General features: G+C 47.2%; 1 long non-coding RNA gene across 1 annotated transcript; it reads left to right on the plus strand.

Annotated features, from left to right (window-relative positions):
• Positions 1 to 26,746: 26,746 nt before the first annotated feature.
• On the plus strand, positions 26,747 to 60,732 carry LOC116862640. The gene is made up of 3 exons (XR_004381669.1): positions 26,747 to 26,832; positions 33,810 to 33,885; positions 60,683 to 60,732. It is a non-coding gene; the product is annotated as an uncharacterized LOC116862640 (long non-coding RNA).
• Positions 60,733 to 69,034: the final 8,302 nt, after the last annotated feature.

Raw genomic sequence — 69,034 nt, forward strand, 5'->3', positions numbered from 1 at the left:
TTCTGCTTCTAAAACATCATCATATATTTTTTCCTTGGCGTGTCAGGTCCTTCCTTGATTCAGAGAATTTTGTGGAGCATCTTCTGTACCATGTGCTGATGTAAAAAAGAATCCTTTAAATATCACTTCTTGAATGCTTGGTTCATTTGAGGCATCATCCATTGGTCAGTATCTATAAAGCATTAATCAGTAATCGGTTGCATGCATTATTTCATTTAGTGCTTGTCCCAACTATGTTAGGGAGGATTCATTCTCTCCATTTTACAGAAGAGAAAATGGAGACTCAGTTAACTGAAGGAGGAATGGACCAGGGTCTGCTCAGACACCAGAGGAGGGCAAGAAATCCAGCAGCCTGTCCTGGCCACGAGGTATGTCAGCAGAGGAAGGAAGAGGGCCATCCCTGTGGTTGCCAGAGGCTAGTGCTTTCTTTACACTATTTTAGCCGTTTAAGGAAAAGAACAAGATACTTTTCCAAGCTGACTCTCCAGGGAAGCGGGCCTTTTTTGACGGTCAGTAGACGACGGTCAAGAAGCCTCAAGAGCTGGTCTGCAGAGTGTGATGCGGCTCCTGACCACCAATTCCCTTCTGGGCAGGGGGAGGGCAATTCTGAGGAACAAAGAGGTTCAGAAGCCAGGAGCAGGAACAGAATCCTGTTCTGCCTCCTGAACCAACCAGAGAAGCAGATTGGTAATTAACAAAGCCCAGAGCCAGACTGACTGTCTCAGCTGCCAGAGGGTGAGCAGGAAGGGAAAACCTCCCTCAGTCGTCTACAATGGGACCCGCCAATACATAAGTCAAGCAAAGACCCATTTTGAGGGTCTACTATGTGCCTTGCATCTTCCTGGCCCCATTTCATGAATTCTCTCAGTGACCCTGGAAAGGCGGGAACTAGGAGGGTCCCCACCACACAGCTTGGATGGTATTTTCATTCATGCATCAAACATCCTTTCAGTGAGTCTAGGTTTTAAACATGTGCTGAGGGCTGGGGGTGCAACGGTGAGCAAGACCACTGGGATCTTGGGGCTCAGAGAGGTGGGGTCACTAGCTGGGGTCACGCAGCTGCTTAAGCAGTGGAACTGGGATGTGTCCCTCCAGGATGTGAGCTTCTCACATACCATACGACAGAAGTGCTCTCCCAGGGCTCCCGTCCTTTCTCCACTCTGGTTTCTACATGTGGACACCAGCTGTCTTTGGAGGTCAAGGGACAAGTCGGAGCCTGCAGAGTGGGTAGGGCAGGCTGATCCTTAGCTCAGCTCTCCTGGTGCTGGTGGAGGTTCTTCTGGCTTCTAGCTTTGCAAATGTAAAAAAAAGACCCCTGGGTTTCCATCTTTTCAACTTGTTTCAAGAGTCATCACTGCATATCTGATTTTAAAAATGCCCGCTGAGTGTTTGCCACTTTGAGGACAGCTTAGCTGACTACCAGACCCGATGTCAGATGAGGCCAGACAGTCAGTCCCTGAGCCCCCCAGTGCAGGCTGTGGGCGGGGTGACGGCAGAAGCCAGCCCTGCATTCTCTGGGCCTGTCTCAGCTTGTGCTACATGGTCTTCTTTCTCTGGTGAACCACTTAAACCAGGCATTTCCATACTTGACTCTGCGTGAATCCCCCAGATCCTGTTACATGCCGATTCGGATTCAGCTGATGTGGGACGGGGCCTCTCACCAGCGCTCTGCTGATACCGGTGCTGTTCTGGTTTCCACGGAACCCTAGCGCTCAGCAAGACGCTGGGCTTACCAAATCAGGGAAGTCTGGGAAATGCTAGCTTCCACAGAATCAACCGGAGCTTCTTTACTGCAGGATTTCTCAGAACCTGTAATATGTTAATGCGATATGTCTCTCCAAGATGTGGATTTACACATGCAAATCCTTCTTTTAGGAGAAAACCCTCATCTTCAGCCAACCTCTCCCAGGGCTGCCTATTCATTAGCGTTCTCTGTGGTGCCCTTTAGACAGGACAGCTCTGGGCTTCCTCCTCCTGGAAGCTCTTTTGCTCTCCAAGCCGATGTACTTTCTTCCGTGCTCGCTCTTCCTCTGGCCTCTGCAGATGTCCCCCTTCCGAGCCTGGAGATAATTCATTAAAGCAACTCTCCCACTCCCTGCCTCCCTCTTCTGATACACCTTTCCACCTCCTAACACCCTGACTAAAAAACACCATCAATATTTCATAAACTCACAGTGACAAATTTATTTTAATGTGGTCCACCGAGAGCCAGAGATTGATTGGTCCCTCAGAAGCGTGACACGTTTCAAAGCAGGATATTCATGGCGTGTTTTAGTGCCTACATTAGTCAGAGAGGAGCGGATCCTGGATTTATCATCGTTATGACTTTCTCAGTATCTATTCTCTTCTAGCCACTGACAGCAACTCTCTGAAAGCTCCCTATTGATTGGTTTTGTGTCTTTAAAATGTGCTGGCTGGGGAGGCGGAGGTGGGGAGGGGGCGTGGGGGCTTGGTTTCCACCACCCTGGAGCCTGGCTTGCTGGGGTTCCTGCGTATTGTCAGCTGGTGGGGAATGTTTAGGTGTTCACCTCTGAGGACCACTGTGGGGAGGGAGGCGGCCGATCTCCTGGAATCCTGAAGGATATGAGTGGTTGGAAAGTGGGGCCAGTGAGGCTCGGGTGCTATTCCGCCTGCTTCCCGGGCTGGGGAGCTCATCAGAAGGCAGCTGACTTGAGACCTCCATCTCAGGGGTCCCTGATGCCTAAGGACCTCATGTTTTTCCCTCTAACATTCAGGACCTGCCCAGCGCAATGCCAAAACTGTCTTCCGATAGAAGAAACCCCTTTCTCCACAGATTAAAGAATAATTATTAAATTGACAGGTGACATTTATTGAGCACTACAGTGTGCCAAGGACATGACAGACACGGTCTCTTCTCACTGCAGACCCAGGAGGAAGGTGTTCAATTATTCCCATTTAACAGACAGGCAAACTGAGGCAGCTTAGCGAGTTTAAGTAAGCTGGCAGGTTAGTGGTGCCGTAAAAATAAAGCCCAGGATCACCTGACTGTAGACCCTGGCTCTTTGCCTCTCAAGTTGACTGCTTTTCTAGATGCAGCAGCCTAGGGAAGGTACTGTTACGGAGGTATATTCAAAACGTTCTTACTTATTCATTAATGCAGAAGGCAAGGCCTCTCTTCAACAATTCTCTTGGGCTAATTTGATTTTCTGCATGATATTCGGAGTAAATAAGCTATTGTTTTTTCAAATTACCCCCATTTCTCATTAATTCAACTCTTCCCGAATTCATATGAATTAATAAGATCCTATCGCATTGCCACATCACTAAAAAGTTGTGTTAAATCACACGTGGCATGCTTGCCTTCAACGCACATTTCCTGGGCTCCCACCCAGGCATGGCCTCTACCTGGAAGGAGCTTGCGTTCTGGCAAAAGAGACAGGTGGGAAACCAGCCGGCCACCCACAAAGGCAGACTGGGGGTAAGACCGAGGGCCGTCATGTTGTTGGAGAACTGAGGCTAGGTCAGTTTCATCCCCGGGAACTCTGTCCTGGGCCTGGAGACGTGAAAAAGATTTCCAGAAGTGGAGATGGGTCTGGGGACACTCCCATCCAGGGGACTATTGGAGACAGACATGGTAGTATGGAGGCATATCATGTATGTCAGGGACGCAGAACTAGAATGACTGGAAAATTAGAGAGAATCCCCTGGAGTTCAGTTCGTCCCCTCCTTCCTGTAGGGATAAACGGACTAAGGCACTTTCTCCCCCTGTGTGGATAAGGATGCATTAAGCAAAATGACCGCAGAAAAGAGATCCTTAGTTCCACTTGGCTTCCATTAGAAAGTCAAGGATATATATCTGTGGGAAGGAGAAAAAAAATCCTGCAGCAGATTGAATGGAAGCATATTTATGAGAGAGGAGAGGAGGCAGAGGGCAGTTAATCGTGGTGATTGTAGACAGAAGTCATTTCTGCTCAGGGGCGCTGTGGGGAGTGGTCCCTACCTAATGGTCCCCCTCCCTGCCAAAGGGATCACTTCATAGGGATTGTGCCAAAGCCAGGGTTTCTCCAGAAGTGAAGGCCATCACTCCCTGCCTCAGACAACAGTTCCTTTCATACTCGAGAAACTTTTGATTTCCTATTTGCAGGGCCCCAAATTTAGCTTCACCCTCTGCCAGGCTGTAATAAAAGTACATTGCTCTGGAAGCTAGCTCGTTAGGACTCTACATTCCTGAGAATGTTTTCATTCTTTCTTTTTTTTGGAGAAAGAAGTGGCCAGGGATACCAGCTTCCTGTTTGGAATTTACTATATAAGCCAAAAAATCATGGCCATTTTTCAGTGGAGGGTTTCTCGGTGGGTGGTCTATAGATGACCTCTACCATAATCACCTGGGGTATTTATAGAATAGATTCCCAGGCCCCACCTAAGAACAATGGAAACCCAATATCCAGGAGTGAGACCCAGAAATCTGGATTAACACACACACACACACACACACACACACACACACAGCAAAACAACTCAGAGATTCTACTACACGGGAATGCCATGTATGGTCCAGCAGGTTTACCCTGTATAGCACTGGGGGTGCCATTCACATCAGGTTGATGACTCTGGTACTGCCTGGACTTGTGCAGTGTGAAACCTACACAACAGTTCATGGCAGCTTTGCATTGTGGAATCAGTGGTGGGGACTGGCACCTGTCAAGTCCAGACTAACTTGTTCTGCTTCTCCATCTTCAGGGCAGGTCAGAGATCGCTGAGGCCCAGAGTAGAGCTGTCAGAGAGGCCTTGCTCCAGCCTCATTTTCTAAAGGAAGGCCTGATCAGGGTCTTCATGAACAGCAGGTGGTCAAGTAGATTTAGGCATTTTTGAAAGTCTCTTGGTCACTACCTGTTCCCTTGACATATTGCTGCATAAATTAAATGTGCTAATGCTTATCAAATGCTATTGCCTAGAGCTTAGCACATATTCGATACTTAATAAATGTTGTTTCCATCCTCTTTTCCTTTTGCCCAGCATTTGTTTATTTGATTTTATTGTCTACACCCTGCCTTACTGATTGGCCTCCAATATCACACACCATAGTCACAGCTGACTTTGAGCCATAATGTCCCAAGAGTTCAGTTTCTAGAAAATGACTGATTTTACATTTTGATTGTGCAAAATTTTGAATCTTATTTTAACATAGCATTAGACACACATGGAGCAAAGGGAACAAAATTCCAGATTATTCTGGAGGTTGGAATTCTCCCGTGGTGAGGCTGGCCTCTGGGTCATGTGGAGCTTTTGGGGGGTTGGGTTAGCTCCAGGTGCTGTGGATTTCCTTTACGGGACCCCTCTGGCATCCTGGCCCCGAGTCGCTGCTGGATAAGTGCTGAACTGAGCGGCTTATGCAAGATTTGTATCTTACTACCTGTCAATGAAATTGCTAATAAACCAAGATTCCTCGATGTCAAGTTTGGAAGTGTCACCCAATATCTTAGGAAAAAATTGATGAAACTCAGCCGGATAAATGCAATGGGGAGGCAAGTCTGTAGGGCCAGGAGACTTGTGTTTGAACCATGGCCCGTCCCTCACTGGCTGCAAAAGCTTGAATAAATTTCATAAACTCTGTGAGCCAGCCTCGGTCTTGTCCTCTGTGAAACAGGAAGAAACATTCTCACTTCAGGTACCAATGGATGGAATGCCATGTGCTCACATGTGGAGGGACTAGCACAGTGACCAGAATGTCCATTCATTGATTTAAAAATGCGAGGAGCTGCGGCAAGTCAGGTCTGTGTTAAACATAGGGAATATGATAGTGAACAATGCCCCCAGGGCTGCTGTCATTGTAGAACTTAGACTTCCCTGGGGGAGAGTGGAAATAAGAAGTCAACAAATGTAGTCTTGGAGGGTAACCTGCCAGAGGGAAGTTGGGACTACTACAGATTAGATTATCAGAAAAGCTTCTGGAAGGGAGTATCGATTAGATACCCAAATGATGAGAAGACGCAGAGAAGACAGACACAAAACAGACGAGTATTTCAAAGGTTGAGCAGAATAGCATGAGCAAAGGTCCTAAGGCAAGAACAAGGATGCTCTCTGTATTGGAGGAAATGAAAGGATGCTGGTATGGCTGGAATCCAAAAAGGGAGCGTGACATGAAATGAAGCAAGCATATCAGGACGGGGGTTTGTATTCTATTAGTGCAAACTGAAAGCAGGCATGAAGTTAATGCTACTTTTCTATGTAAACTTAGCTGCTCGATTCATACCTTGTATCAATTAAGAATGTTTCAGAGGCAGGTAACAGGAAATATAACTAAGCAAGGATAGAATTTTCTCACATGGTATGTTTAGAGGTATGAAGATGCAGGTACTGGTTCAGCAACTCAACAATGTCATGTCTCCTGCCTCGCCTCCCTAGGATTCTCTTGACTTTTCCCTCACAGTCACAAAACAGCTGCCACAGCTCCAATCATTACATCCTTACACCATGCTTGCAGGGAGAAGGCAGGGATCAGTAGGGAAGCAGACAATTTGTCTTTAAGTGCCTGTTTTTCATAAGAACAGAGAAAACTTTCCCCAGCAGATCCCTCTGTGTCATATTGGTTAGCATGGAGTGATACCCTGGAGTCAAAGAATTTTCACTTGATACTGGAACAAAGTTGGGGTTTTGTTGGCAGGAAAGAAGTATAGGATAGATAGGTAACCATAATGATTGCTACGCTCCTCCTATTCCTACCTGCCTTCCTGAGTGAAGACCGCAGAATTTTAAAATTTGACTCCAGCTAGGGTCAGCAGCTCTCACAGGGGTTTTGCTTGTCTTGGAAGCTTCTGGATTTTTTTCATTTTCCTCTGGCACCATCACAGGCCACACTTTGCTGCTCTTTAGTGAGTCAAAGGCACAAGATTTAATTAAAAGCAAACTTGACATAAGTGTTTTTAATTGTAATAGAAAAATGCTGCCTGTTTTATAAAGGTGACAGTTTGCAAACACGGGTGTGAATGTCTTCCTCCCTCACTTGTCGGCGGCCCCATCCCAGAGTGGCAGGGTGGTGCAAGGATGGAGCTGGTGTGAATGGGAGGGACGCACCCTGGATTTCTCCCGAGGAGTGCCAGCTGTCACCTATCATCAGGTACACTTAGCTAATGAGATCCAAGGGGCAGCCTCTGGTACCATCACTCCACCCAGCCTTCAGGCTTGCCTGGGAGAGAGAGGTGTTTCCCTCTCGTCCCGGAGAACTGGGGCACTTGCGACACACTGAGGAAGCCAGACTGTCTTTCATTCACACCTCTGTCTGGTTGCAAAGCAAACTGTCTGCTCAGTCCTCAGGAAGTTTGACATCGGTGGATTTAAAGGCCAGTCAATGGGTTGGGGGCTGTATTTCCATTTTTTTCTTGGATGTTGGGGCATTGTAGTTTCAGCCTCGGTGTACTCACTGGGGTCCACTGGGTCTTCCAGAGGGAAGGTTGTCTCCATCTTGCTTTGCAGAGAGATGTCTACCCTGCAGAAATTTAGGAGATGGCCAGCTGCAGGGAACAGAAATCAACTCAAACCAGCCCAGACGGAGGGTTTTCTGGAGGCATCCAAGAACTCTAGCAGAGCCCACCTGCAGGAACCACAGATGGATATCTTGTCCATCTGCTCCATTCCCCCCTCTAGAGATCAGCTTCCTTTGCAAAGCTTCCAATCTCTGCTGCCCCAAGGATTCTTTCTCCATTTTCAGGGCTGATGCTAGCCTCAACTCTTACCTGACCTTGCAGTTTAATCATTCATTCATTTATGAATTCAGTGATTCACTCATTTATCAAATAATCATAGAAGCATGTGTATCATGGCAAATGGAGATAATGCCTATGAAGGAAAGGATTACAGTGTTTTGCAGCCGATGGCCTCTGTCTCCAGGGTGAGGTCCCCATGACCCTGAGGGGCAATGGCGATTGGTCTAGCCTGGAACACCTGGTCCAATCATCGATGCCAGGCCTGGGCAAGGAGTCCGTTTTCCAAGTGTGGGGAATAGGCAAGGAGGACATTTGACATCTCTCCTTGGAGAAGGACTTCCAGATGAGACAGCCACAATATTATCTTGGACCGAATCTCACCCACATCAGGCTTGATTCTCAGAAAAGCCTCACTGGGATTATAGAGCTGAGTAGGCTAAGAGGTCTGCATCCTGGTTGCTGAGGTGGATTCTGCTGTGCTATGTGCATACCCATGACCCACTTGCCTGTGACTCACCTGGGCAGAGAATTCTGGGTCCCAAGTGTGGAGTGCCCACAGGTGTCTGGCTGCCGATGGGCCTCTGCTGATGGGCAGCTGTGCTGACAGATTTTCCAAGGTCTTTTTTCTACTGAACTGAGATGAGTGCCCCAGTTACCCCAGGACAAAGGATGGTCACAGGCACCTCATTCAGCAGTGGCTGTCCAAACTTGCCAATGTCTGAGGCCAGAGTTCTGAGAATAAACTTAGCGGCATGAAAAGAGCAGGTGACTGTGTCTTGCATCTGCTAATCTCCCCAGCGGTGATGGAGCGTGGAGCAGGCCTGACCCAGTGCAGGCACGGAGACTCCTAGAGAAGGAGCTCCTGATGTTGGCCTGGCTCCTGGATTTAATAGGCCGGGTAGCCAACAGTCTATGGCCACAGAGTGGGAGACAAGTTGCCCTGTCCACTCAGGGTTGGATGGCTCAAGCCAGGTCTTGCAAGTAAGGCTAGAGAGAGGGGGTGTGGAGCAGACATTCAGGGTTCTGAGGGCCTGGCTGAGGTCTTCATCTCAAGCCACCTGGGCTTGACTCCTCCCTTTACCCCACCTAACGCTGTTCCCCGTAGCTGGAAAAGGACGGTTTTCCTGGTTTGGGTAGCACTGTGGATGTGTTCTGGGCTCTAGGCTGGGCTGTATTTCAGAAGAGTTGCTGCAAGGGAAACTTAGCCTGTAAGTCAAGCACTTTAGCTCTCCAGGCGTGAAAAACAACACTCTTTATCTCTGGCCATGCCTGGCTTTGTGAGCTGTGTCTAACGGCCATGGGGGAAATATACCACAACACTGGCAGCCTGGTCCCCAGACTCCTGTTAGCAGGAGGCCCCCTGTCCCAAGGTGCAAAAAATGCTGGAGTCAGACCTGACCTGAAATATATTTGTCTTGAAACAAATGTCTTTTTTTAAAATAATATATATTTTTAAAGATTTTATGTATTTATTTGACAGAGATCACAAGTAGGCAGAGAGTCAGACAGAGAGAGAAGGAGGCAGACTCCCTGCTGAGCAGAGAGCCCGATGTGGGGCTCGATCCCAGGACTCCGAGATCATGACCTGAGCCGAAGGCAGTGGCTTTAACCCACTGAGCCACCCAGGCGCCCCTTGAAACAAATGTCTTAAAAAAAATGTCATCCAATATTAAATAAAGCAGGAAGCAAACAAACAAACAAGCAACAACAACAAAAGGAAAAAAAACAAAACAAATCACTACTGGATTTGGGGGCAGGATTAAATCATAGACTTAGAACAGTGCTCACTCCATGCTAAGGGTTCAACAGATATTAGTTGCTGTTCTTATTATAATGATAATGATTTTGCCATATATGTATTTCAGCTCTGTGCTTCCCAGCCCGTGCCAGTCCAAGTCCATAGACCTGGATCTGCCCCGGTCCATTTTTCTTTGCTGCTTAGAACTGGAACTCCCCCCCATGCCCTCTCCTCCGCCCGTGTTTGGGCCATGCTACCAAAAGCAGATAACCCAGACCTGTGCCGCTACAGAGAAGGTTTGAATATCACCAAAGGAAAAGTGTCGCCCAGCTGATGCTTATCTGTGCTCTCAGCCTGAGCTTAAGCTTCACTTCCTCCAAGAAGCCTTCCTGAGAAGCATCCTCCTTTCTGCTCCAAGCCGTTTTTTTTTTTTTTTTAAGCCCCAGCGTATAGGACATCATATTTTCGAAAGAGGGCGGCAACAATATTTTCCATCTCGTATGCTCCTTTACAATGTGACTTTGTCCCTCTCCCCAGAGAGTGGTGGGGGCTCTGTCCACTCTTCTTGAACCTGGGTGGGCTTTCGTGATGGTCTTGGCCGATAGGAGACTGTGGAAATGATATTGCCTGCTTGCTGAGGCTGGGTCATAAAAAGGCCAGGCAGCACCCGCCTTGGCGTCTTGGGACGCAGCCACCTTGCTGAGAGGGAACCTGGATCAGCTCCAGCTGAGAGGCCACATGGAGAAGTCCCCTTTCTGTTCCAGCTGACAGCCCAGCAAGTGTCCAAAAGGACAGTCAGTATCAATTGCCTGTCATGAGGAGGATGTGCCTGCAAACGAGGGGGTTGGCAAAGGATTTCTGTGAAAGGCCAGAGTGTAAGTGATTTTGGTTTGTCAGGCCACGCAGTTTCTGCTGTGGCTACTCGAGTGTGCCATTGTTGTTCAGAAACAGCGTGGCCAGACTTGGCTCTCGGACTGTTGTTTACCAGTCCATGCCCTAGGTGATTCCTACCCTGGCCACGGAGTCACTCTCATCCTTCCGTCATCCCAGTTGAGCTCCTGTCTGAATTCCTGACCCACAGAAGCCATGAGCATCATAGTTCGTACATAGCAATAGTACTGGATCAGTGCCTGTCTGTAGTGCTTTATGATTACCTGTCAGTGGGCTCGTGTCTCTTTTTAGTTTGCAAGCCCTACAGGGATGGGCACTGGATCTTTGTCCTCTTCCTTCTCTTTAGCAGATCTGGTTCTGAGTGCCAGGTGTTGTGTGAAATGCTTCACGCGAGTTGTTGTCTTCCGTCTTCCCTACCTTTCCTGTATCTCGATTGTACAGATAAACAGAAGACGTCTCCATGGGGTTAGTGAATTACACAAGGTCACTCAGAACTGTGATCTCCTTGATTCCAGGGCCCAGGATCTTAACCATAACGCCATCTGGTCTCAGGGCTCATTGTATGAAGTCGAGGTGAGGGAGTTTGAGGAACATCAGTTAGATTATAAGGAACTTGGTCCAAATGCCATGCTTGTCTAGGCTCTATTCTCCACATCCAGTGCCTCGCAGAGTTCCTGGGGTCTCGTGATTACACGGTCATTTCTGGTTGGACAGGGAAATGAATGAATGGGTGACTTGCACACGTTAGGTTTTCCTGCTGGCTGATATCTTACCCAGCTGGGCTAATAGTGGTAGACCATTTACTCTAGTGAATGAGTTTTGTGTAGATATGATTGGTTCCCTGTCTGTACGTCCTTGATCTTCTCCAGCTTCCTGTTTCTGCTGGAGGGGTTTCCTGCCTGAGGGCATGGCTTAGCCTGCAAATGAGACTGAAGTATGGGGGAATTAATGTCCTCAACCAATGGAGAGTGGGTGGGAGTTGGTGGAGAATAACCCAGCTCTGAGCTGTGCTCCCAACAGCATCTCTAAGGAGCCCCAGCGGGACTGAGCCCCATTTCTGTTGCTCATTAACATTCCCTTCTTCTGCTTTTCTCCCTCTCTGTCTCTTGCTCAACCCTCAGTATTTTTGGAAATCACCTCTCAAATAAATAACTTGTACCCAAGACCATTCTAGTCTTAAGCTTTGCTTAAAAGCAATCCTAAGGGATTTTCCTAAAGGGAGAGTGAAACAAGGAAAAGTGTGTGCTGGGAACTGTGTAAACAGGGGTCTGCCTTCTAGGAGACACGTGCATGGGACAGATCTGCATCAAAAAGTCTGACTGAGTGAAGAAACATCATTATTGATGATATTTTCGTGGCTGTAGTTTCCTTAACTTTGAGTATATATAGTAACTGGAATCAGGCCAACCAAGATTTGCTTATTATTTTAATCAATAAATAGGAATGATTTGTAATCAGCATATCAATTGCATTTAAGTAATTGGTGCCTTCTGAAATACTTGAGGGAGATTCAGAATGGTGCTATCTTGGGTGGTTTTAATCATCTTTCCCCAGTCTTGCTGGCTCTTTAAATTTCTATCAAACTTCTTCTGCATGGATCCAACAAGACGCACTGCCATCTAGGCCTGACCTGGCTCTGTCAATTCTGTGTGGGCTGGGGGGAAGGAGGGACACATCCTGGGTGAGTTGGTGTTAGTTGGAGCTTCTGGCCTCACATGTGGGGAGTCCAAGTGTTGTCCTAGGGATCCCGTTGGGAAATTATTTTGGGAGAATATTTGTGGCCTGGACTGTAGGCACATCACTCCAGAGAATATCTGTGTATGATTTGGGCTCATCTCAAGGGACTATGTGGGGTCACCATGCACTAAATTTATGGCTTATGGTTTCTTTTGGGACCACTGGGAGCTTTACTTCGAGCTGCATTGTCACTGGGGGTCTGGCTTGTGGTAGCACTGTTTTAGGACTCTAACCAGTCTTGCTCTGCTCAGTGTTGAGTGACTTTTCATTCAGATCTTCTGGGGGATGTGGGGGGTTGGTATTTGCCTTTTTTAATTTTTATTTATTTTTATTTTTATTTTTTTAAAGATTTTATTTATTTATTTGATAGAGAGATCACAATCAGGCAGAGAGGCAGGCAGAGAGAGAGGAGGAAGCAGGCTCCCTGCTGAGCAGAGAGCCCGATGTGGGGCTCGATCCCAGGACTCCGAGATCATGACCTGAGCCGAAGGCAGCGGCTTAACCCACTGAGCCACCCAGGTGCCCTGGTATTTGCCTTTTCATGGACAGTCTTGTCCTTTGAGGCTTCACTGTGATGAAGGAGGGTCTCCTTGTAGACTCACAACGTTGAGTGAGCTCGGGCTTTGTCTTTTGTCCCCTACATTCCATGAGGCTGTGAAAATGGAAATTTAAATGGTCCAGGTTTGGCAAATACCCTCAGGGTAAAAGCTTCTTCTGCATTCCACACACCTCTCAGGGTCCAACCTTCCCTTACATTTTGGTCTGATAATTCTCATCATGGTTTTAGGAAGATTTACAAAATACATTTGACTCAGTATTTTTAGTAGTTAGCAAGGAGCCTCACTCTAATACTTATTCTGCCTTATTATAGGAGCTGGGTTTTTGCCCCAGGGATCTTCCATAGAAGCCCTCATGGCTGAGCTTTGGGCAGAAACCACTATTTGGGGATGAATCTTGAATTTAAGTGTTGGGAGGTCTCTAAAACATACCTCACCAGTCACAGCTTTAGACGTTAGTCTGAGGATGACCCTGTTTACATGCAACCAGGAAAAGACCAATCAGTTGGGGAATCATATACCATTGTCTTGGGGACCAACAGGGGTTGGAACAAGTTTGATCTGTCTCATAACAGAGGGCTGAAGTCCTGATTCAATGCAAATATTCTGCTCCGGCACCCTGAACATTGCTACTGGTTAGCCTTGACTTCCTTACTCTGGAAACAAAAGAGTTTCTAATTCTTTCTTGAACTTTAGATAGGTCTGGTATGGAAAATTCTACCTTGTCTCCCAAGGGTTGACTGGAACCTTTTCTAGTCTACTTGTCTTTAAGAAGATTCCCATAGACAACCTAGCCACACCCAGTGCATTCATGCAGCCATTCATTCACCCATTATCTGGCAAACGGGCATAGTGGAAGCCTGCTCTGAGACACGCTCACAGAGGAGAGTGGAAGGGGGCAGTTCACAGGCATTAACAAGACTCCCCTGAAGGATTCGAGGTAGCAGGATGCCCCCCTCACCAACTTCTCCCTAGGCAAAGTGTCGGACCCAACATCTTGTCATTATCACAAACAAACTGTTGCTAAATTTTGTATAAAAACAAGGGTGAGAGACAAGATCATGTGACAAGAAGAGAAGGATATTTAAATAGGTAATTCTGGCCACAGCTAATTTTGTAGTATTCTAATGGGAAAAGACACCTTTCCCCCCTCTCATATTTCTTTGTGTTCTCCACTGGAGCAAGAGGTGTGAGAATAATGTCCTTCAGGAGAGAAAGCCTGCTCGAGGAGGCTGTGTAGCTGTGACAAGTAAAATCCCGATCTCAGGGGTGCACTGGACTACAAGTTTATTTCTCATTTATACAAAGTCCAGCGATGGAGTTCCTGGTATTTGTCTTTGACTCTGGGACTCAGGATCCTCCTATTCTGGGATGCTACCATTCTTAACACTATCAACCATTTTGAACCCATCAACCTTTATTTGTAGAATACTCCCTCCAGCAATAGCAGAAATCCCATTCTTTTCAAGTGCACCTAGAACATTTACCAAGATAGACTATATTTTGGGCCATCAAATGGATATAAAATCTTGATAAATTTAAAAGGATTTGAGTCATACATACTATCTTTTCTGACTACAGTGGAATTAAATTAGAAACCTGTAACAGAAAGATCTCTGGAAAATGCCCAAATATTTGGAAACTAAATAACCACACTTCTAAATAAACCATAGGCCAAAGAAGGAAGTAAGAAAGTATTTTTAACAAAGTGAAAATTGAAACAATGTACATAAATTGTAAGATGAGGCTAAAGCAGTACTTAGGGGGATACTTAAAGTACAAAGTGTCTATATTTGAAAAGAAGAAATGTCTAAAGGGGCACCTGAGTGGCTCAGTGGGTTAAAGCCTCTGCCTTTGGCTTAGGTCATGGTGTCATGGTGCTGGGATAGAGCCCCGCATCACGCTCTCTGCTCAGCGGGGAGCCTGCTTCCCCCTCTCTCTCTGCCTGCCTCTCTGCCTACTTGTGATCTCTGTCAACTAAGTAAATAAAATCTTAAAAAAAGAAAAGGAAGAAACATCTCAAATTAGAGACCTCAGTTTCCACCTGAAGAAACTAGGGGGAAAAAGGGCAAATTTAACCCAAAATAATCAGATGAAAGGAAATAATGAAGTTCAGAGTGGAAATCAATGAAATTAAAAGTAGAAAAACAATAGAGAAAAATCAATGAAATTTGAATAGCCCATATCTATTCAAGAAGACATTGCATTTGTAGTTAAAAATTTCCACAAAGACTCCAGGCCCAGATGGCTTCACTGGTGAATTTAATCAAGCATTTAAGGAGGAAGTAATACCAGTTCCACATAAACTCTTCCAGAAAAGTTAGGAAGATTCCCAGGTACAACTTTGCCACACTGAGCTCATTCACTCATCTATCACCTAACAAATGGCCCATAGTAGAAGCACAAGAGAGTCAGATGTTTCCCCTGAGATGTCAAACCACTCATTAAAGTCTACTCCACATTGTGCTGTGGGTTCTTGACAGTGCAGTGTGGCAAGAAAGAATCAAAGGAATCTGATTGGAAAAGAGGGAGTAAAACTATCTTTATTCACAAATGACATGTTGTTTATATAGAAAACCCCATGGAATCTATAAAAAAAACTATGAGAGTTAACAAATAAGTTTAGTAAGTTTGGGATACAAACTATGAAACACTGGGGCCATGTAATAATGGTTTATATATTGATATAAAAATCAATATATAAAATCAGCTGCTTATATACTAACAACTGAATAAGTATAAATTGAAATTAACAAGGCAATAGCATCTACAACAGAATAAAAACTATGAAATACTTGTGGATACATATAAATGGTGTGAAAGATCTATACACTGAACTACAAAATATTGCTAAGAGAAATAAAACAAAATCTAAATGAAGTGATAGACCTTGTTCATGGGTCAGAGGTCTCAATATTGCTAAGAAGTTAGTTTTTACCCATGTGGTCTATAGATTTAACAGAATTCTGATCAAAATGGACACACTGATTCTAAAATTCATATGGAAATGCAAAGGATCTAGTGTAGCCAAAGTAACCTTGAAAGGAAGAACAATATTTGAAGGTTTCTACTACCTGATTTTAAGATGCATTATAAAGCTACAGTAATTAAGCTGGTAAGTGTTGGCATCAAGATAGATAAATAGATAACGGTAACAGGACTGAAGAGTCCTGGTGTGGATTCATGCATATATGGACAACTGATTTTTGACAAAAGTGTAGGTAATTTAATGGAGAAAGGATAGTTTTTCTAATAAATGGTGTTAGAGCATTTGGATATCCATATACAAAAAAATATTGATTCATAACTTCTATCACATAGAAAATTTTTATTTTTTTATATATTTTATTTATTTATTTATTTGAGAGAGAGAGCATGAGAGCTGAGAAGGTCAGAGGGAGAAACGGACTCCCCATAGAGCTGGGAGCCTGATGCGGGACTCAATCCTGGGACTCCGAGATCATGACCTGAGCCAATGGCAGTCACTTAACCAACTGAGCCACCCAGGTGCCCTAGAACATTTTTATTAAAGTGGATCATGGATCTAAATTTAAAACATGAAACTATAAAACTTCTAGAAGGAAACAGGAGAAGATATTTTTGACCTTGGATTGGGTGTTTCTTAGATGAGACACCAAAAGCATGATCCATAAAAGAACAAACAAATAAATTAACTTCAAAATTTAAAATATTTCATCTTCAAAAGACACTGTCAAGAGAATGAAAAGACAAGCTTCAAATGAAGAGGAAAGCTTGCAAATAATGTATCTGCTAAAGGACTAGTATCCAGAATATAGAAGGAACTCTCAAACCTCTACACAAAGGAAACAAACACCCAGCAGAAAATTAGCAAAAGATTTGAACAGATACTCTACCAAGAAAGATCAATGGATTGCAAGTAACTACATGTATACACTCATGTGTCAAAACTTAACAAATTGTACACTTTAAATACGGATATGTGGGGTTTATCGTATGTTAGTTATCCCTCAATAAAGCCAGCAAATACAGGCTCTTTGGCTGTGTGGTTGAGAAGAAACTGTGTGGGAGCCTATTTGGAGGCCAGGAGTGCAGTAGTCCAGGTGACAGATGATGGTGGTGCAGCCAAGGTTGATAGGAGGCAACAGGATCCCAGATACACTGGATAGGGGCTGCCCGAGTCAAAGGCCTCAAGGCTTGGGCTGCTGCTGAAGACGGCTTTGGAGTCATCTTTCCCCAGTCCTGCTGTCAACCAGGGGCTGGGCCAGGAGTGAAGCTGGGATCAGCCAGGGTCCATGGAGGTCCTGGAGAGTGAGGGTTCCACCCATTTTCTCTGTGTGGTTCCTTTGGCAAGGGGGGATAGCGAGTGGGTTCCAGACCCTGCCTAAGGGGTGGAGGCATGTGCATGGGCTGCTTGGGTGCTGGTGACGGTGTGACGGGCAGAGGCCAGCTTTCCAGGAGTAGGTAGGGATCTGGGAGATTCATCCTGTCTTTTGAGCTCAAAGATGGGTGAATCTGGGGATCGAGGTTCCTGCCTCCTTAAAGTGCGTGGGCCCTGTGGCCCCATTTCATGCCAAGCTTCCTTGAATCCTGGGGGGAGGGAAGATGAGCCAGGGCAGGTCAGGAGGAGGGCAGAGCAGATGAACCAGTAAGGTGGACTCAGGACAGCCCTGACACATTGAAGGTGGAGGATGAAGGCCCCACTTCTCCCTGTCTCCAACCTCAAACCCTGCTACACCCAGTGCACCCGAGCTTTGTGAGCCGCCAAGCACCTGTGGGTATGGGCGCGGTACCCCAGAGTGTCTGGGTGTGTGCCTATGTGTAGACTGACCAACTCAGGCTGGTTTTCCTGAGTTGGTCTCAGTTGGTCTCAGGTCTTAACCCTGAAAGTCTATATCCCATGAAACCTCTCAGTCCTGGAAAATGGGGGTGGGGTGGTTGGTCACCCTTCCTGTATGTGCGTGTGTGTGATGAGCATGCACACGTGTGTGTGTGTGTGTGTGTGTGTGTAGTGTGTGGGTTCTTGGGTCTGTACAAGTGGGTAGATCTAATTGCATGATACATAGTTACATGAAAAAGGACGGTCAGGGAGTGTGTGCCCATGCAAGGGTGTCACTGGGACTTTGTGGATATCTAAATGCAGGTTTCTTTATCTCTTCCCTTATCCCCTCCTGCCTTTCCAGAAAGGATCTGAGGTGGTTCTCTGTGATGGTTTGTCTGTAAGGAGGTCTTGCTTTCAGGGGTCAAGAGGCTGAATTTAGAGTTGGCTGGATCTGGGGCCAAATGCTGCCTCAGCTGCAGTTGGCTGTGTGACCTTGGGCAGATGAATTTGCCAAGGTTTTGTGGAGCGTTTTTGTTGGTGTGAAATGGATATAGGAACCCTTTATCAGGAACATAAAGGAGCCAGGGCTTCTGGAGGGCCTGCCACTGGTAGTTGTTACTGTTATTTTCCTTGTAAGTCTGGTGAGTGTGGCTAAAGGCACTCTTACGGTGTGCATATGTGTGTGAATGTGCATGTGTATTACTGTGTGAGTGGGAGTGTATGTATAAGTGTGCATGTATGTGACTGTGCATGTGCATGTATATTACTGTGTGGCAGGTAGTGTGTGTATAAGTGTGCACGTGTTTGACCGCATGTGTGTGCATTACTGTGTGTGTGGGAGTGTGTGTATAAGTGTGCAGGTGCATGGTTGTGCATGTGCGTGTGTATTACTGTGTGCCTGTGAGTGTGTGTATGAGTGCATGCGTGTGACCTTGCATATGTGTGCATTACTGTGTGCGTGGGAGTGTGTGTAAGTGTGCACGTGTGTGACTGTGCGTGTGTGTGTGCACAAATGCATGAAGTTCTACATGTATGCATATGAGTGTGTCAGTATGCAGGCACATGCATGTGGGTGTGAGTGCACACACGTGTGTGAGGCTCCTCAGCTGTGGGTGGGTGGGTGAGGGAGTCCAGGGTGTGGGGAGAAGAGGTTCCCAAACCATCACGTTCCTCTGCCCCCAGCCGTGGTGACTGCAGATCCCTCAAGCGCTTTGCCTCAGTTCTCAGCCATGTGCTTTGTGTAGAGTTGAGTTCTGTATTGTACAACCTGCCTTATTAAAATATATATTGTGCTTCTATGAATCTTTAATGTGAAGCACTCAGTGAGGAGTCCATAATCCCTTCAATTGAGCTATTTAAAGGAGGCCATTGGGGAGATGAACACTTTCCACAGAGGCTGCAGTGAGGAGGGGCTGCTGGGGGTGGGGATGGAAGGTTCCCACAGATGAGGGAGGAAGTTCCCACAGATAGGGGGAGGAGGCTCCCACAGACAGACAGCAGGTTTCCACAGACTGGGAGGAAGCTTCCATTGACAGAAGGAGGAGGTTCCCACAGCTGGAAGAAGGTTCCTGCAGTTAGGGAGGAGACTTTCACAGACAGAGGGAGGAGGTTCCCTCAAAGAGGAGGAGGCTCCCACAGACAGGGAGAAGTTTCTTACAGACAGAGAGGAGGCTCCCACCAACAGGGAGGAAGTTTCCATAGACAGAGGGAGGAAGTTTCCATAGACAGAGGGAGGAGGTTCCCATAGACAGAGGGAGGAGGTTCCCATAGACAGGGAGAAGATTCTTAAAGACAGAGAGGAGGCTTCCACAGGGAGGAAGCTTTCATAGACAGAGGGAGGAGGTTCCCACAGATAGGCAGGAAGCTTCCATAGACAGGAGGTTCCTGTAGCCAGAGAGCTGTGGTTACCACAGGACCATAGAGAGTACATGGTTAAGAGCCGTCAAGAGTCTGATTCCAGTTTAGCTCTTGGAGGGAGGTTGACTCTAAAAAGGGAGAGGATCCTTGTATTTTACTGGCATCTGGTCAAGCTGGCAGGAGGATGAGGATGGCCTGGTAGGTGTGATGCACTAGGACTAGAGGGTCTCTTCTTGGAGCCAAAGGCCAATGTCTTTTCTGACTCAAGCTATAGATGGCTGCAAGCCCTGCCAGAAGGCTCTCCCCCATTGGCTGCCCATGGTGCGCACAGCTCCATTCTTCTCTCAGGTCATAATGCCTGGACTGAGCGGCATGTGCTAAAACCTGTTTGTCAGTTGTCATCTGAGAAGACACTTGGATCCCCTCTCAAGAATTCAACTTGGAGATGTAGAGACAGGAGTTGGTGGTGCCAGGAATTCGGGCTGAGAGTTCCTGTCCAGTTGGGGCTGAGTTGGTGTCTTGACAATTTAATTTATTTGAATTATTGCATGGCAGGTGGGAGGTTGGTGGACAGACACATACAGTGGAGGAAGCCAGTCTGAAGGAGGAGGATAAAGCAGATTGCAAAGAAAAGTGGAAGTCAAGGAACAGAGACAGAGAAAGAGCAGGATAAAGATTTCCTTCTTCTCTTACCTGGAGTGGGTTTGAATGATTTCAAGGCCCTCCCAGTGCTGAGCCCCTGGGTCTTGTGTGCCGAGTCCTTGCTTAGGCAGGCATGGGATGGACATCCTCCTACTGGATCCTCCCCAAGGCCCTGTGCTGTGGTTCCAATTACAATTGAGGAGACAGAGGCTCTGATTGATGACCAGTACCTGGGGGTTCACACTGGAAGAACACAGAGGCAAGATGGAAACTGCTCTCCCAGAGACCCCCCTTTGTAGTCACACTGGTTAGTGACACCCTATCCCACCTTGGAATCCTAGGACTTGCTGTCCCTTTGCTGTGACTCTTTTTCCTGACATCCATGTGGCTGGTTGTTTCTGAACCTTCAGCCCTCAGCTTAGTGTCACCTTGAGGAACTCTCCTGGTCACACTGCCTGCAGGACCTCCCCCCCATTATCTCCTAGTGGAGCCCTCAGTGGTGCTGTCACCATTATTTACGCATGGATTAGTTTTTGTCCTCATTGCATTTATCACAATTTGTCACTTTCTTATTTGTGCAATGGTTTGATAATTTGTGCCTTTCTTCTCATATCTACTGTAAGCTCTGTGAAGACAGGAAATGGCCTGTATTTTCCCCGTGAAATGTCCATGCCTTGCTTGGCACTTGGCATATAGATGGTGTTCAGTAAATGCTTGTTGAAGGCTTGGTGGCCTCCCTATTTAACTATAAAGAAAGGGAAGCATGGAAAGAGTAAGAAATTGCCCAGGTCTCTGCAAAGACAAGTAGCCATGGCTGGGGTTGAACCAGTCAGATCCAACTCAAGTCTATACTCTTCCTTAACTCTCATGCTGGGAAATTCTCCATGTTCGATTACTCCTTTGTGAAACGTGCCTTTCCACTGGGCTGGAAGCTGTGGCAGAAAAGGCTGCTTCCTGCCAACCTGAGCAGTGGGCTTGTGCCTGCCATTCTTTCATTCTCTGACATGAGCCACTGTACACGGAACCAATGGGGTCAGGACAACTGGCTTTAAGACCCAGTGCTGCCCTAATTTGCCCTGGGAACTTAGGTAGATCAGTTTCCTATGTGGGTCTTACCTCCCTGTGTGATGGTTAATTTTATGTGTCAACTTGGAAGGGGTTTTTGGATGAGATAAACATTTGATTGACTGATTGATTGATTGGGGTTGGGATAAACATTTATATAGGTGAACTTTCAGTAAACCAGATAGCTCTCCATAATGTGGGTGGGTCTCGCCCCATCAGTCAAAGGCCTGACTAGTACAAAACGACTGGCCTCTGTGATCAAGGGGGAATTCCCCAGCGGACAGCCTTTGACTTCATCTACACCGTTGGCTCCTGGGTCTTGCTGGCTCACACTGCAGATCTGGACTTGTGATCCTCCTTAATTGTGTAAGGCAATTCCTTTGTCTGTCTGTCTATCTATCTATCTATCTATCTATCTATTTTTCTTTCTATCATCTATCTATCTATCTATTTATCATCTATTATCTATATCCTATCAGCTGAGTTTCTCTGGAGAACACTGCCAGCCACGGGATTGAGGTTCCAGGATATCCTGTGCTGACTTCAGATAGAGATACTGTGTAGGGGGAATTGAGGAGCTTGGTGTGTGTCAGTCTCCTAATGCCCTACCCCTTCCCATGCCAGATTTCACTGTCATAGCTATCAAGCTTCCTTGTTGCCTCCAAACAGGCAGGTTGGAGTTCCTGGGGGGTAATGGGAGGGAGGGATATCAAGGTTTGAAAGGCTTTGCCTTTCAATGAGGACACTGCTAGCCATATGCACTCTGAGAGGGGGTTGGGGGTTGCTTATACTCTCGGAGGCAAGAGGCCAGGCACTGGTGTGGGGAGTGAGGGGTGGGAAGGGTTGCGGCGGTGGAAGGAGAGAGCTCTCAGTGTCTGGACATGGATGGGGGATCCGACCTCCCTGTTGCTGCCGCCCAAAGCCAGAGGGGCGCAGTGTGGCCACTCCCGGGCTCTGACTCCCTGAACATCGGCTCAGCCATGGTGCAGGAGGCCCCTGAGAGGGGGCTGGAAGGCTGTCCTGCTGTGTGTGCCTCCCCCGAAGCTGCTCTAGCACACGCAATTATAAGACAGTGGGCAGATGACAGAGTTAGTTAATGTAACAAGCCCTTTAAGCATTTAGCCACATTCGAGTGTTTAATCAGCTGTGTAAAGTGCAATATCTATCTTTCAATTTTATGCCATTAGGGGAGACAAGATTTTGATTAGGTACTTAATCTGTGCACGGAAAAAACAGGCCCACAGCAAGCCCGTGATGGGGAGGGAAGGGGACATTGGGCGCGGGATTCGATAAAGGGGAAAGACAGAAATTTAACATAAAAGAGAATTAGTGCGGCTCCTTTCAATTTAGTGCCCAGGCTTTATGGCCTAATCAATTAGAGGCCTGGCCAGGGCTGCTGGGAAGCCGCTCGGCTGGGCTGGAGGCTTGGCCATATTAATTCCCTTCATTATGTGGGGGTCAGGCGGAGGGCTTTGCGGGGGCCCTGCAAGGAATGGGTCACTTCTCGGGCATCAGTTCAGGAAGCAGGGAAAAGATAGAAGGGTGCCAGTCTAGATAGGAGTGGTTCTGGGGGCCATGGGGAGGCTGGGCTACCACAGGGGTGGGTCTAGGTGGCCCCTTGGAGGGTGTCAGTCCACAGAGCAGTGGAGAGCAGTGGCTTAGCCCTCCGGGTCTAGAGTAAGAGAGGCCTAGGTTTGCACGCTGGCTTTGACCTACTGGCTGTGTGATCTTGGCACATTGAAATTTCCTATAGAACTGCAGCTAAAGCTACCCCAAAATGTGGCCACCAAGAGAAAAAGAAAAAGTGGTCTGCAAAGAACTTGGCATAGTGTGTGGCATTGAGTGGAGGTACAATAGCTGTTGTTATCACAATTATTATCTTTATTTCTGATCTTCTATGTGTTGCTGAAGGTCAATTATAATAGAGGCACCCACTTTAACCGTCTCCCTACATTTACTCAGTGCTTACTCTGGGCACCGGGCATCGAGCTAGGTGCTGTCTCTGCTATGATCAGTCATTTCTTTAGGCTGGTGCTGTTACCTGCAGAAGGGGGAAACTGAGGCACAGTGAGATTAAACAGTTTGCCCAATGTCACACAGTATTGGAGGCTCCAGAATCAGCTCTTAGGCCTTCCCTGGCAGGGGGGGAAGGGGGTCATCCCCTGCCCCATGGCAGAGTGATGTGGTGCTGAAGTCCATGGAGGCGGAGGTCACTGGGAGAAAGCTGGCATCTTTAGACGTCCTCAGAGGACTCTGGATCTCAATAAATCACATTCACACACAAATAAATCACAATAGAGTTCCTGAGGAAACTCTAGAAATGTACCCAAGGCTGGGCCAGTGGTCTTCCCAGAAGACTCAGGAAAGGAGTTGCTATGATATAGGTTTTCTGAGAGGTGAAGAGATGCGGGGAAAAGACGGAAATGAGCACTTGGCTTCTCCTTTTTGTCCCACTGCATCCCCAGATGTCTGAGCAGGACCCGAGGGCCTGGAGAACCCAGCTTGAAACTGCCGGTGCTGGCAGGGAGCTACCTATGTGGTCTGGTGAGGTTCTCTAGTGGGTTATGGAAGGAAGGCTCTTGGAGAAGCAGGGACCATTGGGACCAACAGGTGTGTTCACTGAAGGGAGTGTTCTTCTTCAACAGATACGGGGGGAGGGGAGGGAGCAAGCCAAGACTTATTGGACCCTTGGTGGCTGACTTCTTGCTTCACAGCTATGAGACTTTGGGTATGTTAGTCAATCTTTCTCTGCTAGTTTTCTCAGCTGTACGCCAGGGGTGATCACAGTTCCGGCCTCACAGGTTGGCTGTGAGCATTGGGAGGCACCGAGAACTTTACAGAACTATATGACCAGGTATTTGATAAATATTAGCCATTATTGCCTCTGGCTGTTCTCTTGGCACTTTCTACGTGCCAGGCCCAGTCCTGGGGACTCTCTGAGCTCAGTCTCATGGAATCCCTATGTCTTTGGTGTGGATTGCTGGTACAGCACACAGGCAAGAAGTTTAAATTCAGTGAGATTAAGTGACTTGTCTGAGGTCATAGAGCTGTTAGACAATAGGGATGAAACCACATTTTTGACTTCCCGTGGCTTCTAAAGGCCCTTCTGGAACACAGTGCTGCGTTGACAGGCAAACGGCATGGCCAAGTGAATCTAAATTCCAGCAGGATGTTAGGGAAGTAAGTTCACTCAATATATATTTGTTGAGAACCTATTATGTGCCATGCACAACAAGCCCCGTGAAGTCAGGAATTGCATCTGTGGTGAGCACTCCTATTGTGTAATCCCATAACATATGTTTAACATACATTTATGTACCAAAGGAACGAGTGAACAAATGAATGTTCCTAAGCCAGATCCTTAGTATCCTTGAGGGGAAAGTGGAGAAATGTGAGGGATATGATCCTCCTGTTAGATGAAGTCATCATCATCTGAGTGGGAAGCAACGTAATAGAGGGGAAAGAAAGGACAAACTCCGGGTTGGAACTTTCATTCTGAGTTGCTTTCATTTACCATAGTACACTAGGTGATCAGCAAATGTAGGTCAAATGACTAAATAAGTGCCAGATGAGTGACAGAGATGACCTTGCTGTCCTGTGATGGATGGACACAGATGGACAGGACAGGGTCTACTGTGTGACAATGACAGGCCTTCCAAAGCTCTCATCAAGGGGTAGTGACAGCTTGAGTCTTCCAGAATAAAATTTTGGGTAAAATTTTATTTTGGTAACTGTCCTGAGAGCCAGTTACCAAACACAAGGCTGATAGAGAAAGACAATATGCCTTGGTCTCTTTTAATGTTATTGTCATTTGGAACACAGGTCAGCACCATTTTTTTGTAAAATGCCACATTTGTAAAATGTGACAAACATTAGTTTTGGAGGACCCCACAGTTTTTGTTGCAACTACTCGACGGCATCACTATAAAGTAAAAGTAGTTGTAGACACCATGTAAGCAAATGAGCGTGGCCGTGTTTCAATAAAACTTTATTTATAAAAAGCATCAGCCCATGGATGTGGTCAGTTTCTATTTCAGAAGGCATATCCCTGGGAAGTAATCTTCCTATGTGCAGGTTCATGTTCATTTTATGAATGTCGATTCTCAGGAACTGTTGTCCCTAATTTATAGAGGAGAAGCCTGAGTTGTAGGCAGGCAGAGAGTCTGCGATAGAGCTGGTCTAGGCAGGCAGTTGTTCCAGACATGGCAAAAAATATCGGCTACTGCTTATGGAACCCTTCTTAGATGTTGCACACTTACTATGCATCATTCCGTGAAGCATTCTCAGCAACCCGGGGACGTAGCGCCTATGATGTTTTGCCCAAAGGACTACTTGAATAAACTGAGGCTCAAGGAGGTTAAGTGACTCGCTTATGGTCACCTGCCTAATGACTTAACACTTATTTATTTAAGAAGACTTACTGAGCATCTACTCTCTCCTAGACACTTTCATGCGGCTGGGGATACAGTGGACCCCTGTGCATCCTGTGCTTATGTTGTATTTGGGGAAGGTAGATGATAAACGTGCTCAGGGAATAAACAATATAGGATGCCAGAAGGGGATAAGGGCCTGTCAGTCAGGACAGGTTCAAAGCAACAAACCTTCATGACTTAAAACAAGGTTCAGCAAACCATGGTCCATGGTCCAAATCCGGCCCGTCTCGGGTTCACTCAGGCCCCCCTGTCCCTGCCTACTTTTCTGTTCCACTCGCAGGGCCAAGCAGTGGCAACAGAAACCATCTGGCTCTTAAAGCCCCAAAAGCTATGTGACTCTTTTCTGAAACCAACCAAGGTTTGTCGCTAGCTCGGGCTTTGTGTCCTTGCGGGTTGCCCCTGAAGAAGCTGCTCATCCGTCATTCCAGGACCCAGGTCTGTGGGCTGCCCACCATCTTGACTGTTTGTAAGGAAGAGAAGAATTCTGAAGAGTATCCTGTGGATGGTGACAGGCCTGACCCAGAAGTGACATGTGTCATATCTGCTCAGAATTTATCAGCCCCGCCCAGTGGAAGGGCCCCAGCTTGGCTGCAGGCTGGGGTGATGGAGAGGGCCAAAGCCACTCGGTGAGCTGCTGTGATGACCCCAAGCACTCTGGGAAATGAGCAGTCGGGGTAAGTTGCTGGGGATGCCAGGGCCTTTGTACTTTGTACCTAATGCAGCCAGGGAGGGCATGGAGGAGAGCTCAGCTGGGGTTCGAGCTCTGTTCACCTTGAAAGAATGCCCTTTCAACCTCTCTGCTATGCTCCTGCACTCGTAGAAATTAGGTGCTGGGAAGGACACTGCATGGTCAAATAAGGGGAGATTCTCCCCTGTGAACTCCTGCAGGGGTCCCACCAGCTCTGTCCCCAATGCCCTTACTGCAGCCTGGCATTTGTGCCTCTCCCAGGTCACACTCCACAGCGGTACAGCCAGACAGACTTGCTGGCCAGCCCTGGAAGAGATGGGCCAGGGAGGAGGGCGCAAGGCCTATTCTGTGAGGCTGTGACTTCACGAGGCACTACATTAACGTTATTAATAACCCTCTCAGCCTTTATTGAAAAGATGCTCTCTGCGTCTGAATTTGCCACTATGGCAACCCATTTATTAAGGCTGTAAGAGCTGGAGTTGCTTCAGACCATATTTATTGCCATGATTTGCTGAGGGAAGGCTTTGGTCCCAGGGCTGGGGCAACTGGAGGAGAGTTTGTGTTGTTGCTTGCAGGGAAGGCCTGGGCTCACCTCGCCAGGTCAGTGAGAGATGTACTTTCTGTCTCTTCCACTTAGGTTATGATTCAAATTGCATGTGCGGAGTTTGGGGCTGACTGTAGTGATGACCACTTCCCTGTGTGTGCGGGATGCTAACCAGTGCACCTGATGTCCTCCCCAGGAGGATCCCAGTGGGGCAGGTGAGGCATGCATCCTTGGCCTTAATGCGTACGTGAAGACAGTAAGTAGGACTCAGAGTAGCCATCAGAGTCACCAGGGTCACAGAGCTAGTGGCCAAGTGGGCCATCGTGGTGGCCCCAGGGGCCCTGGGCTTGTTTTTCTATAAAAATCTGAACGAGTGCTCTTGGCTCTGTCTTTCTCTCTTGAGCATCAGAAAACAAAACATCATGCGGTGATAGCACCACCGCCACCACCCCCTAACTCACTAAGCATGGAGCTAAGAGATTGATTCAAAGAGTCATTAAGCTCTTTGAATCCTCACCACTTTCCCGTGTTGGTATTAGTACTGCCTTCATGTTGTAGGTGCACTGAGGTGACTTGTCTGAAGTCACACAGCAGGTCAGTGGCAGAGCTGGGACTCACGGCCACTCTGTCTGATTGCAGAGTGCGTGTTCCTGTCCCTGATGCCACACCACCTCCTTTCTTCCCTTTGCCCCATTTTCAGGGGCCAGAGGAGTGGCAAGCCCATGCACATGGATCTCTTCTTCTCCAGTAACTGTTCTTTGGGCCCAGGCTTTGCGTGTCTCCAACCCCTTCCTCTGGGATCTTCTCAACAGTACACTTGGCCAACTGGCTGGGATTTGGATCGTCTGCTAGGGCTGCAGAACCAAGTACCACAGAACGGGGAGCTTCAAAGACAGAAACTCTTTTTTATCACAGCTCTGGAGGCTGGAAGTCACAGATCAAGGTGTTGGCAGGGTTGGTTTCTTCTGGGGTCTCTCTCCTTGGGTGCAGGTAACCACCTTCTCTTCATATCTTCACGTGCTCCTCCCTTTGCGTGTATCTCTCCTAACTTCCCCTTCTTATGAGGATGCTGTTGTATGGGATTAGGACTAATGATGTCATTTATCCTTAATCAAGTCTTTAAAGACCCTCTCAACAGAGACGGTCACGCTCTGAGGAACTGGGGATGAGGATTTCAACATAGGAATTTTGAGCAAACACAATTCGGCCCCTACCAGGATTTAAGCAAGGTCAATTTCCTGGTTCCTGAAGTTCTCTGGGGTCAGCCTAGGTCACTGGAGTGGCTCTGTAATGGAGGTATCACTAGGAATGGGCTTCTGTTGTCACTGAGGGTGACCTATTGCCAAGACTCCCCTGCTGGAGTGCACTTTGGGACCACCCTTTCAGGCATGCTCCGGTGGCCCAGATCCCCAAGGCCTGGAGCTTTTGCTACCATGGTGGCTGCTTCCTTCACAGCCGTCCTGCTGTTGTCCATTTCAGATGAGCTAGAATCTTCCAGCCTTAGAAGCCTGCTCGTCCCACAGCAACATGGTTTTGCTTTTCATCTCCTTCAGCCCTTCCCACGACTAACTATATCCTTCCTTCTGTCCATCTGTATTTTTTTTCCTTCCGATTTCCTTCTCTCTTTCTCTCCCTTCTTCTCTTTTCCTTGCTCCTCCTTGTCTGTACACCTGCTCCATGCTGGACACAGCGGGGCTGCTGGGAAGACACCAAACATCTGTGGCAAGCGTCAATGCCAAGTGGGCACCTCTTTGAGGTAGACCCTGTCCTCATGCATATTTCCCAGTGACAGTGTCTCACAGAGCTATAGTATAGCGATCCATTGAAACCAGGAAACTGACATTGGTATGTTCCTATCAGCTACACTACAGACCTTATTTGCATTCCACCAACTGACATACCCGTGTCTGTATGTTGTGTGTAGTTCCAAATTAATGACTTTAAGTTTTGGAAGGTGTAAGACAGAAGAGTTTAGGAAACACTGTTGCCAAACTAGCCTCCTCCATCCAAGTACATAAGAGCTTCTGGGATGGAGGGAAAATTAGGGAGAAATCCTCAGATTTAGAGGTGAACGCTTTGCTCCAAAGAGGACAGCATAAAGCACATGGAAAGCTGTCACGGGGAATATGAACAGACGTTCGAATGAACGAGAAAGAGCTGCTAGCATTGCTTCGATTTTGCAATCAAGCTAACAGGACAGTTCAGTGCCCTGATGCATGCCAGCAGCAAGCAGGCTGAGGGAGCCAGGCGTCCTTCCCACCTTCTCCCCCCCGACTCTGCCTGCTGCTCTTGGCCTCTCTGTCTCCTACTCCTGGGGCTCTTAGGACAATAAGTACAAACCCATAAAGCTCCCTTCAGTGCATCTTGCTTACCCGCTCTTATCAGAACAGAGGAGAACTGAAAGGGCTTTCAAAAGAGCCATCTGTTAGTTTTCATAAAGACATTATCTGCTTCCCATCACAGGGCTTTTGCTGTCTCTGACATGTGTCTGCCCTCCCTCCGCTGTCTGCGAGAGCAGGAGCGCACTCTCCACTCCGTCTGCGCCTGGCTGCTGGAGGTAGGTTGCAGACAGAGTATTTATCTAAAAGTGAAGAGATCTGACTTATAAGCAAGCCCGATATTAAATGTATAAATAATGCATCCTGTGGCATTATTTATAATGCAATAACATCCCTATAATGTAATAAAAGTATGCAGGTTCCCAGCACTTTTCTTAACCCCTTCGTGTCTTGGAGGATGCCGCAGGTTGATTAGCCCCTGAGTCCTCCAGGACTTTGGAATGGGGTGCTATCTAGCAAGCCCTGTCTGCCACCCAGCTTCTGCCCAGCTGAGTCTTGGGACAACCCCCAGCAGGAGAAGCTTGGCCCCGTGGAGTAGTGATTTTCAAACTTTGCTGTGAGTCTGAGTGCAGGTTTCCCATCTTTAATCTACTGATCTGGAATCTTTAAGCACCGGGAGGGGGAATTTGTATGTTTAACCAGCTCTCTGGTAGATTCTAAGACAGGTAAATGAGCGCTTTTGGGTTAGCCCTGACTTGGAGCAGGATAGACCATTAAGCTTCCCAGCTCATCGCTCTGGGACTCAGAGTCATGTCAGCCTTTGAGGACTGTGGCGCTGGCCTTGTGCCTTGGTTCCAGGTCTTGTTTACCTGTCCAGCAGCCATGTCCTTCCTTCCACTGGCTGCCAGCTGTATGTCTGGGCCCATATGACCTCCTTGGTACCATCTGGCACCTACCTGATCATCTGAGTCTAACTGGTTCCTGTATCTCCTCGTTTATCCAATGGCAGAAAATTCTGGTAGACCACCAGAGACCAGTGATTGCTTGGTTGCTCGGGCTGGGTGCTTTGCAAATTCCTGGTCTCCAGCCTGTCCTGGGCTCTCCATGCTGCCCAGAAACCTGCCTCTCTGTCTCTCTCCTTTTCTCCCAAGTGTCCATGTCCTTGGTATCTGATGTCTTTCAGATGTCCAATCTCTTCTTTTTTTTTTTTTTAAGATTTTTATTTATTTATTTGACAGACAGATCACAAGTAGGCAGAGAGGCAGGCAGAGAGAGAGAGGATGAAGCAGGCTCCCCACTGAGCAGAGAGCCCAACGCGGGGCTCGATCCCAGGCCCCTGGGATCATGACCTGAGCCGAAGGCAGAGGCTTTAACCCACTGAGCCACCCAGGTGCCCCTGTCTAATCTCTTCTTCACCATGAACAGGCAACCTCATATACTGGGTCACTGAAAGACCAATTGCAATCGAGTCAGAGGAAGGATGTGCTGTGAACTTCCTGCCTGCCCACCTGTGAGCGTAGCTCTGCCTGCAGCCATGTGTCTTCCTGCCCTAGTAGAAGAGGTTGACTGCTTCCAACATGAGACTGATCCTCCCATTTAAGCTCTGGGAAACCCCAGGTTTCCCAGGTAACCCTCTCCATCAACTTGTCTCTGAATCTCCAAACGTTTTTCCTACTGATTTTCCAGCAGCTCCTAAACATGTTCAGCATCTTTCGGCCATCCACCCTCACTTTGTCCAGTGCTGCTTCTAGCTCCTACCCTGTCTCCTTCCCCATGTCAACCATATTTCCTAATAATTGTGCTGTGCCTACAGGGACTCTTGTCAGAAGAGTGACAATACATAGTGAATGTGCTAACTCGCTTAGTACTGGTAATCCTTGCAATAACCCGGGGATACATTAATACTGGGTGAGTCGACAGCTAATTAAAGCAGAGGGAAATTGGGTAATGTGTCCAGAGGCATGCGGTAATGTGGGATCTGGTCTCAGGCTTACTTCGGAGCATCTACCCTTGCTGACACTGTTCCTGCCCCCGCAGTGACTCCTCCACAATTTGGTCCCTTCTCCCAGGTCAGCTTGACCTCTGCTTTGTTACATCCAGTGGAAATTTTGGGACTTGATTTCACCTGGCAGAGTGCCAGATGGCATTGACCTCTGTGTGCAGTTTTGGAAATTCCCATTTTTCTTGATTCTTAGGGCCCCGCACTCTGTTCTCCTTTTACCTTTCGGGTCTCTTTTCAGTCACATTTTTAGGCTTCTTCTCTCTGGGCCCAAGACCTTCTATTTTGGGGAATGCCCCAAAGGTATATCCACCCTATGCATTGTCCCTGCTAGATCCCGAGAACCACCAAGTCTTGGTTCTGATCACTAGATAAGGTCTAGTCTATTGGCCTAATTCCTGAAACAGACATATTTCTCACTTAAGTGATTATTTGCCCAAGTCTGTCCCTCCCTTCCTCCTTCCCCACTTAGTCAATGGCTACCACCCAGTGGTTCATCCAGTTCCCTAGCTGAAACTCACATGGCATTTTGGTCTTTCTTTCTCTTTCCTGCATTATCTAACCAGTCTCTGGTCTCTCTCAATCTTACCTGCTAAATTGCCCCACTACCTCCTCAACTCTGTCCACTTCACACACAGCTCCTGAGACCATCTCAGTCTGTGTGCTCCTGTCACCTCCTCCCCATGTCCCTACAACTGATTCCTAATTGGCCTCCTGACTTGAATCTTGTGGCCTCTGATACATCTTTTCATTTTAAAAAATTATGAACTATTGGGGCACCTGGGTGGCTCAGTGGATTAAAGCCTCTGCCTTCGGCTCAGGTCATGATCCCAGGGTCCTGGGATCGAGCCCCACATCGGGCTCTCTGCTCGGCAGGAAGCCTGCTTCCTCCTCTCTCTCTGCCTGCCTCTCTGCCTACTTGTGATCTCTCTCTGTCAAATAAATAAATAAAATCTTTAAAAAAATTATGAACTATTTAATATAGAAAATGACAGACAATGACAGAACACACATCCATTTATCTACCACTGAGATTTAACAAACGTTAGTATTTTGCCATATTTGGATGAATTCGATGGAAGATAAGATGTTACAATACAGTTAAAGAAGTGGACACCCCGTTCTTTTCTCCTCCACCTTCTAACCCAGAGTTAATCATCCAACTGAAGTTGGTGTAGATTCTTTTCATGTTTTAAAAATTGACTTGTATAATCTGTATCTACCAGTGGCATAGTGTTTTGAATATTTAAAATTTATATAAATCATATCATATAATGTTGAAAAGTTTTAATGAATGTCATATCTTTGAGATGTATCAATGTTGATACACAGAGGTCTAAGTCCTCTGTTTGCTCTTCTTTTTTTACTTTTTAATTTTTTTATTACATTATGTTAGTCACCATACAGTGCATCATTCGTTTTTGATGTAGTGTTCCGTGATCCATTGTTTGCGTATAACACCCAGTGCTCCACGCAATTTGTGTCCTCCTTAATACCCATCACTGGGCTGACCCATCCCCCCCAACCCCTTCCTCTCTAAAACCCTCAGTTTGATTCCCAGAGTCCATAGTCTCTCAATGTTCATCTCCCCCTCTGATTTCCCCCCCTTCATTTTTCCCTTCCTTCTCCTAATGTCCTCCAGGCCATTCCTTATGTCCCACAAATAAGTGAAACCTTCTACACGGAACTATAGCTATATTCTGTCCTTTCCTTGTTCATTTCTCTGAACTTGGTTGTGTCCAGGGTTTCACTATTATAAAAAGTGCTGCAGGGGTGCCTGGGTGGCTCAGTGGGTTAAGCCTCTGCCTTCGGCTTGGGTCATGATCTCAGGGTCCTCAGCGGGGAGCCTGCTTCCCCCTCTCTCTCTGCTTGCCTCTCTGCCTACTTGTGATCTCTCTCTGTCAAATAAATAAATAAAATCTTTAAAAAAAAAAGTGCTGTAAAGAGTATCTATATTCACGGGTCCCTGCATGTTGTGTTTTTTTTCTCCTCTGCAAGGTGCAGATCTACAATGGGAATAACTGAGCCTTCTGGGGTAAGCATCTTTACCAGATACTGGCAGATTTTTTTCACAATGGTTATATCAACTTATACTTCCTCCAAGAGTTTATCAGAATTTTCATTTCCTCACATCCTTGCTGCAAACTCATAAATACTTAAAATACGAAGAGTGAGAAGTTGGTGCCTCATTGTTTTAATTTGTATTTCCCTGATTGCTAGCGATTTTGAGAATTTTTCACATTTGTCATTGGTGTTTTCTGTAAATTGCTGGTTCCTATCCTCACACATTTTTACATTGTTTGTATTGTTTGAATGACTTTTAAAATTAATTTTAGGAGTTCTTAAACATTCCATAAACCAATCCGTTGTTGGCTATGTGCTTCCCTTTTACTTTGTTTATGGTATCGTATGTTCTTCCAACGATTTACATTTTAAAATAGAACACTCTCCATCTTTCTTATTTTGGTTTGCGCTTTTTCATCTTGTTTGAAAAATCTCACTCTCAGGATGTTATAAAGGTATTTTTGCTATATTTTCTTCTGAAAGTTTGAGTTTTTATTTTTTTTACACTTAAGTTCTTCAATTTATTTGAAATTCATTTGTGTAAGTGGTATGCTGTGCGATTAAATTTTATTTTCCTTTTCATATAGAGAGCCAGTTGTACAGAGCCACGTTATAGGTTAGAGCACTTCTCCACTGATTTGTGATGTCAGTGCAGTCCTATACCCCCTTCCTTTATGTGGGGGTAAGCTTCAGGACTTTATCTTTGATGTGTTCATCCCTCCACCAGCACTGCATTTTTTAGTTGCTACGGCTCTGTAATTACTGTTTTTAAAAATTGAGATTATAATGAACACACCATAAAGTTCATCTTTTCAAAGTGTACTATTTGGTATCTTTTGTATATTCACAGATTTGTGCATCCATCAACAATCAATTTTAAGGAATTTTTTTTTTTTTAATCACCCTGGAAAAAACCCTTCTACTCTGTAAGTTATCACCTCCACATTCCACATCCCATCCAGCTCCCTTCCCACCCAGCCCTCGGCCAACACTAATCTACTTTCTGTTTATAGATTTACCTATTCTAGATATTTCATACATACGATGTAATGTTTTCAAGATTCATCCACTGCTTTTTGTGAGTAACATTCTATGGTATGGATATACCACAATTTATTTATCCATTTATTAGTCGATGGGCATTTGGGTTTTTTCACTTTTTGGCTATTACAGATAATGATATTACAAATGTTTGTGTACTATTTACATTTTTGAATGAATGCATGTTTTAAATACTCTTGACTGTATACCTAAGAGTGGAATTGCTGGGTCATATGGTATTCTATGTTTAACTTTTTGAGGAACAACAACATTATTTTTTAAATTGCTTGTACCATTTTACATTCCCTCCAGTAACATATGAGGATTTCAACTTTTCCACATCCTTATCAGTGTCCATGAATTTTCCTTTTCTTGATTATAGCCACCCTAGCAGATGAGAAGTGATCGCTCACTATGGTTTGGATTTGCATTTCTATGATGACTAATGAGGTTGAGTATTTTTTCACAGGCTTATTGGCTATTGTGTTTCTTCAGAGAAACCTGACTTCAAATGCTTTACTCATTTAAAAGCTGAGTCTTTTTATTATTGAGTTGTAAGAATAATTGCTATCTATATCTAGTAGGAGAAATTATTCCTTCTACCCTCATTCTCTTCCTTCTTTTCTTCCTTGTTCTTCAAAATTATTATGGCTATTCTTTGCTCTTTACTCATCTTTATGAATTTGGGATCAACTCATTGTATGTCACTATTCATGTTGGCAGATTTTTCACTGAATTTAGAGATTGATTGCTTCTGGAGAGAATTGCCAACAGGTTATTGTCTTCCCATCTATGAACATGGTATATCTCTCCGTTTGTTCAGATCTCCTTTTTGTCATTTTTGGACAGGTTTCAGCTGCAGTCCCTTATGGAGAAAGTCCCTGCTGTTCACTTATGCACATGACCTTGCAAAACCCTCAGTGTTGGGTCCATTTAGCAACACTTCCATTTTCCTTACACTATTTTCACAACTACTTTTCCTTCTCATGTGTTCTTTGATAGCTTCCTGTCCAGATTTTAGATCTTTAGGAAACTCCAAGAACTCTTAGACTCCTGAGCTGGGGAGAAGTGGAAAGGCAGTATCATCTTCTCTCTAGATGTTCCAGATTTTCAGGAAAAAGCCTGGATTGGAGCTTAGGATAGAGAAATTGATGGGTTAAAACTTGCCTTCAAAATGTCTTGGCATGCCTTGAAGGAGGCTAACCTATAAACAAATAATTATATCATTTTCAGATAAGTAACCATTTGGGTGTTGGTGAGAGACATTGCCTTCTGAAAGTTGAACACTGCTTCTGAGTTATAGGGAGGGATATAAAGTTATTGTGAAGAAAATCTCTGGGAAGAGGGATAAGAGTGTACCATTTTGTTAGGAAGATCTCAAGTGAAGGGATAACCAATGGCTTTGGAAAATGTTGCAAGCAGAAATTTGTGGTTTCACTAAGTCCATACTTCCGAGTATCTGAAATTAGAAAGCTATGAGGTAGGGGATGGACAAATATTCTCATAGGGCTGTGGAGCATCAGAAGGAGCAGAGTGGTTTGATTTTCCAGGTCCCACATGAGAACTGTGGTTGAATAAGATAGACAGGCAGATGTCAGTTGGGTAGGAAGGGCACAAAGGCAAAACAAAAGTAGGATGGTGGTGGGGAGCAGAACCTGGACTTGTGATGGGGACCTAGAATGCGTGATGGAGACTGAGAGCCTCTTCTGACCCATCATCCTCAGATGGACGTGCGTTGGGCATGATAACTGCCATGATAGCATCCTGCTTGCCACCAAGAAGGCTGCTTCTGGTGCCTTCTTTTTCTGAGAGTTGTTTTGCCTTTTGGTCCCTAGGTGGTGCACCTGAGTTCATGCTGCTCCACTCAGAAAAGAGCAGGATTAATTAATAGAACTGGGGGTTATCTGGGCCTGTGTGTGGTTCAGTCAGTTAAGTGTCTGCCTTCAGCTCTGGTCACGATCCCAGGACCCTGGGATCGAGCCCCGTGCCAGCTCCCTGCTCAGTGGGGAGCCTCCTTCTCCCTCTCCCTGTGCCTGCTGCTCTGCCTACTTGTTCTATCTCTGTCAAATAAATAAATAAAATATTAAAAAAAAAAAAAAAACAACTGGGAGTTATCAAAAAGCAGTGGTGCAGTGGTCCTGAAAGAGGAGAAGGACATCGTCAGAATACAGGATGCAGAGCTTAAGCTAGTGTTTAATCATAATAAAACCCCAAAATCCCAGAGGGGTGAAGCAGGTCCTATCAGCTACAGTGATAATAGGGAGGGTTGATAATACAATGATAATAGATAGGGTAAGGACATTAAGTTGTCACTCAGCACATATTAACTGAAAGTCTACTAGAAAGTGTTCTAGGTGCTGGGTATGCCCAGAACAGTCAACAGAGCAGAGCCCCTGCCAGCAGTCTAGTTGGAGAGATAGGCAGCAAACCAATAAACATGTTTGGGTGCAAAGTGCAGAGGAAGACAAAGAGAGGCTGTAGGGGTTGGGGTTTGCAAGAGGGAGCAAAAGCCCACCGTGCAGAGCCAGCCAGTAGGGCTGGGATAGAAAGAATGACCTGCTCAACCAGATGGACCAGTTGGCGGGGGCAGTGTGGGCAGCTGCCCCAGGGCTGTCAGAGGAGGGGTGGGGGGCCCACATCAGCGTGGAGTCAGTGGAGATGGAGGGAGAGAGGTAGGCTTCACTGAATTTGGTGACTGATTGAATGTAGGTGTGGGGACAAACGGAAGTCAACATCCCTGGCCTGGCCCCTGGTCTGGGTGACCATTCACATAGCCCGAGATGGCTCCCTGAGCCCCATGCAGGCATCCTCCTGACTCCAAAGTCATTTTTATTATTTTCCAGCGTGCAGAGTACCCAGAACTGAACGAATAAAGAGCAGCAGTTCTGCTTTAATGAGCAGAAAAGAGTAATTTGTAATTAGCATATACATTATTTGTACCTAACGAGTGCTTTCCAAAGTCCTTGTGGGGGTCGTTTGTCTTCCTAAGTATTTAAAACCCCCTCCTCCCAACCATCTTGTTTATGCTGTTTATTTGTACTGTTCCTAAAAATACACACGAGGACACACATGCACATTTGCACTCCCATTCACCTGCAGCCACGTGTCCACTGTCGGCAGCCAGAGGGGCACCCACAGGACCGTGCAGCCACTGCGTTCACTTATTCATAAGCGCAATCCGACACTCGTGTGTCAACGCAGGTGCACAACCTCACGTCTGCGTGTAAGTGTGTGCCTGAACCTATCTATACGTGGACCTTTCCTGGTCACATGCCCAGGAAGTATATATGCCCAGCCCATGTGCACTCGCATAGGAAGAACAAAGGAGGAAACATGCATCCATCAGTGTCCTGATACACGCATGGGGATGCGTACATGCATGCACAGGCACTCACCCCCAGGCTGCCAGGGCCCAGGGATTCCTCTCTTCAAGTAGTGATGACGTCAGGCCTTTATCATTTTGGCCTTGTGCAAAGAGTTGAGGTTCTGAGGCTCTGCCCTCTTGCTCACAGCGCCTTGCCTTGTACAGGCGGATCAGGTACCATTAAGTAATGCGACCTCCCAGTTAGGCTCCTGGCTACCTGGGCTCATGAAAGGTCTGGAGAAGACAGGTCCGACACACATCATACCTACAGACCTGCACAGGGAGGTCAGAGGTGGACTTATGCCTCCTGGGGCCAGGGCTCGGCTTGGGCAGTCAGCCCGAGGTAAGTAACACCACATTTTCTGCTCCCTCCCCCCCAGCAAAAACTGCACAGTGGTAAGGAAGAGCACCAACAAATCCGTCCTAAACACTGATCATGCTGTGGGATTTCACCCACGTTGACACATAGACTCCTTTGACCGGAATATTGAGGTCAACCTTATTATCCTTGTTTCGCAGTCACCGACCTAGGAGCTCAAAGGAACACCAGTATTTGTGCAAGGCCCTCCACAGGAAGGCTTGAGCCCAGATGAGTCTCTTGCAGGATTTGATCTCTGCTTCTCCTCGGCAAAGCTCCCCCTGCCCTGCTAGCCTTGCCCCGCACAGGGGAGGCTGGAGCAGGTAGGAGGGGATGACAGAGCTGCCCAAGGTTCTTGGTGCCTCTGACCTCCCACCAGGCATTCCCTGGAAGGCTGAAGAACAAAGAGGAGGTACTCTGTTCACCCACGGGCCAGAGACAGTCCTTCCTGGAGAAAACACAACTCATTTTTTCTGACCTTGATGTTTGATTTTGGTGGGGATCCAGCAAGGCAGCAGGTCAGGTCTTCCTTTGTCGGAAGATTGCAGTGGTTGGTCTCTGGTATCAGGGTCTGTCCTGGGTGCCAAGTTGCTAACTAAGATCAGGTAGATTGGGTCTGCAAAAACTCAACACTGAGATACTATCCCAAGTGAAAAGGGAAAGCACCAAACTTTTTTATGTTAGAAAATGCCACATTCCTTAAAAGTTGCTAAGTTGTGTGGCCGGTTACCTGCCAGTCTCTTATCCTGGGGCAGGCTCTGTGCTGGGACCTGGGGCAGGCTCTGTGCTGGGACCTGGGTGCTCGCTCCGCTGACAAAGGCCCCGAGCCCCTTTCGGCTCACATCATTGGGAACATTCTAAAGAAAAAACAAGTACAAACGTTCTTACTGCTATTCTGTCATTTGAGCTTTAAAATACCTTACAACGGAAGTAAAAATACTACAGTAAACAGTGACAACAGCTGGTTCATTGAACAGCTACTTTCAGCCGGTCCCACGATGGCCTCAATGTGCTCGATGTTTCACAAGCAATGGTCTATTCACTTCTCACTGGGAGTCTTTCAAGTTCTGGTCCGAGAACGGGCTATCATGGCTCTGGTTTTCCTGCTGAGAAATGATGGATCAGTGTGGTGATGTGCCCCGAGCAACATCTGCAGGTCCAGGCCTGCTGACTCTTAGGACCGATCTCCTCTGTCCATGCCAGGATGGACAGAGTCGGGTTTGGGTGCCAGGAAACATGTGCCTGGCCTGGTGTATGCTCCCAGTTTCTGTGCCCTAAAGCTGACACAGCAATGCTTTCCAACCCAGTCATCTGGCTGTGTTGACTTCCAGCCAGGGACTAGGAAAGGGGGCCATGCTGGTCCTGTATGTTTAATAGAGTTTGCCAATTTCTGGGGCATTACACCCTGGTCAATTTCAGCTACCTCCTGGAGAGCAGGAGGACGGGGAAGAAGGATATTTAACAATTGCATGTTTAATGCCTGGCTCTCTGGCTCCAGCCCATTGTGGAGCCCAAGGTCCCAGCAATTAACCTTTTGCTGCTTCTGGGCTCAAAGAGGGCCAGGCCGTGGGAACAGAGCACCAGAAAGATATTTCAAGGTATTCTCCATTGCCTCAGCCTGGATGGGGCTGATGGTGTTTAACTTCTTCCTTTGCCTCCTTCAGGGAGAAAACAAAGAGTGGATCCCAGAAAGGCGGGGGCCTCTAATCTCTCAATAAAAGCCTTTGAAAGGAGGGGAAGGTGGCTAGGTCTGCCACAGAGAGCTGGCAAGCCCAGGTCTCCAGGGACCAGGGCCAGGGGTTCCGTGCGCGACTATTGGAGCAGTGCTGGCTGGCTGGGAGGAAACGGCTGGCGGAAGGCCTCCCGGACCCTCTATCCTGTCTCTGTCACTCCCACACAGATTAACGAGCCCCAGGATGCCCTTGGTGTTGGGCAGCCATTCTCGGGGCCTCCCCAAAATAGACAGGACGCCGGGTGCCTCTTGCCACTGTCCCAGCTATTGTCTTTATGAGCCTGGTGGGTTCAGGGATCATATCCTAACACTTCCTCTTCATGCTTAATCACTATCCTGATGGATAGCCACTCACATAGAGAGCCTGGGGGGTGTTGAGGGCAATGCAAACTCTGGGCAGCCAGGCCTCTGTCGTGTGCATCTGAGGGGAGCCGGTATGGCTGCGGCTGCATCTGGAAAGGGGCAAATGGGGCCTGTTAGCCTTAAAAAATAGAAGTCATTTTGCCAGCAAAAAGGTGTTTATTTGGCAATAGCAGAGAATTACAACTGGGGACGTGCAAGCTATGGCAAAAACCACAGGCAAGTCCGACAAAGGAGAGGAACATTATTTTATGGAGAAGAAGGAGGAAATTGGGAGGAGTTGTTTGAAGGAGAAAGTCCTGTGGAGAAAAGCAGTTCGGGTGATGATGGTTTCTGACTGGCTGAGTTGCAGGGGTGGGCGATTTCCTATAGGGATTCAGTTACACCTTTCCCTGGTGGGACCCGTCCTTGAGGATTCTTTCCTGTTGAGTCTCTTCTGTTGGGGTCTGTAACTGATCATTCTTCCTGTCATGATAAAGAGTGGAGTGGCTGCCCCTTCCGGCCTCCCTTCTCGCCTTCCTAGTCCGCTTTAATAACGTCTCTCTTTATTATTTTTCACAGACCATCGTGGAGATTCTTTTTGGCCTAGGCTGACTGAGGGGGCCATCGGGATCCAGTTGGTTCCATGGGGTGGGGGCGGAGCGTGGGCCAGAGTCAGCCACTAGGGGGCAGGCCCTGACAGCAGGTGGACCAGGCTCACCCCCATCAAAGCTCAAAATGACTGGAAGGACAGCCACACAAAGTGGCCTGCTCTGGGTCTTGTCAGCTCCAGAGAGAGCCAAGGCCCAGGGAAGTCTGGGGGGTGAGTACACTGGAGATAGGCAGCCATTGGTAGATTGCCTTTGTCTTCCTTGTCTGCAGTAATGGGATGTTGATGGGCTGCATCAGCGTCTGGACAGAGATGGGAAGTGGCTTCCCCATGCTGTGGAAGGGGTCAGGGGCAGGAAGAAAATCAGAGACAGAGAAAGACAGGTCTGGGTCAGAGTCAGCAGCTGGAAGCTTCAGGCACGAGACACGAGACAAATGGGGGCACACTGGCTGGAGGGTATAGAAGTCCCGAGGGCCTTTTGTGGTTGTGTCCTCTTGGGCCTGCCTGGCCAGGCGTGCTTAGCTCTTTTCCAGTTTCTCCGAAGAAGTCCCTGTCCTCCCTGTTCTCAGCCTTGGTAGTTTGTGAGCCCTCTGAGCCAGCTACCTGTCCAGTATAAAGCTTTCCGAAGAGGTGCTAGTGGACTGAGACTTGGCGTTCATACCGAGGAGAGAAGACTGCGGAGCCCAGACACAAGTGGGAGGCCTGAAAGAGTCAGGGGCCTGTGGCTGTCTGTCCTGTCCACCCATCCCTCTGTCCATCGTTCATCAATCTGTTCCACATCCATCTATGAATCTATTCACTTAATATATGTCGTATATCAGGCCCTCTTCTAGGTCCTGAGAATACAGCTGTGAACATGACAGAGAAAGCCTCTGGGGGGACGTCTGGGTGGCTCAGTGGGTTAAGCCTCTGCCTTCAGCTCAGGTCATGATCCCAGGGTCTTGGGATCAAGCCTGCATTGGGCTCTCTGCTCATCGGGGAGCCTGCCTCTCCTCTCTCTCTGCCTGCCTCTCTGCCTACTTGTGATCTCTGTCCGTCAAATAAATAAATAAAATCTTTAAAAAAAAAAGAAAAAAAAAGAAAGAAAGCCTCTGGCCTCATGGGAAATGGCATTTGAATGGCAGTGTCCCAGAGAGAAGCCAAATCACTAATTGTGGCTTAAGGATAGGAACAGATTGGTCTTCTCTTAAACTCTCAGGGCAGCAAGTGCCCTTCACCTCCCGCCCTGATATAGGCAGACGCTTACGATATATACAGACGTAGCTGAACACCTGCATACCTGTGCACACTCACAATGCCTTCCCTTGGACACCAGCACGGCCAGAGTCACAGCGCGTGTACCCATTCGCACTTGAATGCATAGCTATCTAAATACTTGTGCACACAAATTCTTACGTGCACACATCTGTGGGCACATGAAGACTTGCACATGTTTGCATAGGGTATGCACAGGGTTGACCACACACAGGTGCACCCTCGTGTGACCACTCACCCAGGCACACTGGCATGTAGACACATACGTATATACGAATGTGCACACTTGGGACAGTTGGGATCTGTAGACACAACACACGTGCCCATGTGTGCACCCATCCAGGCCTAGAGGTCACAGGCCTGTGAGCAGACACACAGGTGCACGTGCATGTCAACGTCCCCTCTGCTTTTGACCTTTTCCCCAAAGCCCCCCACACCCTACCATTTTCCCAGCCTATCCTGGGGAATTACCCATATCTCTGACAAGAGAATGGGTTACTAATGCAGCCACAGAGCTGTTTTGACACTTTTGACGAATAACATTCAATACTATTAATTGGAACAATTGCTTTTCATTTAACTAAATCACGGGAATTGCTAAACTAAATTGAAACGGAATGTAATTTTGCCGCGCGCTGCTTTAATATGGGCCTCTAAATGTCTTCTCCCTGAAGGATTAGTAACTTAATCACCCACCAGTGATAACTGCTTCCCAGGCTCAGCTGGGAGGCTTCGTGCTCAGCAGCAGCCTGGCTGGGAACGGGCCGGGCGCCCGTGGCAGCTCCTCCCGCCCTGGGCTTCCTGTCCTGCATTATTCATGGCGAAGAACATGGCTTCCTCCCTTCTCTGATTCCAGCAGGACCCTCAGAGATCATCTCCATCATCCCTGGACTCTGTCCCTCTGTCTGTGATCTGGCCCGGGGGTCTGTCATCTTGGGAGTCTGAATGTGGGCTTCTCTGAGCCTGGAGGAAATTCTTTGTCCCCAGAACACTGGCCCTGGAATCCTGGGGTCCTCTGGACTCCATGGGGGTAGCCTGGAGCCCGGCCTCGCTCTGAGATAGGTTGACACAGGGCCCAGTCTGCTGCGTGGGAGAGCAGGAAAGGCCCCAGCCCGGCGGTCTCCTGGAAGGTGACTAACTATCCCGGTTTGCTTGAGAGAGAGGGATTTTTAAGACATGAAACTCTCAGTGCCGAGATGGGACAGTCCCCAGCAAATGGGGGCAGCTGGTCACCCTAGCTATGGAGCTATCTGTGCTTCCAGTCAGAAGTCTTCCTACTGAGTGCTTACTGTATGCTATGAGCATGACATACATGATCTCATTTCATTTTGGAAACCACTTTATGGGGATAAATTCTGTTAACATACTCGTTTAGAAATGAAAAAGCCGAGACTCCGTTTTTGTAGCCTTCTCTAAGATCTCGCACGTGTAAACTTAACACCAATGATAATAACCGCTGGTATTTATAGGAGCTTTCTCCATGACAAGCCCCTGTGGCTAAGAGCTCAACATGTATGTCCCCAGCAACCTTGAAGATAGGCTTCATTTCTATCATTCCCACTTTATAGATAAGAAAACTGAGGCTCACAGGAGTCAAGGTGATTGCTGGCCAGTGCCAGAGCTGTGCTTCTAGATGCAGGACTGTGTTCCCCCCAATGCCCACTGTATTGGCTTATCTTTCAGGCCACCTGGGGGCCTCCTAGTTTCTTCTACCTTAGACCATCTGGGGAGACCCCCCCCCCAGAGGGCTTCTGGAGTTGAGGCCCCCAGCATATTGTCAATGACTTAAGTGTGGCATCCTATAGGCTCAACTCCTGCCTGTGGGTATCCAAACTAGACATGGGCACTCCCTGGATGAAGGTTTCTAGAACTGCCACTGCTTTCCACATCCAGTGACATGGAGGCTCCCATTGGGTCCTGGAGTGGATTCTACTCATGACTATGGGTTCTTGAGTTCTTTTAGCCCATCTCCTCGCCCATCCTGCTGAGCTTAGGCCTATAGCACCAGCCTCCTCGTAGGCCTCTGGACCTACCTCTGCATTCCCTCCCTCTCCCCTGCCCCGAGGCTGCTGGACATTTCTAAATGTGTCTCTTGAATTGTCACTCCAAAATGCATGCTTAAAGAGGAAGGCGCCCATTTCAGGAGGGAATAACGTTCCCAAGCCCCGATGAAGAGCTAGACACTGTACCAGGCAACTGGTATGTGTTCTTATCGAATCCCATAGCATCCCGGGGCTGTCATTATTCCCATTTCATAGTTCAGAGAACCGAGGCACTGGAGTGAAGGCATTGCCCACGTTCATGCACTGGGTCGATGGCAGGCTGAGCTTTTGGAATCAGGCTGTTTGATTCCATACACCTGATTCTCTCTGTGGGCCGGGACTACCCTTCTTTGGCCTGTGGCTTTTGGGAGTTTCAGCTTTCTCTGGGTCCCTGGAGAGGCAGGGTGGCGACGCTCTCAGGATCTGTGCACACGTGCACGCGGGCAGGGAGCTCCAGGGGGTCCTGTGGCTCATGAGACCTTGGGCTGAGATCTGTTTACCTTCCTATGTAACGTGGGGGTGCACGCCGTCCCCCCTTTGCAGCCCTGTTGGCTGGTTGCAGGAGGAGCTGGGCTCAGGGCCTGGCTCGGAGCAGAGACTTAATAAATGGTGGCTACCATGATTATTTTATTCTTTTTGACGGTTCGGAAGGAGGTTCTCCAGAGTTCAACTATACCGACTGTCAAGCCTTGCTTCCCCGTGCATTTTACGCTGCCCGTGCCCTTGAGTTTCCCATTAACTTAATAGGGCTGGACATAAAGGAGCCAGTTGTTCATGGGATCCCAGAGTCAATCAACAATCTACCCTTCACTGCTCCCATTCACTGAAATCGATATGTATTGATTGAACACCCAGGCCGCGTGGGGCCCGGAGGCCGCCCTTGAGGTGGTTTCATCCTCCCGCTGAGCCAGGAGGAGGAGCCATGAGAGCGTTTCTCGAAAGTGTGGCCCCTCACCAGCAGCCCCAGCGGCGTCTGGGAACATGGGATAAAACACGAATCCTTGCAAATTCCAAGCCCTACTGAATCAGAAGGCAGGATGCAGGCACTGGGGTTTAATGAGTATTCCAGATCATTCTAAGGCACACTAAGGTTTGGGAAACATTGTTCTCAAGACCAGAACACAGCTGTTTTCTGAGAGGGAGCGGTTGTGGGATCTGGGGGAGAAGATGGAAGCCAGTGGGTGGGACCTCTGGGGAGTGGGGGGGGGTGCCTTGACCCATGAACTGCTTTCCCTCTCAGTCCTGGGCCGAGGGGAGGAACCGGGCTGCTACTTGCTCACAAGGTACCCACTGTGAGTCAGACACAGGTGTCCCTTCCTCTGGCTGGAAGCTGCTGGTAGGTGCAGCAGGGCCTGGATTTCCATCTTCATTCACTCCCTCTGTTTACCAGGCTCAGGCAAAGTAGGAGGAGGGCCTGGAAGCACCATGCCTCTCCTTGCCCTGGGGGCTGGCCTCCGGGGTGCTGGACCTGCAGCCAGGGGGAGTCTCCCTGCTGCACAGACTCTCCTCTGGCCTCTGGCCTTAGCGGTCCCTCAATGAAACAGGCTATAGAGACCAACACCCTAGGGGGAGACAGGGCAGTTGAAGCACAGTTATGAAGACAGCAAACCACGGACTGGAGGAGACATCCCACCCTGAGCCATCGCTAGAGGAAATAAAACAGGCATTTGATAGGCTCTCGACATGCAGGTCCCTCCGGAAGCCGGTCCTCTTGCCAAAGACAAGTCAGCGAGACACTGATGGAGAAATCGAACAAGCCGCGGAGTGTGGCCGGGGAGTGAGAGAATGTTCGGGGCCCCCAGCTACCCTAATAAGCACCTGACAGCAGCCTTCTGCCTCCTCCAGGGGACCCTCTCAGGCCACACTCCCGTTCCCCCGAACAGGCCTACCTTGGGCTTCACCAGTTCTATGTTCTGGCCTGCAAGGAGCAGCCTTCCCCCCTCGGAACCCTCGGTCTGCCTTGCTCTCCTATTCTTAGGGCTCTCGTACTTTTCCTGCAACCCAGAAGCCTTCCTGGGTTTCGGCTTCAGCTGGTCATCCAGAACATGGCTTTACTTGTTCCTGGGGGCTCAACTGGGGCCATTCTTCATCTATATTCCCCTCTCTTCCAGAACGTGACTTCCTGAATGTAGGGGACTACCCGAATGTCTTCATCTTCTGTCTTCCCAACCAGGAGCCTCTTAGAGCAAGGCCAGGTCTCTCTCTCTGTAAATGAGTTTCCCTGTTCTAACATCCCCTGCTATCTGTTTTCTACTAAGTAGAGGGAGTGAAAGCCCTTCCTGTTCCCAGAGGCCCCTAGACTGGCCTCGAGGGCACCTGCTAACACCTGGGGGCCCACTGCTGCAGCGGGTCATTCTGGGGCTGCTACTCATCTCACCACCCCAGACAACAGTCTGGGCCTCACAGTCCCTAACACATGTCAGAGAGCCTGCTCCCTGCAAGGCCAGCTCCTGGAGGGAGTGCCTTTGGAGACTCATCAGACTTGTTTCTCTTGTCTCCAAACTGAGGACGCACCAACTGTCATTTTTCTGGCTCAGAAGTGGATAAAGCCCCAGTCCTACATCCTCTTTGGTATAACGAAGAGCGGATAGATGGCTCAGAGACTGATATTGAAGACGGAAGTGGAGCTCTTGGGAGAGGGAGTTTCTCAGGCGGGCTGTGAATGGGGCTCTGGCTAGTGGCAGTTCCGTTAGAAACTTGTGCTCTGTCAGCCCGAGAACTCTGGGAAGCTTGTGTTTGCTTTCACCTTCCTTGGTGGTCTTCTTTAACATTTAACATAACTTTCACATAAACTTTCTTCTCTTGGGTCACAACTATCTTCTCGCTCCTAAGACCAGGTAAACACAAATCCCATCTTCTCTGGGTCCTGGGACCTCTGATGCCACGAGGCACTGCTCTCCTGCCTCTGCCTCCTCTCCTGCCCCTCCCTGAGCTCTGCCTCTCCTTTCACATGGACACCTTCCAAGGATGCCCTTCTGGGCTCCTTGACCTCTCTCCCATTTCTCTTGAGCTCTTCAGCCACCCCCATCACCTCTGCACATGGCTCCCATATTCTCCTCCCTGCTTCCTGAGAGCTCCATTCCTGGGGATGTTTCTAAATGTGGTCCCTGCCAGGACGTCAAACCCAGCACATGCCCAAACTAAACCCTGTGTCTTCCTTCTCACACCAGCTGTAGCTTCCAGCCTCCCTCTTTCTGTTGAAACTAGTTCTACCTAGACTTGAAAATGACTCACTAAGGTTTCTTTCTTGCCTCTATTTCCATCTCTTCCAAAAATCTGATTGGCATCTCCAGAATTTCTCTGCCATGTCTTTTCCTTTCCTTTCCTAGTTGCCCTTCCTGAGGTCTGGCTCCTCATTTCCTCACACACTTGCCCCCTTGAGGTCTTCCCCCCATGGGTGGCTTTCTATCCTGTGCACTTGACACCAGTTGCCAAGGTCATTTTTCCATTGTCTGGGCAGGATCATGTCACTACTTAACAATTCCTTAGTGCAAATGCCAACTTCTCTTTGAATCCTCTTGTTGGGGAGGGTCACATGAGGGCAAGGCATGCATTATGGAGCCAGAAAGATCTGGGTGACATTTTTTTTTTTAAAGATTATTTATTTATTTGAGAGAGAGAGAGAGAGAGACAGAGACAGAGACAGAGAGAGAGCAAGCAGAGAGAGAGGGAGATAAGTAGTCTCCCCACTGAGCAGGAAACCCAATGCACGGCTCAATCCCAGGACCTGAGACCATGACCTGAGCTGAAATCAAGAGTCAGATGCTTAACCAACTGAGCCACCCAGGTGCCCCTCTGGGTGACATTCTGACTTAAGTGAGCACCCAGGAGAGTGAGAGTAGCCCACAGTAAAGATGGTTTCCTGGTCAAATTCAAGTATAGGTAATTTTATGATTACTTATAATTTCCAGAGCATCTTTCCCATCTCATTCTCTCTCTCTCTCTCTCTTTTTTTGTATCTAGCTATTTTTTTGTATCTAGCTATTTCTTCTTCATTTCTTAAGCAGAATCAACTTGGATATTTTTAAAAGCATTAAAAACATGTCAACTTGACTGATTTCAGTGGCCCCAGCTATAATTAGATGTCAGTTCATAGCTATCACTGCCCTTCGTCCTACTTGGGTAGGAGATAGCCTACTGACCATCAGAACCCACCCTCTCTTTTCTCCTTTGTCATGGAAGTACTGGGTACATGATTACCCCCTTAGACTTAATCTCCTTTTTTCCCCTTCAAGTTAGATGGGATAATGTGACCAATTTATTTCTGACAGAAGATGAACAGAAGTGTTTTGAAGCATTTCCAGGCCTGGCCCATAAAATGCCCTATGTGTGCTCTTCTGTGTTCGTTCCCTTTTTGGCTGATTGGGATAGCATTAAGTCAGGTGGTCTAGGAAGCCATGTGTTGAAGATGACAAGGCCACCATTAGCCTGGATACCTGAGTGACTGTGTGGAGCGGAATTCCACTGACCTGGAACCTTTACCCTGGACAGTTCTGTGTGACTGAATATATCTTTTCCTTCTTAAGCTACTGAAATTTGGGGGTCTGGTACAGCCTGCTAACTTGTTCTACCAAATATATTACTTGTTTCATGTGGTAGGCACAATTTCTAAAATAACCCCCAAAGATACCCCACTATAATACCCAAAACTTGTGAGAGAGTATGGTGAAATACTACTCCCAGATTATGTTAATTGGCAAATTGATCTTAAAATATGGAGATTATCCTGGATAATCCAAGTAGATTCAGTACAATTATATGGCCCTTAAGAGTGGTGAACTTTCCTTAGCAGTTAGCAGTAAGGGAACCCAGAAGGAGTCAAAGCAAGAGAAAGACTCAGTGTGCTATGGCTAGTTCGAAGATGCAGGGGCCCACAGCTAGGGGATGTGGGTGGCCTTTAGCAGCAGAGTGTCACCCCTGGCTAGCAGTCAGCAAGGAATCCAGGACCTCAGATCGATTGTGGCTGCAAAGAACTGGATTGTACCCTCAACCTGAATGAGCTTGGAATTAAAAATTTCCCCAAGCCTCCAGATAAGTGGTCAGCCTGGCTAACAGTTTGATTTCTGCCATGGGAGACATTGACTAGAGAAGCAGATGAGCCCACTTGGACTTCTGACCACTATTCTGTGAAATATAAAGTGGGCGTTGTTTTCAATCACTGAGCTTGTGGTAATTTGTTATTCAACAATAAAACCAATACAATCCCTTAAAGGCAGTGGCTCTGATCTTATTTGTCTCAGATAAGTATCTGGTCTCTGTGAAGTCCAAGGATAGTGTGTGGCATGTGAGGGCTTGTATAGTTTTGGTTGAATGAATAAACGACTTCGTGTGGGAGGTGAGTGGGAATTCTTAGGGGTAGGTCAGAGATCTGCCTCCCTTTCTGTAAAGGGCCAGACCATAAATATTTAGGCTTTGTAGGCCCTTTAGTTATCTACTCAACTCTGTCACTGTTGGGCAAAAGTAGCCAAAGACAGTGTGTAAACAAATGTGCCTGGCTGGGTTTCAATAAAACTTTATTTAAAACAGATGGTGGGCCAGATTTGGCCTGTAGGCCATAGGGTACTAGCCCTCTTACAGAGCACTGGATCTTTGATCTGGTATTTGCACCTAAAGATATGGGATCTTTTGCATAGAATCCCCTGTTTTGAAGTAACGTTTTATGGACAGAAACAGTTTCTAGAAAGCAATACTTAGTCAGTATTCCTGCAGGTTGCCTTTTCTCTCTGTTCATTGTCTCCTTTGCAATGTAGAAGTTCTTCGGTTAGTTTAATGTGGTTCCATTTGTCTAGTTGTGCTTTGGGTGTCATATCTGAAAAATCATTGCCATGATCAACATCATGAAGATTTTCCTCTTTGTTTCCTCCTGGCAGGATTGCAGTTCTGGGTCTTATGTTTAAATCTTTAATCCGTTTTGAGTTGGCTTTTACATGTGGTGTGAGATAAAGGTCTAATTTCATTCTTTTGCATGTAGATATTCAATTTTCCCCAACACCATTTGTTCAAGAGACTGCCTTTTCCTTATTGTCTATTCTTGGCACCCTTGGGGGAAATTGGTTGTACATATATGTGTGGATTTATTTCTGGGCTCTCTATTCTGTTCCATTGGTCTGTGTCTGTTTTTGTTGTTATTTTTGTTGTTTTGTTTTGTTTGTTTGTTTGTTTGTTTTTGCCAGTATCACAAAGTTTTAAATGGGAGAAAATATTTTCAAGATATGTATCTCATAAATGATTAATATCCAAAATATATAAGAAACTCTTTTTTAAAATATTTTAATTTATTTGACAGACAGAGATCACAAGTAGGCAGAAAGGCAGGCAGAGAGAGAGGAGGAAGCAGGCTCCCCGCTGAGCAGAGAGCCTGATGTAGGGCTCGATCCCAGGACCCTGAGATCATGACCTGAGCTGAAGGCAGAGGCTTAACCCACTGAACCACCCCGGTGCGCCACATATAAGGAACTCTTACAACTCCATAGCAGAAACACCCCCCACAAATAAACGACACCCTCTAATGAGCTGATTAGAAAGTAGGCAAAGGACCTGAATAGACATTTCTCCAAAGAAGACATACAAATAGTTAGCAGACATAAGAAAAGACGTTAAGGATCACCAATCATCAGGGAAATGCAAATTCAAATCACAACGAGATATCATTTCATACCTATCGGGATGGCTGTTACCAAAAAACCAAAGTTAAGTGTTGGTGAGGATGTGGAGGATGTGGCACCCTTGTACACTATTAATGGGAATGCAAAGTGGTGTAGTCACTACGGAACACAGTATTGTGGGTCTGCAAAAAATTAAAAATGGAATTACCGTATGATTAAGTCATCCCACTTCCGAGTATCCAAAAGATGTAAATCAGGATCTTGAAGAGGTATCTGCAGTCCGTGTGTATTGCAGCATTATTCACAATAGCCAAGAACATGGGAACAACCAAAGTGTCCATCCACAGATAAATGGATAAAGAAAATGTGGCCTGTACATGGAATGGAAGGTAACTCAACTCCAGAAAAGAAAGGAATACTACCACGTGTGATAACATGGGTAAGCTCCGAGGACATTTTGCTAAATCAATGAAGCCAGTCACAACAGGACAAAATCTGCGTGAGTGTATTTACAGGAGGTATCAGAAATAGTCAAATTCATATAAAGAGAGTAGGACGGTGGTTGTCAGGAGCTGAGGGGAGGGGGACACTGGGATTGCTAGCCAGAGGGTGGAAAGTTTCAGTTATGCAAGATGAGTGAGTTCTAGAGATTAGTTCATTGCTGTGTCTATGGACACTGGATTGCACACTTCCATTTCTGGTAAGTGGGTAAATCTCATGGTGACGAGTTCTTAGCACACAAGAAAGAAAGGATATATTTAGTCAGTCTTGATAGTCATTGTCATTCCAGAACACAGGGAGCTTCTTGGTTTGTAGGGAGACGAATACCATGTGAAAAGGTCCCTTAGCTTTCTTTAGCTTTGGAGAATTCTTCAATCAACATGGCCTTAGCTGGCTCACCCTCTTTCAGGGAGGAGAGCCCAGGCTTACTGCCTGCCAGCAGGTCCCAGCCTGTGGTGTTGGCAGGGTGGGAGGGCTCCCTCCACCTGCGTTCCTCTGAGCCCCCCACCCCGTGCCTGCAGCCTGAGTGAGCTCCCCCAGCCAGCCTCTGGCGGAACTGGTACATCGCTTCTGGGTCTGCCTGCCCATCCTTCATGAATTTTTATTAAACAAAACTGTAAGCAGATTGATTTTGTCCTCTTTTATTGCATTTTTATTTAATTCCCTTCCATGGTGGAGGCTCCATCATGTTACTGCAGAGTAAATCACTCCGGGGCATCAGGCCAGCGCCGTGGAGAAGGGCAGGGTCTGGCTTCCCAAGAGCACATTTACCGCATAAGAACCTTTATTAGTGGAGAGTCATTGATTTTTTTTTTCTTCAGGTCACAGCCCCTTCGCCATCTTCTAAGTAAGAGAGTATCACAAAGTTATAGGGGAAGAGAGATTCTGCGAGGCCAGCGTTGTGGGGTGGAGGCTCGTCTCCAGGCTTGACAGCACCTGCACCCCCCACCGTCCTGGACTCCCCCTACTGTGAGCCGGGTGTGGGCGTGCGAGAAGCATGGAGGAGGAGGAGCGTGGCTGGATTAAGGGGTGGTACCTGAGAGTGGAAGGGAAGATTAAGTCCAGGAACAAAGCAACTTAACATCACTCAAAAAAAAAAAAAAATCTAGACTGGTTCCCGTTTAGCCACACAACTTTGCATACAAAATCAGAACCACGAGAATTATAAATCAAAGCTTCTCCTTTGGTTTGGGGTTTTAGTCTTAGGAACTGGAGAGTTTGGGAGAAGGTTTTGGAGCAAGGTGATAATAAGTGTTTATTCTCTTTGCTTCAGGAGGCTTCTTCTGGTAGTGGGATGTAAAATGGATTTGAGAAAAGTTCAGGGATGGGGTTGGAGGCTAGAAACCAGGGCCTCCGGTGAGGGGAGTGGTGTAGGCATAAGGCTATGGGAACCTGAAATGAAGTGGAGGAATGGTAGAAATGGCCAGCGGGAGACACGTTACCCAAGAAGGGAGCCGTCAGAGGCGACTCTGGGTTTTTCTGGTCACCTGCAGAAGGAAGTTACAGAGAAGCAGGTTTGGGCAGAGGAAAGGGGGAGCTGAGCTTTGTGCACACTCATTTAAAAAGGAAAAGAGGTTCATGCATGCTTGTTACTGCAAAGTAAGGCAGGCAGGTTGCAGAAACATCAGAGACAGGTCTCCTAGAGAACATATAAACCATCTTCAGTCCCTCCGCCACGATTTGCCTTTGCTCAGACATTTTCATATGTATCCTTCTAGGTAGATAAAGAAAAGGAATCACGTGGCCCAAGTTTCTTCAAAAATACGATTCTTTTTCTTTTTAAAGATTTTATTTATTTATTTGACAGAGATCGCAAGTAGGCAGAGAGGCAGGCTGAGCAGAGAGCCCGATGTGGGGCTCGATCCCAGGGACCAGGACCTGAGCTGAAGGCAGAGGCTTTAACTCACTGAGCCACCCAGGTGTCCTCCAAAATACGATTCTTAATGGTTGTCTTACCTTATCATCCGGATACACCGAAATTGATTTTGCTGTCCACGTATTGCTGGACTCTGACTTGATTTATGGTCTGTCTGTCCTATAAATAATACTGTCTTGAACATCTTGCTGCATGCATCTGTGTCTGTATCTCTGATAAATTTCCAAAGTAAAATTACTGAGTTAAAGGTTATAATCTTTTTAAAGGCTCTTAATTCATATTGTCAGATGCTCACTAGACACTGATGTAGTGTCCACGCATGTTCATTTTGTAGCACATTTATCAACACTGAGATTATTTTGATTGTTTTAAATCTTTGCCAATTTTGTAGTAAAAAAGCAGAGTATACCACTGTTTCTTCAATTTTTCACTTTTTGGGTTACTAATACTTTTATGATAATTTTGGGTGTGCCTGTTGGTCTTTGGTTACTCTATTTCTTCCATTTTGAGATTTGTAAATCTTTTGCCTATATTTCTACTGGAGAGTTCCTTTTCTACTTACTGATTTATGACAAGTTTTCTTACTGAAGGGATTAGAGCTTTATCACACATGTTGGAGATTTCTTGTTTTTTTTTTGTTTGTTTGTTTTTGTTTTTTTGCTTTTTTTCCTCTCCATTTATCATTTAGGTTTCAAGTATTTCTGTGGCTTTTTTGACAAGTAGAAATTCTGACGTTTTTTATGGTCATTGCTATTAGTCTTTTCTTTTCTTTTTTTTAAAGATTTTATTTTTTATTTGACAGACAGAGATCACAGGCAGACAGAGAGAGAGAGAGGAGGAAGCAGGCTCCCGGCCGAGCGAAGAGTCTGATATGGGACTCGATCCCAAGACCCTGGGATCATGACCTGAGCCGAAGGCAGAGGCTTTAACCCACTGAGCCACCCAGGCGCCCCGCTATTAATCTTTTCCTTAATTTTTTTTTTCCTACTGCTACATTTTGAAAATTCACATAACGAGTCCAGGTAATCATTTACCTATAGCTTCTTCTAATTATTTGTGATTTTATTTCTTCAATTTATTTCTTTAGTTGACATCAGACTGGAGTTAGATGGATTTGAATTGGGGCCCTGATTCCCCTACTTACTAGCTATGTAATCTTAAACAAGTTACTTCATGTCTCTGAAACTCCTGTTTCAGATCTGAAATGGGGTCGGTGTTTATCTCGTTGACCTGTTGTGAGCATTGCAGGAGAGGAGGCACGAGAAGTGTCTAGTACAATGCCTGGCAGACAGCAGACGTCCCAGGGAAACGTTGTGGTGGTAGAGCTCTGTGAAGTGTGTACAGTCTAGATTTCTGTGAGGGTTGAGCCCATGTCCTGTTTATCTCCATATTGCGTCTCACCAAGGACATGTCTTAAAGCATATTATCACCAAATATTTGACGAATGGCTGAGATGAAATTAGCTGATTGCATTTTATAAAGGCAAATAGATTCCAGCTTCTGGGAATCCACTTTAAAATGTTGAACTCATTTAGAAATGACCAGAATTGTGATATGTGTGTCTAGAATGCAGAAAACAAAACAAAAAAAACCACAAAAAAACCCCACAAATGAACATTGTGTTTTCATTATCCGCAGCTCACCAGCCAGGGTTGTGGGTGTGTTCCGTCACCTCTGACCTCTGACTTCTGGCCCTGACCTCTGCAGGCAAGCCACATTTCACTCTAAGTCGGTACCTAGAGAATTGTAAGAGCTCGTAGGGCCCTTTGAGGTTATTTTGTTATGTGGACTTCCAGCATTTGTTTTAGCTGCTAAACACTTTTTTCTAAAGAATGTTATCTTGAAAGCTCAGTATGTGCAACAGACCAGCGTGCATATGGTAGGTTTGAAAGATAGGGTCAGGAGGGCATACTCCTTCTGCTGGGGGGCTCTGCACCTGCCGCTCCTTCTGACTGGAATGCAGTTCCATTCTCCCCTGTCCCACTTACCTAGTTAAGTATTACTTTCCCTTTGGGTCCTAGCTGAAATAACACCTCCTCCAGGAAGACTCCCCTGATCATCCTCGAACCAGATGAGTCCATTCTGCTATATATAGATCCATAGCCCTACGTACCTCTATTTGCTAGCACACACCCACTTGTAAATTTCCATAGATCTCCATTCTCTTCCTTCTACTAGACTGTGAATAAAATAGAAGCAAGCATCTGATGGGTTTGTTCACTGTTATGTCCTGAACGCTGACTGCAAGGCTTGGCACACAGTGGTTTTCACTTAATATTTGATGCCTTGCTGAAACGGCATCTGATCCAATCCCTTCCTTTTCCAGATATTTTCCATGCCCACTGTGTGCCAGATCCTCTTCTGGGTTCCGGCGGTGCCCCTAGGAGGGAGAGAAACGGGCTCCCTGCCCACAGGGACTGCCCGTCTCATCAGGATGGCAGGCAGCCGAGGAAGATTTGCTAATTCCAATAGTGGTAAATACATTGGGCCTCTATGTAAGATTTCACTGGAACATAAAGTTCTTTTATTTTTCAATAAAATAATTGGCGAGTTTCCGGTCCAGCACATCTTGTTGGTGATAGAGGCAGTGAGGAAGAGTGGAACCCGGGAACCTCTCTCGGTGGCTCATTCAGGATGGGAGTGTCTCTGAGGCCCAGCCATCCTGTCGGGATGGAGGATTACTCTCTGGTGAATCCTGGACTCGTCCCCTCCATCCAAATGGTGATGTCTAGGAGGGCAGTTGGGGAAAGAGAGGCCCTTGAGGGATTTTTCAGGGGCCTTGAAAGCAAATCCCAACTCCTCACTAGGACCTGTGAGGCCTGTGCTGATCAGGTTCTGTCTCCCCGCCCATCTTCCTTCTGTTCCACTCGCTCTCATGTTGCAGGTGTCAATTTCAGGTCCGATCTGAATGACTCCCGATGGCTAATCAGGGAGGTTACTGACGGATGCGCTGTCCGTAAATGCTGTGAAGGTCTGTGACATGGGTTCCGATAGCAGTTGTCTCCCACTTGGAGCCTGCCTCTTCACCCATCCCTTCCAGAAGACGCTGGCCCATGGCTTGTTCCTTGGCAGGCCCCAGTGCCAGCTCTGGCTGGGCCACCAGGGCACCCCCTCCCAGAGGAGTGCTGCTGAGGGCACGCGACCCCAGCAGACAGCTCCCGGGCTTACTTCTTTTGCAGTGCCAGGCTGCCAGTGCCAGCTGAGGACGAGGCCCCCTCCTGCCTCTGCTTGTTTGCCGTGATTGTTATGTAATGTTCAGCAGCAGGAGGTAAATTCCTCTCCAATTTCCAGGCCCGTTACAGCGCATGAACCCCACCATGGGGAGCCACAGTGATTGAGCTCAGCAGCCAGGTCCCATGCTGAGTGTCATAAATCAGGCCTATTACCCGCTCCTCCTGGCAGATGCCACCGCCAAGAACCTGCCCACTCCGCAAGGAGACCCAGCCACCTCTACACGCTGTAAACCAGGGCTGGCGTATCTGCCGGGAATCTGGGGCTCCATCTGACATCCTGCCTGGGGGCTGCCCTGAATGTTTCCCTGAAGGGATGGGAGCCCTTGCTGGTCATCTCAGACCTGAGGTCCCACAGCCTGAGGCTCGAGGACCAAAATCACTGCGTGCTCACCGGCTACCTGGATTTCCCGGGGTGGCGGCCTTCCATGTGCTTCAATACACATAAGAACCTCCAGGGGTCTTGTTAAAAACATGCATTTCCCACAGTGCCTGGGTGGTTCAGTCGGTTAAGCATCTGACTTTTGATTTTGGCTCAGGTTGTGCTCTCAGGGTCCTGAGAATGAGCCCTACCTGCGTCAGGCTCTGTGCTCAGTGTGGAGTCTGCTTCAGATTCTCTCTCGCCCTCTGCCCCTCCCCCTACTCCCCCTCTCTCTAAAATAATAAATAAAATAAATCTTTACAAAAAACAACACGCGTTTCCTAGCCCCATCCCCGGAGATCCATTTGGCCGTGAGTCCTCTGCAGGACACGGGAATCAGCATGTTTACAACTATCCTGGTGATCCTGCTGCAGGTGGTTCCTGGACGGTCCTCGGAGGAGCGCGGCTTTAAGACCTACTCTACCCCCAAAGCAATGCCTGTAAAATGAATGCCTATAAATCTAATCCTTCTTTTCCATTTCCTTCTATCATTTCGCTGAAGATGTGTGTCCCTGGGGAAGAAGATGTGGGTTTCAAAAATCAATGGCAATCACGCTGAAGAATGAAGCAAATCTTTGACTATGACATATTTAACGGGCACTAATAATGCTAATAGTTGGGGGGGAAAGCCCTCCGGCAGGATGTTCTGCTGGGATTTAAAATGCTGCAGGGGGAATCTTGCTGCTTGTTTCCCACTGGCTCTACCTAGGGCTGGGGTGACCCGGTGCTCTGCGTACACAGTCCCAGTTTATACAGGTTGTCTCAGAGCAATTTTTAATACTTCCCCTTTGACTCTCAAAAAAAGTCCCAGTCATTACCCTATTGATGACCCATGGGGATGTTCCCCTGGAGACCTCCCATTTCCTTCCAAAGGGGTCTGCCTTGTGGGTGCCTCTGAAGTGTTTTGTGTAATTGATCCCAGGTCTGGAATTCATACCAAAGGACACCCTGACTCTGAGCCAGGATAAAAGGCAAAAAGACCCTTTTTGCTGGGGAGATCACACTGGGGAGGAGAGACTTGTCACCTGGTGGCCAGGGTAACATAGATGGGAAATCAGGCGTCCAGGGCAGCCTTCTTCGGGGGCCCAGTCCCCATGTTGGGTGTCTGAGCTAAGGCTGCATTTTCCTGTCAAACAACAAAACTCCGAGTAATAATAAGCCACTTGTCCCACAAAGCACAGTGAACCAGGGGCAGGAGTGTTCTAGTGTGGGGGCTGGATTTGATTCCAGCACTGCCTTCTTTCCAGTGGATCCATGACTTCAAACAGGTTAACCACATAGAGCGTCATCTTCCTTATTTGCAAAATGCAGATGATAATCTTCAATCTGGCAGAGGACTTGAGATAATGTATGTCAACAGTGAACATTTCATGGGTAATTAATACACGGTGACAGTTAATAGAATCATCCTAATGATGCCAGTATTACAAAATGAGGTTTAATATTCTAAAAATGTTTTCCAACATATTTTTGGGAAGTAATACTTTTATCTTATTTCTTCATCAGTTTCTTACCTTGGAAATTCTACCATGAAGGCTAAGCTATGAAGCTTCCCAAGAAAATAAAAAAGATGCAGATTAGAATAAAGATGTCCAAAAAGTGGGCATAAAACCCCAGGATGTATTAGAAACAACCAGAACTTTCTAGGGGGAACTCCAGGATTTATTTGTTTTTTAAGGATTTTAGTGTTATGGGGGGACAGTCCAAACCCCTTAGAGAAGTCTCCAGTTCAGTAAGGTATTGGGGGCATGACAGAGTGGCTAGATCAGAAACCAGAGAAGAATTCAGGGGGATATAGCCAGGATAGCCGCCTCCAGCTCTATGACCCCCGAGAGACTCTGCATGCCCCGGTGGAGACACTCATGTGTCTAGGGCACATCTGGATATGAAGGTCTGAATCAGGGTAAAGAGCCTGCAGCGTGCAGGACCTCAGGACCAGAAGCTGTGGCTACAGACCTCAGCAGCGGGTACCAATGGAAAGCCCCCAGAAAACCGGGTGGGACAGTCCACACCCAGGTAGATATCAGCATGATGCCCAGGGATGAGACCGAGACCCATGTCCCATTGCAATGATGTGAGTCTGCATCTGTCCTTTCGGAAGGAGCAGGGGCCACAGGGTGTTTTAAAAATGTTCCCAGTCACTGTAAACTTGGCCCTTCCACATTTACACTGCATGCATATGCCAGACATGCCTTGTTCTGCACCACCCAATCACATGGCTGAGTCACCTTGCCTTGGCCTCCTGCCTCCCTTGTCACCCACCCACCCACTCTTTCTCAGAGTTGTTCTCACAGGGATGCAAATTTTTTTTTGAAGATTTTATTTATTTATTTCAGACAGAGAAAGAGAGAGAGAGAGAGAGCAAGAGAGCATACAAACAGGTGGGGAGTGCAGAGGGAGAAGCAGACTCCCCGCTGAGCAGGGAGCCCAATGCTGGGCTCTGTTCCCAGACCCGGGGATCATGACCTGAGCTGAAGGCAGATGCTTAACCAATGGAGCCACCCATGCGCCCTGGGGATGCACTTTTATAATACAAACCAATCAGTCCAGAGCCCATACCCTCCATTCTTCCTTATTGGGCTTTCACACTTCAGGCTGCTATCCACTTACCTTAATGGTGCCAGGACTAGGTATCAGACAACGAGGGGCAGCCCCTGGGCCCCAGAAACCAGTGAAATGATTTAAATTAGCCAATCCTAAAACTGCTTGCCCTGCCTCATTGACACCTTCCTATAGAAACCGTAATAGAGGTTCCTGTCCATAGTTCCTCTGCCTCCAGACCAGCCCTGGGGCTTTTGTGTGTGTCCCCTGCTCCCTCTCCACCATGGTGTGGCATGCTTCCTCCTCTTGGAAATGGAGTAACACACTCTTTTTGATGTTGATGGCAATTGTCTGTCTCCTGACCTGTTGCCTTTACTGTACCTCCACTTTTCTATTAATACACTATTTCTTTAAAACAGGGGGATACAGAAGGTGGCAAAGAGCCCCAAGAGGGGATTTGAATTTTACCTTGACCAAATATGCTAAATGAAAGAGACTTTATTTACATATATGTTTTATTTTTTGAGATTTAAATGTCTTTGTCACAGTACTGGATATAACAGAACATTGTAAAACACCCATACGTTCAAAAACAGGAAAAAGTTAAGTAAACATTGGTCTAACCATATAATGGATATAGGAGAAATTATTTATTTGAGAGAGAGAGAGTGAGAAAGTCAGAGAGAGAGGGAGAAGCAGGCTCTCCGCCGAGCAGGGAGCCCGACACAGGGCTCGATCCCAGGACCCTGGGATCATGACCTGAGTGGATGGCAGACACTTAACCAACTGAGCCACCCAGACATCTACCCCTTATAGGAGACATTGTTATAAAACAATGACTTGGAAGGAAAGCTTACATAATGTTAACTAGTTAAAGAAGTGCCCCCAGAGCTCTGAGTTGCATAGGATAGGAATCTCCCCAGAGCTGCTAAAGTGGGAACAGACATGATAAAGTGTCTAAGTTCAGGTTCCTGGAAGCAGAGCCTGAGACAGGGATTCTTGAGGAAATAATGTAATGAAGGAGTGCTCTCAGGGAAAGAAAGGGAGAAAGGAAAAGGAAAGCAAGACAGGGCAGGGGAAGGAAAAAACCCCCACAAGGGTGTGATTTCCAGGTGGATACTAGTTCCAGCCTGATCCTAGGGGGGTGCCCTGCTGTGTCAATTGTACCATGGAATTGGTGTCACTGTGAGGCCTTATGCAGAATGACTGGAGGATGGATGCATCAGCCTGATCCAGGGGACCCAGATGTGGGACCGGTAGCACCAGCTACATAAGGTGATGCACAGCTGAGAGGAGAACCCAGAGTGCATGTGGGCTTTACAGGACTTGGAGGACCTGAGAAGTCACTTGTATCTCGGTTCACAGTTGCTCTTGGCTTCTCTTCTCTGCATCTCTTTTCTAGTCTCTCAGATTTTAGTCATGGTTCAGTTGGACCCAAACTAGACTCGGGAACTTGAGGCAGTTCACGTACAACTTAGTCAGCTAGCTCTCTGTGATTTGTCCTGGCGAACTGGAAAGGACAAGTTGGACCCCCCCGGATTCCTTTCTTCACAGTTAAGACTTGCAAAACTGAGTTGTGGAACTGAGTTGAGTGGGAGCTGGACTAAAGGGTCAAGAAGCAAGCCGGGGCGGCTGCCCTGGTCAATTTACATAGTTAGATGAGAAAGGAGGAGAGGCGAACAAGATTGGACTTGGGGTCTGCACAAAGGCACCACCTCTACCCAGCACCCCAGCTTTGCTTGGGGTTTTGCTATCATAGACATGGGCTTTGGGGATCCCCAAGGAATGTCTTTGTACACTGATTGACAGGTGCTGAGAGAATGCCCAGAGTTATTTGGACCGTTATAGTATAAGAACGCCAACAATGCCAACGATCTTCCCATCAATCATGAAGATGATGATGGAGATGGTGTTGCTGCTGATGCTGATGATACAAGGAGAGATACAGAGATGACGGCTCATAGTAAGGACTTGTCATGTGCCACGAACAGTCTTAATCATCTTTCCTGTATATTATTAGATAATTCTTGCTGTGGCCTCACGAATTAAGTACTATTTTTTTTTTTAAGATTTTGTTTATTTATTTATTTAGAGTGCGAGCAGGGAGAGTGGCAGAACAAGAGGGAGAGGAAATCTCAAGCAGACTCTGTGCTGGGTGCAGAGCCTGATGCAGGGCTTGATCCCACGATCTTGAGCTCATGACCTGAGTGCAAACCAAGATCTGGATGCATACCTGACTGAGCCACCCAGGTGCTCCAAGTGCTATTATTCTCCTCATATTACAGATGAAGAATCTGTGATCCAGAGAGATCAATAGGTTCTTCTAAGTTCATTTGGCTAGTTGGTATTGAAGTCAGAATTCCAGCTTAGCCAGTCAGCCCCAAGCATGCCATGTTATACCAAAAATTCACATTCCTCCCCCACACAGTCTTCCTGGATCCATACAACTCTTGAGGAAAATCCCTTTTATTCTTATTCTGCTTGAACGAGTGTCTCAAACTGTCTTAGACACCATCTCCTTATCTGAAAAGTGGGCTCGGAATTCCTAATTCACCTGGCTGGGGGGAAGGTTAGGCAAGACAATATGGAGTAGCTGCTTGGTAGACGCCTTGCTTCTCCCAACTCTGTTTTCAGGTCTGCTGGAGGGTCAGATTCCTCCCTTCCTGTAGGAGGAGGAAGGTGAACACTGGAGCTTTGTCCTGGGCTTTCTACCCGGGTACAGGCAGCACATTTTAGTGGGGGCTCCAGGAAGGCAATTTGGACCCTGGATGGTACCAGTGAAAGTCTGCACAATCCTGGCTCTCCCGGGGACTACAGGAGGGGAACACAGCCCCCACTTTCCACTGGCTGGATACAGGAAGTCCGGGGGAGACAAGGAGATGAGGAAAACTCCAGAGGGCCAACAGCTCCAACTCTCACAGGGCTGAGTGGTAAAGACACTGTCCTTGGGGTGAGAAGGTGCCTCTCTCCTGCTTCTACTCCCTTACATCCAGCCCTTCCTTGTCATTTTGTCTGTCCATGCCTCCCTCTCACTCTTGTCTTCCTCCCACTCCTTTCCAAGGTCCCCTTTCTCCTTCCTGCCTTCCATCCTGTTCTTTTTTTCCCCTTTCTTTCATCTTGCCGTCTTCCATCTGCCCCTTGCTTCCATCCCAACGTGCCCATGGCTTGGCACATGCCCATGAGGGCTTTGATGGTCTTTGGAACAAGGCTTCTCTCCTGGATAACCACTTTGCCTCTATGGGACTCTGGTTTCGTCATCTATAAATTGAGGAGAGGTGTGGCACTGAACCAAGTGAGATTATCCAACCTGGTTGTTTTTCCTAGAGTGTGCATTTTCCACACTACAGAATACTATACAGCAAAGTGATGAACTATTTATGACCATAACTACAAATATGACACCAAGCAAAACATACTTAGACACAAGAATTCTTCCTGAATGATTGCATTTATATGGAGGTAAGAAACAGGCTCGATGAATCTATGGTGTTAGAAATCAGATGGGGGCCCTTGGGGGGCTCAGTCGGTTAAGCGGCTGCCTTCGGCTCAGATCATGATCCTGGGGTCCTGGGATTGAGCTCCACATTGAGCTCCCTGCCCGGTGGAGACCTGCTTCTCCCCTTCCCTCTGACTCACCCCCCCCTGCTTGCTTCTCTCTCTCTCTCTCACTCACCCTCTCTCTCAAATAAAATCCTAAAAAAAAAAAAAAAAAAAAGAAATCAGATGGTTACCCTTGGTGGTGGGGGGTATTGTGACAAGAAGGGGTTCTCTGGGTGCTGAACACATTCCACTTCTTGCCCTGAATGTTGGGTGTATGCATTTGCTCATTTTGTGAAAATTCCTGTTAGTATTCTCCCATGATTTGCATAGTTTTCTGTGTGTATGTAGGAAGAAATTAGGAAATACTTTGACATGAACCAAAAGATTACTGGATGCCTCGAATGGAAATTGAGGTCTTTAACACACCTGTTGTATCATAAAGAATTTGGGTGGTGTTTGTCCCTGGTTCTTGAAATGGAGTCTGTAAGCCAGGAGGTGATGCATCCTGAGGACCCCAACGTTTGGAGCTCTCCCTGGAATCATCCTATGTTTTTCTTCTTTTGGGTAATTTTGATTTGTTTCCTTTATAATAAAGCTGTTGCTATGGACTAAATGTTTATGTGCTCTGAAATTCCTATATGAGAACCGCACTCCCCAGTGTGATGGTATTTGGAGGTAGGGACCTTTGGAGGTGATTAGATCATGAGGGTGAAGCCCTCCATGGATCTAATGGATCACATTAGTGCCCTTTATAAGAAGAGAAATGAGAGAGCTTACTTCCCCGTCTCTCTCTCCCATGTGAAGACACAGAGAGACTTTCGCATTTAAGCCAGAAAGATGGCTCCCACCAGACACAGACTCCATCATCATGTTGATCCTGGACTTCTCAGCCTACATGCCAAGGTCACTGTGAGAAATAAATATTTATTGTTTAAGCCACCTAATCCTTAACATCTTGTGAGAGGAGGCTGAGCCACTAAGGCAGCTGTAATCTGTCATCCCGAGCTGGTGGCTGGTGGCTGGCGTGAGGGTGGCCTGTGGGGTGCGGTGCCCTTACTTCCCCTGTGAAATCTGACCCAGCTCCTCATCAGGTCAGAACTGTACTCGGACGCCTGGTCTGGGTGATCCGATTCTGGGATGCTTGGTGCCTCTCATTGTCTGTGAGCCCTTTCATGCCTCCATGGGTCCTAGGTAACTGATAGGAATGCAAATGGTGCCTGTCTGTGGACAGGAAAGTTCTGTCTCTCCCACTGAATTCGTGAATTCACTCCAGCCTGAATGGGATCAACTATAAGAGTGTGGTCCTCTGAGATCTCCTTTGAATCTGTCATTACCTCTTACTGGTTCCCTAACTAAGGAATGAGGGAAATAAAATCTCCCACGGATCTTCACTTGGTCTTTGTATCAGAGCCGTGATTATATTGTCTTTTTAAAGTTTGTTCTTTAATAACATGTCCTGCTTCAATAAAAAAAAATGCAAAATGCATTTTGCCAAGCTCCATGGCAGCCCTCCTGGGTCATCGCCTCCAGGAGACCTTGGGACTCCAGGGTGTTGTCACCAGCTTCCCTGAGGAGTCTGATGCCCTTCCTCATGGCCAGGTAACGGGGACTCTGCACTAGACAACTGCCAAAGACCCTTGTGGCTTTGAACCTCTGGGATTTGAGAACAGATTGTAAACCCCAGGCTTATGATTTTCCACCATCCGTCTCCTTCCTGTTTGGGGGAGTGTCTGGTCAGGATTTGCAAAGGAAACAAAAGGTCAGGCCCCTACTCAGGCGTGTTTGGAAAACCTTCCAGCCAAGACTCTTCCTACATTTTGCTCTGGAATCCAACGAAAGAGGCTAACCCCGATCCGGGCAGTGCCGGGCCGCCGCGCGGGCTACTGTAGACGGACGTCAAGAAGCCCCACTCACTCTCCTTGAGCTGTTTTTATTAAACTCCAGCCCCAGTTTCGTAATGGAGTTAGTATTTTTTCCATCCTCCTTCCCTCAATTCCTAATGCAAACAGCAATGCTCAGAAAAAGCAACATTTATTAAATCAGGAGGATTACAATATCAATGGGAAGTTATCATGCAATAACCTTCTATTGATTTGTGTATTGCCAGTAATGGAATCAACTGGAATATTATTTATTAAACATATTGATTAGCAAAAAATAATTTGCAGGGAAGGAAGCCTGACTCTGCAGGGGATCCCACCGAGCTCTGTGTGGACGTCCAATCTTTCCCTTTTGTTGCGGGGGAAGGAGCCAGAGTGTGCATCTGACCTCACAGAGCACTAGCCCCAAGATGTAGAGTCTTTGAGAGTCTCTGGGGTGGGGGGCAGACGTGAAGTTTGTAGGGCCAGCTCTCAGCATCTGTGTGATCTGCCTGGGAGGGCTGAGGACGCTCGCCGGTGTTTCTCCACTGAAAGGTTGGATAAACTGATGTGTGGGTCGTGTGGCTTCTCACTCCTGCTTATTTCAGAGACAGACGTGGAGTCGGGAACCGAGGGACGCCTGCTGGGTAGAGAACAACATTTTCGTTGTTTCTGAGAAATCCTTGAGAGAAGGATTTGGGTGCAGGCAATATTTTGGGTAGTGACCCCTGAAGCACAGTGAGCGAGAGAGAAAGAATGGGAGACAGGGAAGGGAGCAGAGTCATCGGTGATAGGTAATTGATGGGTGTTGCTGTGGGCAACCAGGACTCAGCCCTGCTGGGGATGATTTGAGAGGCGTGTGTGACACTCCTCAGAATCCCTCACCAGGAGGCAAAGAAGCTGGGGCATTTACCACTAGTTCCTGCCCCTTCTTGGTTGAGAGCTACTCCTGGTTGTCTTAGTTCATCAACATCTCTGGTGTTACTGGGCTGTCCCACACACTGGCAGAGCATGTTTCTGGACAGCATGTAGCCTCAGGGGGAAGGATACAGGTGTCCAAGGTCAGGCCTGCTTGGTATATGGGAACTGTCTAGTGCAGCAGTAGAATCAGGAGTGGGTGGTGTCCAGGGGATGTGAAAGGTGCTCCAACAATGTCTGCCATGGACACACTGCAGGTCAATGCAAGGTGGGTTCTCTCCAGAGCTGCCTTTGACTTCACAACTCCTAGCTCACGGGATTTCCACAACCTGAATCCTCTCTCTCTCGGACAGGATCTGGGGTTTTCATGGATGAATCCAGGAGGAGCAATGACGAAATTAACACACCGTGTAGTGCTTACTCAATGTGGCTGGTCTCCTTCATCCTCACAAGAGCCTGTCGGTGCAGTGGTTATTGTCCCCATCCTGTAGGTAAGGAGACAGAATGTAAGAACACAGAGTGAAGGGAGAGGTCTGGAATTCAGGGCAGTTTGCCTGATTCCAAAGCACATCATGTGGTTCTGAGCAGGATGGCCATGAACACACGCTCTGGAGCTGGATCGCCGGGTGTGGGATCTCGGCTTCATTTCTGTTAGTTCTGAGACCTGGAAAGAAGCCCTCCACCTCTCTGATCCTCAGTTTCCTTGTCTTCTATGGGATTAACAACAGCCTCTGCCCTAGGGGAAAATGTGAAGCTTAGGTGACACAGGAGAACTCCAGATCTCTCCTGTCCCCAGTGGCCAGTTTTCCTTCAACACCTTCAACACAATGGTGTCATTCCTAGCTCTGGCATGACCTTTCAGTTCCACTGCTGAGGGCTTTGTGCTAGACACAGAAACGTCCCGGAGCGGGTGGGGGGGGGGGAGTTGGTGCGTGGGTAAATGGGATCAAGCTGACTGAGTAAAAAAAGCGTCTAACAATTGTGAGTCACCTGCTGTATACCCTCTCTCTGCTCTACACCTCATTTCAGACTTGCTCATTTTCTCTTTACAATCTAAAACAACACTGGGGTTGCTGTGCCCATTTTATAGATGAGACGGTAAGATGCTCAAGGACGGTTACAGAGCTATAACTCCTCCAGGTTCTTTCTAGAAGTGGCATGGAGGACATTCCAGTGAGACCTGTCCACATTAAGGCCATGCTAGTGTCCCCCAAGCCGGGGAAGACCTTCCTCTTCATTGTCATTCACAGATGTTCAACGCCTATGTCTCTTGTTAGCTCAAGCACATGGGTGATGACAAACGAGATTGGCTGAAAAAAACATGCTGGCACCTCCCCAAAGTAACCTTGTGGTGAAGAAGGGCGCAGGGCCACTGCTGGGAGCGTGGACATCCCTGAAGGTCTTCCATGCCACACTCTGAAACTTGGGTGTTATTCTGCACGCCAGATATTCACGTGTAAGGCACAATCCCATGGATGGACTTGGATACCTCCATGACACGTGACCAGCATGGTGGACACCTCCATGACAAGTGACCAACATGGCCACTGTATGCAGAATACCTGGAGGGCAGCGGCTCACTGTGGGCTGTGACATCAAGACAGAGACTACCAGGGTTGTGGTTGGAGATGGTGGTGGTTGTAGGACAGGTGTCAGATCAGGAGGTGGGGTCTTTGTCCTTCCCCTTCACTGCAGGCTGGTGTTGCAGCTTCCAAAGCTCATGAGGGACATGCAGCTTTTTCATGACTCTCTTGGGACATGGGCCCTTGTAGCCTTGAACCTCCCCGTCAGAAGTCCGACCATCCCGAAGCTGCCATCTGGAGACACTGTGTGGAGAAAGCACATAGAGATGGTGCGAGGTGCCCAAGGAACCCCAACTGTCCCAGCCCCCAGCTATTTGAGCCACTGGATGCAAATGAGTGAGGCTTCGGATATTTTCAACTGTATAAGAGAGGGTTAGGACTAGCAGGAGCCCTGTGGGGAATCAGTAGCCAAGCTGGACTGAGCCATATTGAAACCCAAGTTCCCCCCACCCTCCAAAACACCCAGGGATGATGATCCTGTCTTTATTGAAAATTTGATATTTTCTCCATCATGGATTCTTTCAGTATTGATTTTGGTTTTTTAAAAGACACTGATTAAAATATTGCTTACCTTGATTACTGAGTTTTTTGGGCACATCTCTCCCCCTTAAAATTTGTGCCCAAGAGGAGTGACCTGTTGATATCACCCTCATCCTGGCCTGTGTGAGACCTTCAGCAAGGCACCGCCTAGCTGGTCCCAGTCAGCCTGGAAGAAACATGCAAGATGGTAATATTGGCCAACTTGTTTTGCAGCAGTAGCTAACTGATAGAGAGAGCAGCCAAGTTCGCTCTGGTCAGCTCACCTGGATTTATTTGTTTATTTATTTATTTGCTTATTTTGTTTAGGCCTTTAAATGTCCTAATTCTGAATTAATTCAACCAAAGCAATATTATAATCTACACGTACACAGAAAGAAGAGGAGGACAGAATTAACTGTGGATGAAATTATGATAGGGTATAGAAAAGTATGGGGCTAGCATTAAACCCTATGTGTGCTCTGAACGCAGGTCTGTCAAAACCTAGTATTTCCTTCTTGGCTGAGGATGACAAAATTAAAGGTTAGTTTGACTGGATTTAAATACTAGCTCTACCACCAGTTAGCTGGGTGTCATTGGAGCAGTCAGTAAGCTCACTGAACTTCAGTTTTATCATCTGTAAAATGGGCACAATACCAACAGTCTCTTCATGGGAATTTTTTTTTTTTTTTAATTTGACAGATCACAAGTAGGCAGAGAGGCAGGCAGAGAGAGAGAGAGGAGGAAGAAGGATCCCTGCTGAGCAGAGAGCCCGATGCAGGGCTCGATCCCAGGATTGAGCCTGAGCTGAAGGCAGAGGCTTTAACCCACTGAACCACCCAGGCACCCCACTTCATGGGATTGTTAACAGAGTGAAATGAAACGGTCCATGTTAAGTGTTTAGCTCACTGTCTTGCATACAGTAAGTGATCAGTAAATGTTATTTTATCAGTAAATAGTTAAATTATTGCTGCTTCTGCTGCTATTGTTAACTAGAACTTGAAGAGAGAGCCTGGGCAAGTTGAGCTTGGATGATCACAGGGAGAGCGTGTCTTTCTGTTATCCTGCCTGACGTGTCATGGAAGAAGTCTGCCTTCTTGCTGCATCACTATCCCAAGGTGGGATATCACTGCTGTATCTTAAACCCAGATCGAGGATATTAGCAATCCAAGGGGTTAAATAGAGAACTATCAAATAGAAAAACCCAAGACAAGCCAAATTCTTGGGAAGAAACAGTCTTGGGCTGAGAACCCAAGATGAGCTAAAACAGAGCATGTTTTCAGGATTAAAGCAGAACTAGACAGTTGATTCATTCATCTTCCTTCTGGCTGGTGTCACCTTTTAGTTGTGAAATTGAATAAAGGGTGTGCACGTGGGTGAGCGGAACCCGAGTGAAAGCAGGGGTTTCTGGGTTTGTCAGGCACGTTTATGTGTGACTTGTCTGCATGCTTGTGTGTGTGTCAGTGTGTCTGTGTGTGTTGCGAACATGTGTATGTGTGTGTGTGTGTGTGTGTGTGTGTGTGTGAAGATAAACTGCGAGAAGATAAACTGCCTAGCAGGGTTGCTGGTATGGGATAGGCACTCACCATTTGTTGAATGACTGCACAAATGTGTATGAGTGTGTGTGGGTCCATGTGTGAGTGCAGATTTGGGCTATTTCTTTCTGAAATGTGCAGGTATGGATGTTCCTGCCAGGTGGGGGGGGTCCTCCATCTGATTGTGTGTTTAGGTCTTTGTAAATCTAG

Source organism: Lontra canadensis, unplaced genomic scaffold (assembly GCF_010015895.1).
Source record: "Lontra canadensis isolate GAN:19392208 unplaced genomic scaffold, GSC_riverotter_1.0 scaffold284, whole genome shotgun sequence".
In the NCBI taxonomy this organism is placed as follows: domain Eukaryota; kingdom Metazoa; phylum Chordata; class Mammalia; order Carnivora; family Mustelidae; genus Lontra; species Lontra canadensis.